At 41.6% G+C, this 70,096-nt stretch overlaps 6 protein-coding genes and 2 long non-coding RNA genes across 9 annotated transcripts in view; 4 read left to right on the plus strand and 4 right to left on the minus strand.

Moving 5' to 3' along the window:
- Positions 1-1,307: 1,307 nt before the first annotated feature.
- On the minus strand, positions 1,308-22,746 carry LOC146712637 (uncharacterized). Its single transcript, XM_085452117.1, has 8 exons — positions 22,691-22,746; positions 21,786-22,142; positions 21,587-21,682; positions 7,228-7,557; positions 6,066-6,398; positions 2,865-3,191; positions 2,388-2,723; positions 1,308-2,141 (listed from the first exon to the last, which is right to left on the minus strand). Exons 1-8 carry the CDS (start codon positions 22,725-22,727, stop codon positions 2,050-2,052), a joined length of 1,908 nt encoding a protein of 635 aa, XP_085308243.1. The 5' UTR covers positions 22,728-22,746; the 3' UTR covers positions 1,308-2,049.
- On the minus strand, positions 9,446-16,112 carry LOC146712638 (uncharacterized). The gene is made up of 4 exons (XR_014919052.1): positions 15,935-16,112; positions 14,178-14,210; positions 9,992-10,151; positions 9,446-9,772 (listed from the first exon to the last, which is right to left on the minus strand). It is a non-coding gene; the product is annotated as an uncharacterized LOC146712638 (long non-coding RNA).
- A 102-nt stretch (positions 22,747-22,848) lies between the features above and the next one.
- Positions 22,849-24,512, plus strand: LOC146712639 (uncharacterized). 2 transcript variants are annotated; one of them, XR_014919055.1, is made up of 4 exons: positions 22,849-22,965; positions 23,123-23,230; positions 23,802-23,908; positions 24,049-24,512. It is a non-coding gene; the product is annotated as an uncharacterized LOC146712639 (long non-coding RNA). The 2 variants fall into 2 exon arrangements; XR_014919056.1 differs by having other exon boundaries at positions 23,126-23,230.
- Positions 24,513-27,222: 2,710 nt separating this feature from the next.
- LOC146712640 (uncharacterized) lies at positions 27,223-32,975 on the plus strand. The gene is made up of 8 exons (XM_085436794.1): positions 27,223-27,273; positions 28,514-28,691; positions 28,800-28,856; positions 28,936-29,202; positions 29,283-29,522; positions 29,612-29,833; positions 29,996-30,121; positions 32,110-32,975. Exons 1-8 carry the CDS (start codon positions 27,223-27,225, stop codon positions 32,145-32,147), a joined length of 1,179 nt encoding a protein of 392 aa, XP_085292920.1. The 3' UTR covers positions 32,148-32,975.
- A 1,423-nt stretch (positions 32,976-34,398) lies between these two features.
- Positions 34,399-42,658, minus strand: LOC146712641 (uncharacterized). Its single transcript, XM_085452115.1, has 8 exons — positions 42,480-42,658; positions 40,663-41,019; positions 40,469-40,564; positions 39,840-40,163; positions 38,773-39,105; positions 36,210-36,539; positions 35,715-36,044; positions 34,399-35,649 (listed from the first exon to the last, which is right to left on the minus strand). The coding sequence occupies exons 1-8, from the start codon at positions 42,526-42,528 to the stop codon at positions 35,558-35,560; spliced, it is 1,911 nt and encodes a 636-aa protein (XP_085308241.1). The 5' UTR covers positions 42,529-42,658; the 3' UTR covers positions 34,399-35,557.
- An 8,581-nt stretch (positions 42,659-51,239) lies between these two features.
- Positions 51,240-53,159, plus strand: LOC146712642 (E3 ubiquitin-protein ligase TRIM21-like). Its single transcript, XM_085443684.1, has one exon. It carries the CDS (start codon positions 51,240-51,242, stop codon positions 52,896-52,898), a length of 1,659 nt encoding a protein of 552 aa, XP_085299810.1. The 3' UTR covers positions 52,899-53,159.
- A 5,304-nt stretch (positions 53,160-58,463) lies between these two features.
- Positions 58,464-62,154, plus strand: LOC146712643 (uncharacterized). The gene is made up of 6 exons (XM_085436805.1): positions 58,464-58,491; positions 58,803-59,069; positions 59,153-59,392; positions 59,482-59,709; positions 59,872-59,997; positions 62,016-62,154. The coding sequence occupies exons 1-6, from the start codon at positions 58,464-58,466 to the stop codon at positions 62,051-62,053; spliced, it is 927 nt and encodes a 308-aa protein (XP_085292931.1). The 3' UTR covers positions 62,054-62,154.
- A 2,528-nt stretch (positions 62,155-64,682) lies between these two features.
- The window catches only part of LOC146712644 (uncharacterized), a 6,373-nt gene continuing 959 nt past the window's right edge, over positions 64,683-70,096 (minus strand). The window contains exons 3-7 of the mRNA XM_085452120.1: positions 69,822-70,096; positions 68,762-69,094; positions 66,022-66,351; positions 65,515-65,850; positions 64,683-65,449 (exon numbers count right to left, since the gene is read on the minus strand). The exon at positions 69,822-70,096 is cut by the window's right edge and continues 49 nt beyond it. Of these exons, the coding sequence (XP_085308246.1) occupies positions 65,358-65,449; positions 65,515-65,850; positions 66,022-66,351; positions 68,762-69,094; positions 69,822-70,096 (1,366 nt within the window). The 3' untranslated portion in view covers positions 64,683-65,357. The remainder of the gene's footprint in view (positions 65,450-65,514; positions 65,851-66,021; positions 66,352-68,761; positions 69,095-69,821) is intronic.

Here is a 70,096-nt window from a genome sequence, read left to right on the forward strand (position 1 = left end):
TCAAGTGACAGAGAGAAAAGGTTGTGGCCCTTTAGTACCCCTTCATGGCTTCCTGTTAAGTTTCATTTTAAATTCTTCTTTTTTTGGTTTTTAAATCTCTTAATGGTGTTGCCCCTTCTTATTTGTCTGAGGTGCTTCACCCTCACATGCCGTCACCTGTTCCTCAGCTAACCAGATGCGTTTGACTGAAGACATTTAATAAATCCTGAGGAGACAGGAAAGCCTTTGCAGCTTTGGCTCCTAAAATGTGGAATGAGCTTCCTCTGGAGGTCAGACAGGCTCAATCGCTTCTTTTCTCCTTGACTTTTAACCCAGTATGAGTTGTTATCTGTCTGAAACTTTTACTCTTTACACGTAGCTGTACTGATTTATGGCTTAATTGTTGTTTTCTTTTACAGCACTTTGGTCAGCCGTTATGTTGTTTTAAAGTGGTTTAGAAATATAGTGAAAGTGGAAGGTAAAATATGAGTGTGTTTCTGGACAGCCTTGAAGAAAGATTTTTTTCTAATTGATATTTTGTTTATTTTTCATAAAATAAAAAGAGTGTCCAGGTCTACAAAAGAGACAAAAATGTTCCCAAAATCACTTTTTTAACCTTTTCCCTGGTTAAATAGAAATAATAAAAGCATAAATAAATAAATTAATGTAAAGGCAGTGATTCTCAAACTACTCACAATGAGTACCACCTCATAAAATATATAGCTCCTGTAGTACCACCCTTATGACCGATATTAAAGTACAGCAGTATAGGCCCATTTACAGTGTTGGGAAGGTTACTTTTAAACTGTATTCCACTACAGATTACACAATACGTCCCCTCGTATTGTTTCAGAGGAAAACACGAACACGGTGTACAGTCGAGTCTTAATAGCTTACTTACAACTGGGCTCGTCAGGCACTCTTCTTGGCTGCAGTGGTTATTATTATATTTACATGCTTCCAGCTCCCGTTTCTGATGGGTGACAGCTCGTACTTTTCCATTTTCTCCCTCCCTCGCTCACAGACACATAATGGTTATGGCAGTACATTCTCCCTGCAGCACGGACTACACTGCCCATCAGGCTACATTCTTTAGAGCTATACCTGTAACACTCTGCCTGTTGCCTTCATATGAAATAATTTTTTGAACAATAATTTCAAAAACATATTTCCTCACGTCATTTTGCGGGCCGCAAATAGAGTTGAGACACAGGCATTAGAGCCTCGTAATGTGTGTTTTGTTTGGGTTTCCACTGGCGTGGAATTACCAAAAATACAGAGGGCATAGTATAACACATGAAACAGGAAAAGACCATTTATTTCAGCAAAGTAACTGTATTCTATTCTTTTAAACAGTAACTGTAACAGAATACAGTTACTCATATTTTGTATTTTAAATACGCTGGTACATGTACTCCGTTACTCCCCAACACTGTATATTTAACACCACATACAGTTTACACGAGACGATTTTATTTCTTATATGAATGTTATTTATTTTAACTGTCATAAACAGGATGTGACAGGTGACAATAACAACTGTACTGCATTAAAATATCTGCAGCAGGTGGGACTTCCAATCTTTAAGTGATGACCTGATAAAACCTGCTTCTGGGGCCAAACTACTCTGCATTTATTAACGCTGTTGTGTTTTTCACATGTTTTAATTACTACTCCCAGCAATTATCTCAGTTGTTCTCCTGACTGATGTTTGGTCCGTTTACAGCATCCTGCCATGCGATTGCATTTGTCCCTAACCATCAGGAACCCTCACCTTAACTTTTATTGAGTGGAAAAAAGTTCATTCATCCTCCATCTTCACTGTGTTTATGTTATGCTAACATAGCTGTGTTGCTCGCCACCGCATAGCACATTATTATATTTTCTCAGTCAGAACATGCTATATTTTTTAATCTTAAAAAAACTTTGGAGGCTTCCCTTGTACTACTAGAGGACGCCCACATACCACAGTTTGAGAATCACTTTCCCACTGTGTCCTTGTGATAAGCTGAAAGAGGAGGCTAATCCATGTTTATGATCAAACAGCTGATTCTAAACTAAGCCTTCAGATCAAACTGATTGATCAGCCATCAGAGGAGTCGGATCAATGGAGCTGCTTCTGTTCCTGATGTCCCCTGTTTGATCCTGGACCTGAACTCTCCCTGCAGAGGAGACACAAGACAGTCAGACACACACAAACACACACACATATCTTAGTGGAGCCATCTACTTGACATAATGTTTTCCCTAACCATCTATAAAGATTGACTAAATCTAACCATAGCCTAACTTTAACCTTGCCCACATTTTGAGCCTCAAAAATGCAAATCAAACTCGAGGGGTGTTCCAAAAGAGACTGTTGGTCCCCACAAGTACGAGAAAGAGAAAACCTATATTTTCATACTGACCTTTGACCTTTAATAGCACTGTGGTCTCTCTTAAAATGCTTCTTTCTTTGCTGCTGACTTCACAGCTGTATTCTCCACTGTCTCTCTCTGTGGGCTGTTTCAGGGTCAGACTGAGGTCTCCAGTTCTCAGCAGGTCGTCATTCATCTTCGTTCGGTCTCTGTAATCCTGGTGCTGTTTGTGAGGCCGGTCAGAGCTGTTCTCATACACGTGGACGATCAGTGGTGGATCCAATTCAGTATGTCTCCACACTATTTCAGCATCTTCAGGCAGGTTTTCTGTGGTTCTGAAGGGCAGCCGGACAAATTCGGCCCCCTCCTCCACCTCCACCTGACAGTCTGAAGGAAAACCACATCATGAGCTGCACAGACAGAAGTGAATCTACAAGTTAGGTTTTTATTTGGTTAATGGTAATGGTTGAATAATGATTTTCAACCACACAAACAGAAATATTTTCTGACATGCACACTCATACTGACTCGTCACTATCAGCAGCACCGTTTTCTTCCTCTTCATCCTCTTGTCCTTGACACTGCAGATGTATTTTCCCGTGTCTCTGTCTGAGGGTTTCTTCAGGGTCAGACTGAGGTCTCCAGTCATCTGTGAGTTTGCTTCCATCCTCGTTCGTTCTCTGTAGACCTGGTGCTGTTTGTCTCGCTGGTCAGAGCCCTGCTCATATTTGTGGACTGTAATTGGTGGTTCAGGTTCATAGCGCCACCACTCCACTTCAGCACTGGACAGGTTACCTGTGGTTTTGAAGGGCAGCTGGACAGATTCTGCCCCCTCCTCCACCTCCACCCGACACACTGAAAGATTCCACCATGTTTTATTCAGCCAGTAGCCACTCTGAATTGACAAGCGTGTTACAACTAGATTTGCTGAATGTGTTTGATTGGATAAGTAAAAACAACATGATTTTAAACGTGTCTAAATCCAAATCCATGTTAATAGGAAGTAGAGTACGCTTAGTCAACAGCCCACAACTAAATCTTTCCATAGCTGGATCGGTATTAGAACAGGTCACCCAGATTAAATTACTTGGTGTTACCATAAACCACCACCTTTCATGGTCTCAGCACATCAACTCTGTTATTAAGAAAATGGGACAGGGCATAGCTATAGCTAGGAAATGCTCTTTTTACATCACTTCTTCAATTATGAAAGATGTCATTAATGCACTAGTATTATCTCATCTAGAGTACTGCTCAATCATTTGGTCAGCAGCTAATGAGACAGATCTGAACAGACTTCAGTTAGTCCAAAATAGGGCGGCCAGATTAGTGTTAAGGTGTTCATATTATACAAGTATTGATAAAATGCACGATAAACTTTCTTGGCTTTCTGTACAAGCTAAATTATACTATGGCTTACTTGTATTTTTAAAGAAAGCAATACTGGTAAACACACCATACTTTTTTTGTGCTCAGTTGCAGTATCCAGATGAAATACATAATCATGCTACACGATTTTCAACTAACCACAATTTAGTAACTCCTCGAGTTAAAAGTAACTTTTTGAAAAACTCTGTTATATTTAGAGCATCTTTTCAGTGGAATAAGTCGCCTTATGCAATTAGAGAATTGGCTTCTATTCATAATTTAAAAAATCACCTAAAAGCCTATTTAGGCAGTTTTTAATGTATTTGTAAAAATTGTAGAGGGTAATGTCACTTGTAATGGAAATTGTGTATTTTGTTTGAGGGTTTTGTTTTGGGTTTTTTTTGCTTTTTTTATATAATTTTTAATATTCACATGTTTACATTTTCAGAATTGTAAAACCTTATTGTGGATCTAAGAGCCAAATTATGTGGACAATTTGCATCCAACTCATTGGGTAACATTTTATTTGGTGGTATTTGATGGTTTGGGCCCCAGGAAGACTAGCAACCACTGTTGTGGAAGCTAATGGGGTTCCTTATAAATAAACAAATAAACAAAAAAAAAAAAGAACAAGGTCAGTGAGGTCTTTACTGAACCTTACAATATAAAACTCATTGAAGCGACTGTGAACTGACACTACAAACAAAATGTAATTTAAAATATACAGGTGGTAATAATCAGGGGCAAGATTTGTCTACTCAGTCTAAGGAGCTTGGAAAGAAAAGCGTCTGGACTTCTTTAAGTTGCTTGAAGACGTTTCACCTCTCATCCGAGAAGCTTCTTCAGTTCTAAGGTCAAATGGTGGAGAGTCCCAGATATAAACCTAGTGGGAGTTTCCCCCCACAGAGGGACAAAAGGACCCCCTGATGATCCTGTAATCACCTGAGCCAACGTGTGAAAATGGGTGTGTTTCACAATCAGCCAGGGTTTTGGGTGAGCTCATTGTGAAACCTTTCCCCACCCTATCATGTGATTTCCTGAGGTCAGATGATCCAGGATGTGAGTGGGCGTTAAGGCGTCTGGGGAGGGATCTCAAAACTGGATTGTAGATGGCAGACAGTTGGTGTCGTAAACCCCGCCTCTGTTCAAGAGTTTTGAGAACCACTTCCCAGACGCCAGCACTCTCAGTAGCAGGAGCAGCAGCAACACCAACATTGTACCCATCAGGTAAAGCATAGGCTACCTTCAGGCTGTAGAAAAAGCTCTCCTAAATCTAACATGCAATGGTGTTTGCTGTAGTGAGTGCTTGTGACAGGAGAACTGAAAACAGATGAAACCTATGTTGTGAACCAAATATGTGACTGTGGAGTTAAAAATAAAACAAGTTGGGATCCTTAAAGAATCTGTCAGTCTTACTTCATAAGCAAAGCTGTTATTTGGTTTCTTATCTTTGACCTGAACCTTTATTTGTTTCTTCATGAGGATGTTTCCCTCCCACTCAAATCATGCCAGAGGCTTTTATTTTGAAGTTAGGATCAAGAGAAATAAACAATTACAACACATTTAGATGAGCTTGCAAAGTCTCTCGACAGATATTTTCCTACAAGAGATTCAGCATGGGTGAGACAGCCGTTCACGTTTGCAGTTGAGACAGCAGATGTCGATGATGAATACCTTGATGAAATCATTGAAGTTCAGCAGAGCCAGGTTCAACAGCAACTCTTCAGAACAACAACGCTCTCAACGTTTTGGTGTCGACAAATGGACAAATATGTAGTTATTGCTAAGAAAGCCCTGGATTTTTTTTATACCATTTGTTACAACATATCTTTGCGAGCAATCCCTGTCAAGGATGCTGGACATAAAAACGAAGAAAAGGAAGAGACTTTGCTGTGAAAATGACATGAGAGTGGCACTTGCCAAGGTGAAGCCACATCTGAACTGGTCTCTCAAAGGCAACAGCAGAAGTCACACTGATTCGCAGTATGTACATTTGTATGTAATTTGCTGTAAGTTCGTGCATTGTGTTGGTTTTGTTCTTTGAACAAGGTGATGTTCACGCACGGGTCATTTTGTGCACCAGTAAAAAACATATCTATGTCTTGAATATGAAAAAGAAATCATATTTTATTTTTCACTAAAGAGGGGTTCGGTGCGCATATGAAACTGGTGGGTTCGGTGCCTCCAACGAGGTTAAGAACCAATGATTTAAACACACAGTTGCTCCGCCTGACATTCTTGGCTTTTAGTCAAAACATCAAAGAATTTATTTTATTTGAATGAACTGAAAATAGATTCAAACTAAAAGCTTTTAGAGAATAAACTCCTACATGACCTCTGACCTGTATCTACAGCACTGACCTCTGACGTTCAGCTCCACTTGTTTCTTCAGCAGGATGTTTCCCTCCCTGCTGTAGGCGGTGCAGGTGTAGGTGTAGTGATCCCAGTCTGTGGGCTGTTTCAGGGTCAGACTGAGGTCTCCAGTTTTCAGCAGGTCTTCATTCATCTTTGTTCGGTCTCTGTAAAACTGGTCCTGTTCTTTAAACTGGTCAGAGCCGTTCTCATACACGTGGACCTTCCTGGTTCGAATGTAAATACAAGTCCACTCCACTTTAGCATCTTCAGGCAGGCGATGTCTGGTTTTGCAGGGCAGCTGGACAGACTCCACCCCATCCTTCACCTCTACACAGGGGACTGAGAGGACAACAAAGCACAATGAGTTGTACAGCCAGTGCAGCAGCGTGAGGTTAAACCTTTTCAGTGAAAACATGTTTGACCAATTCGACTCTGAAATATGTTCCTTTGCTCCACAGTACAGAGTACAGTACAGTGGTGTCTGTCCAATCAGCAGCAGAGCGGACTCTTTACCAGAATCCTTTGTGCCAAATGTACAAATCCTTTGTTTGTTTCTGCAGAGTAAAGTTTTTATTTTCATCTTTCAAGGTTTATATTATTTCTTAGAATCTTTCAAAGAAACTGTAGAAGTTACTAGACTATGATTCAACTACACAGACAGCTGGTCACTCGATCTGCTCTCTGAATGCTCAGCTTGTGCTCAAAATGAACTTAAAGAAACGTCTGTTGTGGTTGTTAGGTCTGCACTCGCAGGCCTCGCTAGCTCAGAGACTTATCCCGATGAACAAAGCAAGACAATCAGACCTCGATCGTTTTTTACTTGCGCAAGTGTGGTAATCTCAGAGCTGCAAGCTCTGCACCCAAACTCAGTCAACTTCAACTCCAGCCTCTCCTCGCAGCCTTTTATTAAATGAGTACTTGTAAAATAATGTGTTGTAAGAGCTAAGGCACCGCAAAGCTGTTTAAAAGCCCCTTTGAGGTCCCTGTGTAATCACATAAACCCCAGGCAAAGTGTCCAAAAACGTAGGGACCTCCTGTATCTGCAGCTCACTCATAAAACCCTGTTCACCATAGTAACCACAGACACATTATTGATGACAGGCTCTTGTTACCGAACTTCACCATTTTCCTATACTGTAAACCTTTGATCTGTATCTTCAGCTCTGACCTTTGACTTTCAGCTTCACTTGCTTCTTCAGCAGGATGCTTCCCTCCCTGCTGCTGACGGTGCAGGTGTAGGTGTCCGTGTCTTTGTCTGTGGGGTACTTCAGAGTCAGACTGAGGTTGGCAACTGTCAGCTGTTTTCTCTTCATCTTGGTTCTGTGTGTATATAACCAGTGTTGTTGTTGTTGAGGCTGGTCAGAGTCACTTTGCTGCACATGGACTATCCTTTTAAAGCTGTCAGTCCACATCACTGTAGCGTCATCAGGCGGGTGAACTGTGGTTATGAAGGGAAGTTCAACAGACTCCACCCCTGAATCCACCTTCACCTGCGGGACTGAGAGGACAACAAACATCATCATCAGCTGCACAGGAAGTCTTTAAGATGCTAAAACATGACGCTGAAAAACTAGTTCATGCATTTATTACTTCCAGGCTGGACGACTGTAATTCATTATTATCAGGAAGTCCTAAAAACTCCCTGAAAAGCCTTCAGCTAATCCAAAATGCTGCAGCAAGAGTCCTGACAGGGACTAGAAAGAGAGAGCAGATTTCTCCTGTTTTGGCTTCCCTTCATTGGCTTCCTGTTAAATCCAGAATTGAATTCAAAATCCTGCTCCTCACATACAAGGTCTTAAATAATCAGGCCCCATCTTATCTTAATGACCTTGTAGTACCATATCACCCTATTAGAGCACTTCGCTCTCGCTCTGCAGGCCTACTTGTTGTTCCTAGAGTATTTAAAAGTAGAATGGGAGGCAGAGCCTTCAGTTTTCAGGCCCCTCTTCTGTGGAACCAGCTTCCAGTTTGGATTCGGGAGACAGACACCCAGCCAACATTTATATGTGGGGCCCATATGGTTTGGAAATGGGCTGAAAAATGGGCCCCATATAGGATTGTCCGCGGGTTCCGTAATGGCCCCATATTAAATGCCCATATAGGTGTTATGTTAGGAAAATCTGGGAACTAAATGGGCCCCAACTGGGAAAAGTACACAGAAACCCACCTGGGCCCCATCTTTCAAGTTTTTGTGGGTACCATGTGGGCACCACATAGGCTAAAAAGTGGGTTTTAAGTGGGATTGTCCGCGGGTTCCATAATGGCCCCATTTTATAAGCCCATCTCGGTGTTATATTGGTAAAATCTGGGAACTAAATGTGCCCCAACTGGGCAAAGTACACAGAAACCCACCTGGGCCCCATCTTTCAAGTTTTTTGTGGGTACCATGTGGGCACCACATAGGCTAAAAAGTGGGTTTTAAGTGGGATTGTCCGCGGGTTCCATAATGGCCCCATTTAATAAGCCCATCTCGGTGTTATATTGGTAAAATCTGGGAACTAAATGTGCCCCAACTGGGCAAAGTACACAGAAACCCACCTAGGCCCCATCTTTCAAGTTTCTGTGGGTACCATGTGGGCACCACATAGGCTAAAAAGTGGGTTTTAAGTGGGATTGTCCGCGGGTTCCGTAATGGCCCCATTTTATAAGCCCATCTCAGTGTTATATTGGTAAAATCTGGGAACTAAATGGGCCCCAACTAGGCAAAGTACACAGAAACCCACCCGGGCCCCACCTTTCAAGTTGTTTTGTGGGTACCATGTGAGTACCACATAGGCTAAAAAGTGGGTTTTAAGTGGGATTGTCCGCGGGTTCCATAATGGCCCCATTTTGTAAGCCCATCTCGGTGTTATATTGGTATAATCTGGGAACTAAATGGACCCCAACTGGGCAAAGTACAAAGAAACCCACCCAGGCCCCACCTTTCAAGTTGTTTTGTGGGTACCATGTGAGTACCACATAGGCTAAAAAGTGGGTTTTAAGTGGGATTGTCCGCGGGTTCCATAATGGCCCCATTTTATAAGCCCATCTCGGTGTTATATAGGTAAAATCTGGGAACTAAATGGACCCCAACTGGGCAAAGTACACTGAAACCCACCTAGGCCCCATTTTTCAAGTTCTTAGTGGGTACAACATGAGGAAAACATGAGCTAAAAAGTTGGAATGGCATTAGCAGTGGGTTCTGTATTTGCATCTTATTTCTAGTTTGAATTGACTAAGTTCTGGCACTGAGTGGGCCCCATGTAGTAAAACAGTCACAAAATCAATTTTTCAGACGGCTAATACGGGTTCTGTGACACAAAGACACCAAATATATTAAAGCTGACCGCAAACAAAATCTAGTTTGTAAATAAAACCATTTCAAAAATCACGAGGGTACACAAAACAACATTTTTCACATTTATTTTGTCCAACAACTGTGATTTTACGTAACTGTATTCCAAAGTGCGTAAACGTTTAAAAACTAGAAATGTCAAACTACAGCAAAATTCCTTAGATATTTGGAACTGTAGCAACATGGGGAAAAAGTCAGATGAAAACTCAAAAGCTTATCTTGAATCAGCAGGGTTTGTTTTTTTACAGAGCCGTAAGTCTATTTTGTACCCTTGCAGCCCTCGGTCCTCCTCTGTCTTTAGCTCCACTGAACCACTTGGACAGAGCCTTCTCTGCTTCTTGCAAGTTGACTTTTGATGTTAAATAATTCTTCAGTGCCTCTGCAAATGAAGAAGAAGAAAAACGGGCAAGCCAAAGTAAAGTTAATCTTAGCTTACTTCATTTGGTGATGATTTTCAAAGAACAATGTTTATTTCACTTTATTGCCTCAAAAAATATATACAAATTGCATGATAACCAATCTCAGTTACACTTTCAAACACTTTATTAAAAAAGTTTAGTTTTCTAAAGTTCAAATGTCTCAAGTGAAACTAACTTACCATACACAACATTAAAAAGACGCAAATCTCTGAACTTTTTTTCCCCATGTCGGCCAAGCATGTTGTACTCCACAGCCAGCTCAGGTGATATGAGGAATTTCATCATCCTTCTTGTGGCATCGTCTACACTTGTTTCCCCTGTATCTGCTACCATGGCAACCTGAGGGGAACATACAAAAAGGACAGATTAGATACTGGCATCTGGTTAGGATGCCTCCCTGGTGAGGTGTTTTGGGCACGTCCCGCCAGGAAGAGACCCAGAACACCCAGGACATGCTGGAGGGACTATGTTTTTCGGCTGGCCTGGGAATGCCTTGGGATTCCCCCGGAAGAGCTGGGCCAAGTGCCTGGAGAGAGCGAAGTCTGGGCCTCTCTACTTAGTACCGGATTGGGTCGAGGGGCAGCAGCCTAAGCTTAAGATAATGGACCGGAATGGAGGATAAATGGACACTTTACATATTACTTAATGTTTACTGTGTGGTGATAAAAAAAAAAATGGTAGTAAACACAAGCTAAACTAAAAAAATTAATTGCGCTTCCTTAACCCTTTATCCCCAATAATGTTACGCAGGATAACTGGTAGGTCTGGTAGGTTTTTTCCTCTACTGTATACTATATGAATGTAATCAAGGATTAATAACAGAAAGAAAAAAGAAATTGAAATTTTGCCATTTTTACTAAAGGCAATCAAAATGTACATGAATAAAATATTTAAATTAGTCAATTCAAATTAATAACTCTAAAACACTGAACAAAATTAAGTATTTGACCCTGTGGTTTATTTTCGGACATCTCTTTTCTTCTAAAAGTCCAGGCGTGTTGGGCCCCTGGCAGAGCTCAGGTTTGACGAGACAGGTTTGGAAAAACCTGTCGCTGGCGACTTTTTGGGGGCTAAAGGGTTAAAATAAATAGGAATTGGCCAAAATTTGTATAAACTATGAAATAGCAGAACAAAAGTAAAAAAAAAAATCTTTATCTGTTATCAGAATCAAATATTTGATTAGAATAAAAAATTTAACTTTCTGGAAGATTTCTCGTTACATCTGTCATAAAAGTAACAACATCTCAGAAAAGAAACATGATAGCAACAGAAAAATATGATAGCAGTGTGATGTGATGGTCCCTGGCCAGATTTTTACACATATTATAAGCCCTGTGACACAAAAACCACAGAACTCTGACACGCACAGACTGTTTTCCTTCGTGCTAATGAAGAAAAATGCTGGTCTGGTATGTAAAAGGGAATTTATTCTTCCAGGACCTGAAGCTCCGTAATGCAGCCCTCCAACAGCCAAACCTATCTGTTCTCTGATTGTCTTGATGCATGCTCAATCATCCAGGTAAGTAAATCTCCAAAAGTTGATTCTGTTCATCTGGACGTAGCGCTTGCAGCATTTTCTCCCACTGAAAATGCTACGTCCAGATGAACAGAATCAACTTCTGGAGATGTTCTCTGATTGGATTGTTTAATTGGTGATTGACATGAAATTGACCAATCAGCTGAAAGGAAGAAAAATAGGGTCAAAATTTGGATGTGTAAGTTTAAATCCACACACAGCCAGGAAAGCCGAGCGCAGAGTTGTTTGTAGCACCAATTCAGCCAGAGTGGAGCCAGATGGATTTTCCATCCATCCACACTGTAAAGTCTATAGACCAGCAAGTGATAAATTAACAGTGTTGTTGGTATTTTCTAAAACAGTTGTATGCAATAGGAATTGCTGTTTATAGTCCTCCTGTATATCTGCATGTTCCCTCCCAATTAAAACCTGTGATAATGGAGATTCAAATTCATGTCATACCTATACCAACAGTTATCAAGTATCCAGATTGACCTTTACTGATGTGCTCTGTCAGTGCGCCCCAGGGCAGCTGTGGCTACAATGTAGGTTGCCATCGCCAGTGTGTGATTGTGTGTGTGAATGGGTGAATGACTGAATGTAGTGTGAAGCGCTTTGGGGTCCTTAGGGACTAGAAAAGCGCTATAAAAATGCAGGCCATTTACCATTTAAAGGAAAATTGTTATTTCCATGTATTTTCCTGTTCTGCCTTCAACTTTGAGGACTTCCCCCCACATTTCTAGTTGTGACAGTGCACCTACAACAAAAAAAATCTGCTGTGATTTACATTTGTTGAAAGAGCAATTTTGTAAAATAGTCTATTTTTGTATGCACAGTTTACAAATCTGTCCTGTACAGCATGGACTGATTGCATGCTAAAAAGTTGTTGCTTAAAAATAAAACAATAAATTTTTAATTAATAACATCAGCAGAAAGCCTTGTTATTAATTAGATGTACAATTTCTATAGAATACGAAACAACTCAGTTCATTTTTGATCATATCAATACCAGCATATTACACAACTAGTGATGGGATTTTCGTCTCTTTTAGAAAGCCGGCTCTTTCGGCTCCCAACCGGCTCTTCAGGTTGTTTTGTTGCTTTAATTAATTTATTATTAACAACAATATAAAATTATGAACCAAAGGAATTACTAATGTAAAAAAAGAAACATGGTTTTATTTATATATGTTTATATATAAATATATATGGTGGCCCCTAGAGACAAAGCATGTACAAACTCCAAAACCCATTTCTAGCGTCAACTGAACTTCCAAAACAGAGCTATCTAGATCACTTAATTTACACAATTGAAATCATATGTGTATTTTTTGTGTATTTATACACAAGCACTCATATATATTCATAAAAAATTCCAAAAGCTGTTCATTTACCTGTTACTACCACACACCAAATCCGGTCGTTGGTACTTCCTGGCTTGTGTAGCCACTAGGTAACAAAATCTCAACACTGTGCCTAGCATCCTGGAGCACTTCTGTTGTGTTTTGTACGTGCTTTGGAGTTTGTACGTGCTATGGAGTTTTTACGTGTTTTGGGGTTTGTACGTGCTTTGTCTCTAGCAGCCACCGTAAATATACTTTTATTTATTCTCTCCACATAAAATGTAATAAATAAATCATATAATACAAAAAAAACAACTATTTACATTTCAACTTTTAACTATTTAAATTTTCAGCTTTTTCCTTTTAAACAAATTTAAAGTGAAACAACACAAAACACTGCAAACCACAACACAATTAAATATAAATTATAATATGAAAACAAACAGAAGATGCACATTCTCTGTCATATGGGCCTGCATGAATAAACTTTCTGAATCCTTTATCATCCGCAATTGAAAATAGTTGTGGATGATTACTATACCTTTCTAATGTGACGTTGTTGTCCCTGGCTCTTTCTCTCTCTCTCCCTCCTGCTCTGTTACTGTGCTACTGCGTGTGTAACAACCGCCCCTCCCCCCTCTTCCCAGCGCAAAGCACAAGGCTCGCGTGCAGAGTGAAGCGGAAAAAAAGTGCGAGAGAGAGAAAAAACACGCTTGTGTCGTTCACTTCAAAGAGCCGTTTCGTTTTGACCAACACATCACTAACAACCATGATGAAAAACGCTCATCTGCTTCCATCACCATCAGCTGATTAACATTGAGCTGCTGCAGTCAACACCATCAAACTAATTTACTGTTTAATGTTATGTTATTGAATGCTTTTATTTTTAAATCTTTACCAGCGCTTAAAGACTGTAGATGTTCACACCTGGTGTTAGAAAACCGAGCTCACTGCAGTATTTTTTTTTATAACTGGAAATTTAAATTTTTATTGGTTACCGTGTTTATTACCACTTTTATCAGTAATGTACTTCCTATAAAATATGGATTTGATAAGTTACCGGTTTATTGAAATCAGCTAGTGAACACATCGATCACTTTATTGAACTACACGCCTTACACTCTTGTGAGCTCTGGTTACTAACAGCAGGTGTGAATGTTTGGAGTCCAAAACGCAGATAAAGATTAGAATAACAAGGCAATGTAAAATCAGTTTAATGCAGTTGACAGTAGCAGCTCAGATGGAAATCAGCCAATTGTGAGGAGAGCAGAGGACCAAAACTGTCAGAGTTGTGGGTCAAGTGAAGAGAACACTGTTGGCATTATTGTTAGCATAAAAGATGAAAATTAAATAAATGTTAAATTTTAAAATACATCATTGCCTCCTGTGCCTAAATAAATATATATATACTTAATACCAATAAAAAAAAAAGGATGCCCCAAAGACCATCACTTTTCAAAAATAATAATAATAATAAGTAATACAAATAATATGAAAGTTACTTACATGTCAAAGATGGTGCTTGTGATCTTGAAGAATCTAAACGTGATAAGGAAATGAAAGAAAGTGCATGAGAAAATGCAAACATTTTTGTTTTTTCCCAGGATAATTCAATATAAAAGATTCTCTTACTAATGCACAAAATGAACAGTGTAATTAAAAGTTTGAAAGGCACTGCATGTGTTTATATGATAAACTGACTAATTCAAGCAGCAAACACTAGCAGTGCAAAAATGTATCTAACTAGCTGACAGACTTTAAAGTCACAGGAAGATATATCAAAATGGTGACTTATGCCAGAACAAATGACTTGACAGACATAAATCCTAAATTCCTTTAAGTAAAAAAGGAATTACTTTTTTATAAGTGGTCCCTAGTGGTTTTCAAATTATTACATGGCTTGTTAATTTTTTATTAAATTATTAAGAAGCCAGATGAGTTCAAAACATTTACAAATGACTATAAAGCACTATCCAAACTTCAAATCAAGTGGCAAAATCTCCAAATTAAAAGTACTCGCAAACTATAAAAATTTGATTATACTTAAAAATATGCAAAAACTAATTTAGTGGAATTTTTACCTGCTCAAGAATACATTGAACATGCAATATTTAATTGAAAAGAACAAAATTTGTGTACTTTTAGAAAGGATTATTAAATATTTGGGGATACTAGACATAAAGAGGGTCTCGTACATTTACGGGCATCTAATTTCCTGGATTTAATGGTTTAAAAGTTTAATAGGTCTTTGAAGTTGATAATAAAATTGAGTCCATTATTAGCAAAAAGAATTTAAAAAAAAAAAGAGCAAAAAAATGCTTAATATATAATAATTGTTTTAAACTTAAGCTTTGTAATTGTAGCAGATTTCATTATGTCTGTAATTTTTTATTTAGCCCCACAGTAGTAAAAGCCATAAATGGGAGTTAGATTTATTACTAGTATTTTACACAGCATTCAGCTATAATAACATGTTCTGCATTTTCCTACTTCACCATCTGATCTGAACAGCTGCACTCTCTTAATTAATTAATGACCTAACATTTCTCAGTAACCAATAACTAGATGGAACAGCACAGTATCTAAGAGAGTGATCAGACAGTGTTTGAGCTAAAGACGCTGTGTGTTTCTTTTGGGGGCTTTTTACACACTGATCCACCACCGTTTTCCCATAGTACAATGCATATCTGGTAACATTACCGTATTCAGATCAGAAAACCGTTTCAGCTGCAGGCATCTACTCCTGTAATTTAAACAATCACCTTGCTACACTGCACATGAATATTACGTAACATGGTATGACTAGCTCATGTTCAGACATTTAAAATACTGTTCAGCCATTTTGTTTACTGGGTAGTGCATAATGGCCGAGTTAGCTGAGCAGGAATCCACTAAAGCCAAAAAAATAATATAAATTTTTTAAATTAATTACAAAAACCTTATAGGAAAACCCAAGAAACAGTTGCAGAAGCACAGAAAAAAACTGCCGTGTACGTTATAGTGTGTAAATTCAAAAACTGTATAGAGAGAATGGTGCAATGAAAACAGAATAAGATAAGATGAACTTTATTGAGTAGAATATAGGCAGTAAGAGTTTTTTAATTAACTTTAAATTATGTTTGCCAAAGACAATGCAGCAAATTAACCCAGTTCTACCTGCTAGCTAAAGATGTTATGCTTCTCCCCCTTATACCGTTTAGGACGACTATAGAAAGTTACTAAAATAACCATTGATGAAAACGTATCAAACTTTAAGTATTTACCTTTGTCATAGTTTTCGATTCTTTGGTATCCTTTTGTCCTCCACGTTCTTAAACACCAGGGAGAGAAAAGGCGCAACAGACGAAAGACCGCGAAGACTAGACGCTAGGCGGTGCAATCTGCTCCTCCCTCTTTTTAAACGAGCCAATAGGAGCTGCTCACATTAAAAACAACTTTATTTAAAAAGTCGTTTTACACCTGATACAAAAATTTTAAAAGTCAAACAATGCACAAGTTTAAAAGAACAATTTTATTTTTAAAAGTTTTTTAAGCATAGGGATGGTTAATGTTTTAAAAAGTAATATATAATATTTATCAAAAATTGTCACCCAAATCAACATCATAATAAAAATATAATTAATAAAAATATAATAATGATAAGAAGAAGAATAACAGTTTACCTAAAAGCTCTTCTAACATTAGACTGGTTTTGAAAAGTTTCAATAGTGTCAATACACCATAAGGACAAGGGAGTTTCACAGTTGAAGTGTGACTGCTTGAAAGACCCCATTCCCTCTCCTTTCCACTAGTTCAAAGAAAATATAAATTATTTCTGGTTATATAATTTGAGGGCACAAGTTTGAAGAGTAACATTTTAACAGATCGGTAATATACTTCAGGAGCTTTACTGGATCTGATTAACCAAAACTTCCATCTTCCATGTAACTAACTGTCTTTTCTCTAATACAGTAGAGTGTGTCTGATCTACTAAAAATCCTCAACTGCATGTTTGCTCAAGTAAATAGTCTTAATTGTTTGAAAAACCAGTAATCCTTAATTTGCAAATGCCAAATCTGGATTTTGTCTGTGTAATTCACTTTTATCTTAGGTTTTTTATTCGTATTTTTTGCTTTTCTTTTTTTCTACTCTTGTGTCCGTTTTAATCACTTATTATTGCTGCTGTGACAAGTGAATTTACCTAAGAAGAATCATGAAGTCCTTATTTTATCTTATCTGAGCCTCACCATGCAGCCTACCATGCAGAGTTCACATTAAGTACATAAAATGAAATCTAAAATTAAAAAGTAACCAGTTTCAAACCAGTTATTTGGAATAGTGTGCAGAGTGTTTTGAGTAACATTGAATGTTCAAAAACACCAAAGTTCCTATAGTCTCACTTGACAGCTGGGTTGTAGTGTCTGATAACACATAACATCGTGAGGTCTCAATGTGGACTTTGAGTACATTTGCTAGCCAAGGCTAAATACTGAGAGGGTCAAAAATGAAGGGTCAAGAACATCTGACTGTACGTAAGGGTAGCAAAAGTGATAGACTGAGGTTGTGCCAAATATGTTAAAGTTAGGGTGATTTCTTAGAGAATGGTACCACATGGGTGCCGTCTGCAGGTTATAAAAGAGAGTTATGTTCATACTTTCTTTTGAGATTATTTTTACAATTTGACTTTCAGAACTCCCTGGGTTGTGCGCAATCTGTGATGGGCTTGTTTGGAATAAATCCTCCTTTATTCAAATAACACTTTCTCAGGCTCTTCACAGAAGAAGAATCCTCACATAAGCATGTGCTACCATTTTGAACCAATGTACACATTTACCATCACTAACCCAACTAGGACCTACATTGGATGCCCACCCATATGGATTTGATGTTAGAAACGCAAGTGGGTCCCATATATACTAAACAATCTTGAGCCCATGTGAAATATATGCCCATATTAATTTAACACAACCCATTTGGGGCCCACATAGACATGTTTTCAGGGTCTGACTTGCATTTGCCCATGTGTGACACATATAGTTTGACCAGGTGGGCCCCACCTATGTCATCAGTACCAAAAAATATATACCGATTACCTCACTTTGCCCCACCTGGGGCACACAGCAAATGCTTTTCTTTAAATGACTGTGTTTGCCCATGTCTAACCCAGGTGAAAAACCCAAGTGGGTCCTACATGTGTTTCCCATTTTGAAATAAGTGAAGTGTTTCCCATGTTTGACCCAGCCAGGACCTACTATATGTTTCCACTCGGTTTTGCCCATATGGCTTTCATGTGAGAAACCCAAGTGGGTCCCATATATACTAAACAATCTTGAGCCCACATAAAATATATGCCCATATTAACTTAACATAACCCATATGGGGCCCACATAGACATGTTTTCAGGGTCTGACTTGCATTTGCCCATGTGTGACCCATATAGTTTGGCCAGGTAGGCCCCACCTGTGTCATCAGTACTAAAAAATATATACTGATTACCTAACTTTGCCCCACCTGGGGCACACAGCAAACGCTTTTCTTTAAATGACTGTGTTTGCCCATGTCTAACCCAGGTGAAAAACCCAAGTGGGTCCTACGTGTGTTTCCCATTTTGAAACAAGTGAAGTGTTTCCCATGTTTGACCCAGCCAGGACCTACTATATGTTCCCACTTGGTTTTGCCCATATGGCTTTCATGTGAGAAACCCAAGTGGGTCCCATATATACTAAACAATCTTGAGCCCACATAAAATATATGCCCATATTAACTTAACATAACCCATATGGGGCCTACATAGACATGTTTTCAGGGTCTAACTTGCATTTGCCCATGTGTGACCCATATAGTTTGACCAGGTGGGCCCCACCTATGTCATCAGTGCTAAAAAAATATATTGATTACCTAACTTTGCCCCACCTGGGGCCCACATAGACATGTTTCAGGGTCTGACTTGCATTTGCCCATGTGCGACCCATATAGTTTGACCAGGTGGGCCCCACCTATGTCATCAGTGCTAAAAAAATATATTGATTACCTAACTTTGCCCCACCTGGGGCCCACATAGACATGTTTTCAGGGTCTGACTTGCATTTGCCCATGTGCGACCCATTTAGTTTGACCAGGTGGGGCCCACCTGTGTCATCGATACTAAAACATATACTGATTACCTAACTTTGCCCCACCTGGGGCACACAACAACAGCCTATCCTTAAATGACTGTGTTTGCCCATGTCTATCCCAGGTGGAAAACCCAAGTGGGTCCTACATGTGTTTCCCATTTTGGACCAAGTTAAGTGTTTCCCATGTTTGACCCAGCTAGGACCTACTAAAAGTGCTCACTTGGGATGGCCCATATGGGTTTAATGTGAAGAACCCAAGTAGGCCCCATACAAAAAGCCCAGTTTGAGCCCATGCCCACATGGTACCCATCCAGCCCGAGCAAAAACCAGGTGGGGCCCATATATACATGTTGGCTGGGCACTATCTCTACTTTTAAGATTAGGCTTAAAACTTTCCTTTTTGCTAAAGCATATAGTTAGGGCTGGACCAGGTGACCCTGAATCCCCCCTTAGTTATGCTGCAATAGATGTAGGCTGCCGGGGGATTCCCATGATGCATTGAGTTTTTCCTTTCCAGTCACCTTTCTCACTCACTATGTGTTAATAGACCTCTCTGCATTGAATCATATCTGTTATTAACCTCTGTCTCTCTTCCACAGCATGTCTTTATCCTGTCTTCCTTCTCTCACCCCAACCAATCACAGCAGATGGCCCCGCCCCTCCCTGAGCCTGGTTCTGCCGGAGGTTTCTTCCTGTTAAAAGGGAGTTTTTCCTTCCCACTGTTGCCAAAGTGCTTGCTCATAGGGGGTCATATGATTGATGGGTTTTTCTCTGTATCTATTATTGTGCGATCTACTGTACAACATAAAGCGCCTTGAGGCGACTGTTGTTGTGATTTGGTGCTGTGTAAATAAAATTGAATTGCATTGAATTGAATTAACCTTTGGCATGTGTCTGCTTGAGTGGAACAGGGAGTGATTTAAATAGTTACTGTGTATTTTTAGTGTTGTTCCTGAAAACATTTGTATTATTTTGTGATTATGGTATCTCTGCCCGTTGGTTTAGGTTGGAATCATATTTTTTCTCTTCTCTGTGGGGTGTTATTCAGCTTGTACTGGTGTAACTGGAATCATAGGTGAAGCTCATTGGACTTTATATGTATTCCATTTATCATTCATCCTAGGTACCGAAGTGACACAGCACCACACAAAAGCCCCTCATGTCTTCATATCTTGGGAAATCGGTGGAGCGATTTAGTTAAATATGTGCAAAGTATTTAAGGCAAAAACAGAAGATCTTGAATGTCTTGATCTTGAAGGTCAATATTTGACATTTTTGATATTTTTGTCATTTTTACATGACCACCTTTATTCTTTAGCACAGTCTGAACTGTGTTAGGCAGCTTTTTGCAGTGTTCAGGAGTAGTTCTCCAGGACTTTTGAAGGACATTGTGATTTAAAAAACAAAAATCCAGAAATGCTTTTACTGCACTGGCAGCGAGTTCAGTTCTTCTGTATCAAGAATGGCTACCTGACAGCTGCCCTTCCATTGAGACCATTTCTGATGATGCTTTAATGGACGACTGAAAGAAAAAAAACATTATTCGGTATTTCTACTTATGTATTACAGCTTCCAAAATCACAGCATTCTTAGATAGCTGGAAACAGGACAGAAGATCAAGTGTTTAAATGTCTTCAAGAGTTTTTTGGGTTTTTTTTGGCAAGTTGTGCTGCTGTGTCTGCCTTTTTATGACAGGGTAAAGCACAACTCCCAGTACCCCCCACTGCCCATGGCCTTGAATAACAACAATAAAAGCAGAATTTCTCTGAAAATACAAACAGTAAACTTAAAATGAGTGATGCTTGTTTCATGATGCTCCAGATGTTCTAAGCTGGCAAAAGCTTTGAACTGCAAGCAGACCAGTTCAGGACCTGAACTCTTCCCTGCTATTTTATCAGACGCTGTTTAGTATGATGTTACTGAAATATGTAAGGCCTTCACTTAAGAAGACATCGTATCAATTGGAGCATTTGTTGTTGTATAACCTGTAAATACCTTTGAGCACCTTTCCAGATGTGGAAGCACTATTACATACCATCAGAGATCAGGTTTTGTAAGTGAGCTCTAATAACAAGTCAGATGCCTCCTTTTGAGGATGCAGTGTCCATGTTGTTCCCATAATCCTAAAATTTAATCCGTCTGACCACAGAACAGTTTTCGACTTTTTACTGACGTTTGCCCCAAAGAAGAATAGCAGTGTCTCTGGATCATGTTCACATGCACTGTTTTCTTTGCATGATACAGCTTTAACCTGCACGTGTGCACGGCATAGTCAAGTGTGTTGCAGTAATATCTGTAAATGTTTCAAAGCTCATGACCTGCCTGAGGGCACAAGGATCGCAGGTACCCAGGACTGATTTTCAGCCTTGTTGCTGTGCACAGACATTGCTCCTGATTCTCTGAAACCTTTGGCGATGTTATGTGCCGTAAATGATGAGATATTTATAGTTTTCAGAATTCTGTCCTGAGAAACATTGCAATTATTTTGTAATTGTTTTTGCAAACTCTGAACATCTTTACTTCGGGTAACTCTGCCTGTCTTAATACTCAACAATGTTATTGACCTGTTGCCAATTAGCCTAATTCAGTTAAATGTTAGTTAAATAATTATACAGATGTTTCATTTTTCGCTTTTTGTTGCTGCAACTTTTTGGAAAATTGTTACTGCCATCGAATTCAAACCTTTATTAAAATTGTACATTTTCTCAGGTTGCTGGTTCCCTTAAGAACATGGCTGGATAAATCTGAGGTCAAGATCACTAACCACCATCATTTAAAATTGGAAATTTGACCACATCACACATGTGACAAATCACTTACCTTTCACAAAATAGTGTCTGAAGTACATGCCTCCACCCACAATTAAGAAAGCAGCCAAATTCAAGAAAACCAGGAGAACTGTGACCCTGCTGCGACCTGACAACAAAAATGTGAACAAAAACAGGAAAATTGTGTGATGTTAAAATAATGCTGCAGAATCTCTAACGCTGCACATGATTTTTCATTTGTTTGCACTGACCTCCACCTGTGGCCCTCTGGACCTGCAGCTGCACTGTTGCCTGACCCTGTTCAATACCAGACTTGCGGGCGGTGCAGGTGTAGTTGCCACTATCAGACAGTTGAAGATTTTTCAGAGTGAGGCTGAGGTTTCCAGTTTCCAGAGCATCAGTATTCATGGACGTTCGCCCGCTGTAATGCTGGTTTTGGTTCTGAAGGTTATCACCTTCCGGTTCACGCAGGTGAACTGTGGGTGGGTTGAGGTCGGACCGGCTCCACACAACTGCGCATTCTTTCACATTAACACTGAGAAACTTACACGGCAGCAGGACAAACTCTGCTCCCTCCTGCACCTTCACACTTGAGGCATGCTGGGAAACTGTGAGGACAGGAAGAGTTTAAACCTGAAATCATTCCCACACTTTATTATGACAGCAGGAAACTTATTACAGGCTGAAGTAGACACAGACACAATGCAGCAGTTCCAGTGATGCACACCGGCTGATTTCATGAAATCATGTTGATTCAGTGTTTTTTTTATTAGTTTAGATAAGTAAGGACATTATTCCTGAGACATGACCAAAGTGGCGGCTGTTTCATAACTGTCACAAAACCCGTGAGACCAGTTACACTGTCATGGTGGCTAGAGAGGAAATGAAAACCGCCAAGTGCATCAGCTTAGAGGGACTCGAGCTGATAACAGAACAGATAGAGACCATTTTTGTCTCACTGCTTCAGTGAGAGAAGACATTTAAGATAAAGTTACGCTGGCTCGGATAATCTCAACTGCAACAGCATGTGGCAGTTGAGACCTCACCTTGTTTATGAATGCACACAAACCTGTCTGACTGTGTGTGTCTCTGTGTGTCTCTGCAAGTGTGACATTAATGGAGCTTGGATCGTGAGAACAGAGGCAGATTTTCTTACCGTGCAGGAGGATCACAAACACCAACAGGGTCTGCATCTTTCTGTAAAAACAGCAAATAGCTAAAACTTTTCCTTCAGTCGTCTTCTGCCTGAGGAAATCAGCAGCAAATCCACAGACATAATCCACCTGCTCCTCACCTTAAACGAACACACCTTCAATTTTTTTCATTCAGGAAGAGGAAACACTTGTTCAGAGGGAGGACGGGACTGTTCACGTACGTCTAGCCAGTAAAGACGACGACAAGAGAAACAAAGCAAATAAAGAGAAAAGAAACGTGAGTCAGGACCAGTTTAAATTTTAATCATCACGTCAGACTAAAGTGAAATATTATCTCTTTGTTTCCTCGTGTACTTCCACATATGATAAATGTGAATACAGAACATAATAGTAATCATCATAATAATAAATTATGTTTTATTACTGTCTACCAGCAGCAGCTTCACAGCCCACCAGGGGGCCCACACACTGTTATTTGCAGACTACATGAAAGGCTGGTGGTGAAATGTGAGTCTATTCAGTGACAGACAGAAGCTGAGCAGGTAACACTTTCTAATGAAAACGTAACAACCAATGCTGGTTATTTATATAATATGGCTAATTCAACTTTGTACTGCTGATAAAACCAAGAGGACAGGTTTAAAATACTTCCCCCAACAGCAGCCGTCACTATAAAGGTAACTGTGGTTAGTATCTGCAAGAAAATACAGATGCTAGCAACAGTTAACTTTATAATAACAATAGCTAACTTCAATTCAGCAATAAACAATATTATTATTATCATTAGAAAAGAACAGGAGTGATGTACTGGTAACACAGTGTAAGAGTAACAGTATTTAGAATATTAGTAGTTATTAATTATATTTTAGTCAAGGTCAAGTATTACCCTTCCACCTCTAACAGTGATGATATATTAGTTTAGGATTAACAAATATTGTAGTTTGTATTCTTTCTTTGCATGTTAGAGTTTTAAATAACAATATTTATTCAGTTTTCTGTGGAAAGGCAAAGAGGGAACTGCACATCTCGTTCAGTAACTATAAAATAAAAAGTTTCCTCTGTGTTGCTGTGAAAATCACTCATTCAGTTCAGCAGCTCAGCCTCACTCTGCAGAAGCAGCGTGCCGAGCTGATGATGTTAAGAGGGAAGTAGTGAAGGTGATGATGTCGCTCTGCTGTCAGTCATCATCCCGACAACATGAAGACTGCATCTGCTCCTCTGTGAGTCACTGAAATCCTTCACTGATCTTTTTCCTCAATTCATTGATAGCAGCTCTAATAAACACTCTTGGATGCTCTCACTCACTGACTGCTTGTTTTAGGTGAGAGGATCAGTTCACTCTTCTTCTGTTGTATTACAGGTTTCGTCTGAGAGCAGTCTGTGATTGGAGCCAGGAAGAGATATTATTGGCTTATAATGAATATCACAAGTTTATTTTATTTTAGAGCTTCCAGACCTTCTGCAGTTTATTCTGGAGTAATGCATTAGTAAAGTCCACCATGTAATCTGGACTGTCATAATAAATTGAGGCCTCATGCCCAGTTAGTGACTGTAACATGAAGTCAGATGACCTCTTTTCATCAAACACGCAGGGTCAGGAAACCACAGCTGCTGGCTGCATGTGCCACAGATTCTTCTGCCTGTTTTGTAGTCTTCACTTCCTCTATTAGAAGCACATTTTCCACAGTGAGTCAAACCAAAGAAATGGAGACTGTTTTTGGTAAAATCAGGTTTCTTTTTGCATGTTTGGTTATTTTTCTGGTGCTGAGTTCTAAAGAGCAGCAGAGTGCAATTTAGCCCTAAACTTGTAAATAAAAACCACTTTAAGAGATTTTGATGCACGCTCAATCATTCAGGTAAGTCTCCAAAAGTTGATTCTGTTCATCTGGACGTAGCGTTTTCAGTCAGAGAAACGTTTCATCATCCAGGTGACGTCTTCAGTCTCAGCTGACTGCAGGTTTCAACCTTATAAACAGAACATTTGCATAATGATTGAAACCAGCACCACTGAAGGAACAATGGGCCGGGAGGTCAGCTCCTTAATCTTAATTATGCAAATTCTCATGACCATTGATCAACAACCACTGATCAATGGTCATGAGTACCATTCACAGAGAGTTGGGGAATGGCAACAACATTATCAACTGTCCATCAGACAAGGGTAGGTGCACAGTTTTGCTAAAGCAGAAAGACTATCATGAGAATATTTTGTCCCTGTGACGAAAATGCTTATGAGCCCCTGACCTCATACCACAGGCTATACCAAGGGGAACCTACACCAACTCTCTATGGTTTACTGAAGATACATAAACAACCTGACCTCAACCTCAGCAACAGGACCGCTCTCAGCATCGACCAAGTGTGTTTGCTTTTGGAACTGTGCCTTCATTCCACGTATTTCACAAACAAGGGTCAGTTCTACAGGCAGGAACATGGGTGTGCCATGGGCTCCCAGTTTCACCCATCGTGGCCAATTTGTGCATGGAAGAAATGGAAAAGAGGGCTTTGCCATCCTACCCTGGAACACCACCAAGCCATTGGTTCAGATATGTGGATGACACCTGGGTGAAAATCCAATCTCAGGACGTTCCACAATTCATGGATCACATTAACTCGGTGGACCAACACATCAAATTCACCAGGGAGGATATGAAAAGTGGCAGATTAGCCTTCTTAGACTGTGAGATTTCCATCAGTAATGGGGGACATCTAAAAGCTGACGTGTACCGTAAACCTACACATACAGATCAGTATTAAGGTTTGATTCTCATCATCCACTGGAGCACAAACTGGGTGTCATCAGGACGCTACAACATAGAGCGAACACCATCCCCACTGACACAGCAGCCAGGGAGGCAGAAGAACATCAAGAAGGCCCTGAGTAAATGTGGTTATCCCAGCTGGACTTTTGTCAAAGCTGGGAAGACGCCTAAAGAAAGCTCCAGCCGATCCAGGAGAGAAGGACAACTGCTGCCTAAGAGAAAACCTGTAGTGATCCCGTATGTGTCAGGAGTATCGGAGCAGTTGAGACGCATTTTTTCTAAACACTGGGTCTCTGTGGCTCTGTTAAAGAGCTCCTCAATACACTACTTGTACTTCAGCTTGGCCTCTTTGATGACCAGAGTCACTGTGCCCCTTTGTAAGCCTGCAAGTCCCCAAATTTGAGACAACAGACTGGGACCAAAAAAAGTAGCTGCATATATCATTCATTGGCTCCCAAACTGTCTAGTTATGGACTGAAACAGTGAGGGTTACCGTGAACATGACTCATGCAGTTTATCAGGGAAGCGGCTCAGCCTCGCTCTGCAGAAGCAGTGTCACAAGCTGATGGTCTTAACAGGGAAGTGGTGAAGCTGAAGGTGTCACTCTGCTGTCAGTCGTCATTCCGACAACATGAAGACTTCAGATGTGTCTCTGCTCCTCGGTGAGTCAAACACTGAAAAACTTTTCATGCTTACTTTCAGTCATGTATTCATTTATCACCGTGTCATCACACAATAAAGTGGGAAAACACGTTTTCAGCAGGAGGAAGCTTTTGCTGAGGGTGGATGGATCCCCAAGTGAAGTTTGTTGGATCTGCTTAAAGTTTGTTTCATTTAGGAGAGAGGAAGAGTTCGCTCTTTTTCTGTTGCCTGTTTTCTAGTAGGGCTAAAGTAATTTAATTAAAAGTCATTGAAAATAGACAGTGATGCAGCTCACACTTTAACTCAGAGGCATCTAATGAAATAAATTCTTTCACGCAAGCATGAAGCAGGAAAGTGTGCTTACATCATGACTTTGTCTCATCAACAGATGTGGATAGAAATGAGTTCTAAGCAGGAAAACCTTTTTTGTGATCCATCATGTAATTTGGACTCAGAGTTAGAGCTTCATGTTAAGCTCTGTCACTGTCACTGTCTGTAACATGATGACTTAAGGAGAAGTCAGGCAACCTCGTTTCTTCGAACATCGACGTTCATTCAGGAAACCACAGCTGCTAGTTGCACTCACCACACGTTTGTCTTATCTGCCTATTATGTAGCCTTCACTTCCTTTAATAAGAGCAAATTTTCCACTATAAACACAGAGTCTAACAAAAGACTGGAGACTGTTTTGGTCATTTCCCTCAGAGTTTGTATGTTTTGTTGTTTTTCTGGTGATGAGCTTCAAACAGCAGCAGATTGAGACTCAAATAGAACCTAATAAAATCAGTGAAGCTATTCATTGCTCATGTCATCCATCAGGGAGTTTCTTTAATATCATTACATTGTTTGCTTTTAGTAAATGTGGAAATTGAATATGAATTCATTTTATGTTTTTCTTTTCTTTTTTATTTCTTAATACCTAACTGCTGCACCTGTACTGCCCGTATCTCTGCAGATATACTGTATAGCCACTCAAAACTGATGTTCAGATAAGAGGGTGGGAGCCGCCTGTTTTCTCTCTCCATTATAATTCCTGACAATTTTATTAGTTTGGGCGACCTTTACATGTAGGTTGTTGGGATCACAGCAGAGATAGAACAGAGGGGACATGGTGTTTGTTAAATGTCCGAATGGCCCAGGTGGAAGAAGCTGTTAGTGAATCTGGAGATGTGGGACCTGAGGTACCAACATACAACACTGTAAAAAATGACAGATGCCACCAAAGAGTCACAGAAGGTCTTCAAAGCGCTCCCTGGACTCCAAATGACCTCAGCCGCCTCAGCAACTGCGTTTTCTAAGGACAGCGCTAGCAAACGCTCTCCGCTTGCGAGTGAAAAAGAAAAAACACCCCTTCCCTTCCTTATTCATGTTGAAGTGTACCATGTCCACCAATCAAAAAATGATATGGCAACATGAGGCGTTTGGTTGTTTAGGAAGAGGGAGAAGTTTTAGGAGTGACACCAATGAGAGAGAGAGAGCGAAAGAAAGAGAGAGAGCGAGTTTTCACATGTGAGAGATTAGTGACGTTTAGTGTGTTTGGAGGCTGTAGTTAGTGTGTTATGCAGTTATTGGGTTTTTGTGAGTTATACTAGTGAATGTCACAGGTGCTCCTGCTGTCAGACCTTGTGGTGTTCTCCTCTGTTTTATAGTGGACAGGACCTATTCTTTGGGAGTTGCATGAATACTTTGTGTGCCTTCTTATTTGATGCAACACACCTGATTGTTCTGTAAATAGTTTGAAATGATTGTGCAAAAAATCTGAGGCCTTGGCTGCATTTTGGGGTAAATAGCAACATTTTACTTTGTTGTTTGCATCATTTTTAAAAATGTATCATTTCTATTTGCATTTCAAGTTATGAAAGGTATTGATTAAACATGTTTATGTTTTAACTGTTTTCCACTCGGACTATACAAAAGGTTGAAGATACTATTACATATGGAGAGAACTCCACACCGGGTGTAGGCTTGCATAACTAAGAAACAATTTGAGGCAATTTTGTGGCGTTTGAGGTTGGACTCGGCTGCACATGTGTGCTTAAGCCGATCGATGGCTGCAGCCTCTGTGGGAACTGAAATCAGCCCGTCATTGATGCAGAAGTGTCTCTCGACAAAGTGTCTTGTGTCTGCTCCAAAGTTTGTCTCGCCTTCCCAGGTGGCTTGTCATAGGTAATAGATGGTTACTACTGGTGATGGGCTATTACCAAAAATATGCACCCGGGCGTGGTCTTCCTGCACTTTGTCACATGAGTAGAAGTAATCAACAACTTTTTATTCATTTTTATTCTTATGAGCACGAGAGAGAGAGAGAGGGGGGGGGGGGGGCAGGTACACAGTCACTAAAGATAAATAGCACAGCATTTAGTTGAATAGACGTTAAAAGAGAAGGTGTTTCAACAGCTGTTGTCTACACCCTTGACACAGGAGAACAGAAGACTTCACCACCAGGACCTCCCCACCAACTGGGTGTCACCAACTTTCTCACAACACCTCACTGTGACCTACACAGATAACCAGTGTGCAGCTTTGAAATATAACATCCAGAGTCTATGTGACAAATGGCTAAACAAGTGCCATCACAGCAGGGTGAAGGGTGAACATGGTAACATAGAAGATGCTCTCCCAGGCCTATTACTGCCTTCTGGTCATAATGTCCACTCTCTTTCAGTGACCTCTGACCTTTAATATCCTCTGACCTTCAGTGACCTCTGACCTCCTGTTTCAGGTGTGTGTGTGCTGCTGCTGTCTGCACTGACTGTTTGTGCAGGTGAGTAGATGAAGTGCACCATGGTCCAGGACAAACACTGAGTGTAAACACTGATAGAAACTGTCCGTCTGTCCTCCAGTCTCTCTGAGCGTCAGTCCAAACCTTCAGCAGTTCTTCACAGCAGCCTCAGTGTCTCTGACATGTGACGGTCAGCTGGGCTCTGATGGATGGACGGTGAAGAGGGACACAGGAAGTGGGACTGAGTCATGTGGAGCAAGGGGGCGGGGCTTCGGGAGGTTCAATGGTTCATCCTGTTTGTTTGATGAGTTCAAGCCAATCAGTGGAGTTTACTGGTGTGAAGATGAAGCTGGAGAGAAGAGTGAAGAAGTCAACATCACTGTATCAGGTAATGAAGTCATTCATTTCATCAGACTAACAGCAGACTGTTATACCACCTCTACATCACTCTGTGGGTCTTTTCTTTAGATAAACATGTGATCCTGGAGATCCCTGCACTTCCTGTGAGGACAGGAAGTGATGTCACACTACGCTGTAAGAAGAAAACTGGTGGCACAGCTGCAGCTTATTTCTACTTTAATGGACGTCCTGTTGGACCTAAATCAGAGCACATAATCACCATTAACGTGCAGCAGTCTGATGAAGGTCTCTACTGGTGTGCTCCTGATGAGTTTGGATCATCTCCTCAGAGCTTTCTGAGGGTCAGAGGTCAGAACACTGACATCACTTCCTGTTTAAAGCCAATCTGCTGAGCTGATGATAAACTGACTGAACCAGCTTCCTCATCTCTCCTGCAGGTCCTTCAACCACAGCCTTGTTTACAACAACAAAAGAAGCAACAACAACCATAACGTCACTCACAAACACTCATATCTCCTCTTCTTCTACCCTTCTTTCTCCTCCCCCTTCTCCCTCTCCCCCCTCCTCCCTCATATTCCCAATTGTAGCTGCTATAGGTTCCCTGGTGCTATTGGTTCTGGTTCTGTTTGTACTTCATCTTCTGTGGAAGAAACGCACAGGTATGGCGTCTGTCTCAAATTTTCATCCAAAGTCATCATCTTGGACACATCAAGACAGCCTCCATCAGCGTTTCTATTTTTAGAACACTTAGAAAGTAGATTCAGACTAAAACTCCACAGACACAAATACTAGTATTCTTTCAGATCACTTCATCTTTGCAGGGAGATACCAGTCAGCTCCAGTAAATGATGTCACCTATGCTGAGGTCACCAGTAGAGCCTGGACCAATAAGACTCCAGCCAGCGAACCTGAAGTACTTTACTCCAGTCTGAGGACAAACACTGCAGGTACACATTCACCTGTGTTCTAGCGAGGGACATCAATGAGAGATAAACCCAAAAGTAGTTTTCATTGGGCTTGTAAAATGTGGTCAATGAAACAATGAGAATCTTCTTCTCACATTTATCAAACTAGTGTTTTGAAAGTGGGATTGACAGCAGGTGCAGTTCACTCTTCAGGTTCCTGTTTCCTCAGTAAAACCTGTCACTGGTTTCATAATTAAAGCTGTACTGTGGTTTCGTTGGTCAGTTCAGTGTGTATAACATGAGGCAGTCAGCAGAGAGAGACGTGGCACTGAGACAGGAAATCCTGCAGCTTAAACAGATATGATCGGTGTTTGATGGGAGTCAATTCAGGTTTGTGTGAATGACACAGTGTAACAGGAGCTGTCGGCCTGAACTGAAGATTAAAAATAATCTGAGCGGATTTGGTTTGTTTTTAATCCAGATGTAACGTTGGACAGTTTAATAAAAATACTCTACAAACCAGCAAACCAGCAAAATTAGGAAAATAACAACCAGTACAAGGTGAGAATGTACTGCTCGCGTTCTGACTCTAATCTGAGGAGCAAAAACACATTTTAAGACATTATTTAAAGACAGGCAGCGAGTGGGCTGAACTAACGAGGGCAGGGTGATGCTTCCACAGTTTAGGCTACAGCTGAAAAAGCCCAGTCAGCTCTCACTTTGAGTCACGTTTTTGGGACTAGCAGGAGAAGCTAGTTCAGTGACCACATTATTTCTTTTATTGCCATGTAAATCTGAGGGTTATACACAGTAGTAGCAGTAATCAGATGTAAAAGCACATAAATAGTGAAGTCACCTGAGTCAGTAGTTCATATTTCCCGGAGTCGAGCGTTCATTCACCCACATCAAAACAGGTGCTGCTGGTGTGGTTAACTGCTGAGAGAAGCTCTCTGTGACGGAGCTTCTTTGTTGAGATCAGTGGGAAATGATCAAAGGTAAAACACATAAACCATGAAGTGTTTTATGTGTTTAAGATCAGTCTAGCAGCTATTTGAATGTTGTGGACTCTGTAGAGATAAACAGTGTCTGAGAGTAGAGAGAGTGCATGTCAGCAGATACCGGTGCTGAGATACAGGACTGAACAAAGGAAGATGTAAAGTTACCACACAGCAAAAGATGTTCTTAACTTTGTTTCTTGTCTTCATCTCTTTGTGTGACTAGTGTTTAAAGTGAAATAAAATGAGTTCTTTTTCAGAGAGATTCATGAAGCCCCTCACAACGTCTTCATAAGAATTAAGATTTCTCTGCAGGATTATTATTAAATGAAAACAATATATATTTGAATTCAGTTCAGCAGGCAAACAGGGTTGATGGGAAATCCAAGTTCAGTGAGTTGTAAATAAAACCCGGATATTCAGTCACTCATTGGCATGTTCTTGTCTTGATGATGTCATCCCAAAAACACACATGACCAATGCTGACATCATCACTCAGACCCCTGAGAACACAGGTAGGGAGGCTGCACCTATATGACTCATGTCCCAGTGTTATTACATGCTGAACTATCGGGGCGACTGTGGTTCAGTGGATTGGGAAGCTCCTCTATAAGTGGAAGGTCGCCGGTTTGATCCCTCCTGCTCTCTCTCTGTCCTGGTGGTTGTGTCCTATGGCAAGACACTTCCCCTACCGCCTACTGGTGATGGCCAGAGGGGCCGATGGTGCGATATGGCAGCCTTGCTTCTGTCAGTCTGCCCCCGGGCAGCTGTGGCTACAACTGTAGCTGCCTCCACCAGTGTGTGAGAGTGACTGTGGAACTGTACTTTGGGTGCCTAGAAAAGTGTTATATAAATGCAATCCATCATTAACTTTTTTCTCTTTAAGCTTCAGTTTAAAAATTAGGTTTAAAGTTTCGTATATTTGTTACATACATATACATTTTAATTAGGTTTTAAAGTTGGTAGGACAATAAATGCCTCACCCTTCTCGTGACCTGCACCATGACTGCACACTCAACTGTCCCATTTTTACAGAAGCTAAAGGAACCACAGACACCACAGAAGAAGTGTAAACAGGAAGCTGAGGACAGACCTGCAGACTTCCTGTGGACAGTCTCACTCTGTTAGTCACCGTGGGAACATTTACAGGCAGTCATCAGCTTCCTCCTTTCTTCATTCACTCCCATTCATTCACACAGTGATGTCATTGTGGGAGCAAGTTCCTCCTGAGCAACCAGGATTGACGGGGAACTAAAGAAATCAACCTGCTGCTGGTTTGAGTCTGTGCAGCTTGAACTCTGACAAAGGTCTACTGCGAGGTGAAGAGTCGTCACTTTCAGGAGCTGCTTCCATCATTTCAAACTGATCAATACTCTGAACTTATGAACACTCATGTTTGACACAGAGTGTCCTGTGATGGTCCTCAGTCTTTGAGCTAGTTTTTGTGTTTGTTATGGACTGTGTGTTTATTTGTTCTCTTGTTTCAGTGACCTTTGTTCTGGTTCTATATTGGTGTCTCTTGAGCTCAGGTTCCCTTATTTGTCAGAGTCGTCATTATTTATATTTCTTATTCTCTATTTCTTGTTGTTCATGTTTATTTCCTTCGTGTCCAGTCTGTGCCAGCCTCTTCTCTGTGTTTTGTTATTCTTTCAGTCTCCCCGCTCACGTACCTGCGTTTGTCTGTTTTCTCTGTGTTCTGTCTCATTGTGTTTGTAATCCCATCCCTGTGTTTAGGTCCTCAGTCTCCCTCGTGCCTGTTTTGCTGTGTTCTTCTGTGAGTTCTATGTTTCCTTCGTAGTTTCCTGTTTATATTCTCTAATTTTCTTTCTTTGTTTTTCTTGTATTTTTATGTTTCTTTCTGAGTATCTTCTAACATTAATAACGCTGCCTCTTTTAGCCGACCCCTTTGTTTCCAAGTCCTGCATTTGGGTCTTGCCTCTGCCTGCCACACAGCTGTTCATGACAGGCACAGAAAATGATTTTGAGCCTAGAAGTAATAAATGCATGAACTTGTTTTTCAGCATCACTCTGAGACAGGATATTTCTAATTTTAGAGATGTTGCTCAGATGGAAGAAAGCAGTCCTACATATTTGTTTAATATGTGCGTTGAAGGACATATCCTGGTTAAAAATGACTGGTTTCATCTCAAAGCTGGCCAGTTGGACAGGAAACAAAACAAGATGTTATTTACATATGAGCATCACACTTTACCTGAAATACACAAAGAATCTTTCTAATAATAGAAAACAGTTTCAAACCTGCAGGATTAAAGTGATGAAAGTTTGTGATTTAAATTTGTCTCATAAACGTCCAAAACCTGCTGAAGGTTCAGTTCAGTTAGTATCTGTAACATGACGACTGAACATGAAGGCAGACGACCTGTTTTCATCAAACAGGAAACCACAGCGGCTGTGTTTAGCATCGCTACTTCTGATTGGGTCTGTTATGTAGACGATGTTTCCTCTATTAAGAACAAATTTTCCACTGTGTGGACAGAGTCGATAATCGTCCTGTGTCTCTCAGAGTTTCATTGTTTGGTTTTCAGTCTAAATGTTGCCATCAGTCACTGTCAGTTTGGGCACCGAACCTTAAACACGCATGTCAAAAATAAATCTACATTAGTAATGCATAAACAGCAAACCAGCAGGATCTCTCTGTGCACTGTGAACACTGACTGAGGCTCATGTGATGCAGTGGGTTGTCTTCTAAATGTGTCTTCTTGTCTGCATGCTGAAGTATTCTTAGGCAAGATACTGAACCCCAAATTTCTTCTGACGCCTCCATCCAAACGTGAGTGTTTGATAAAGGTGCTTAGAAAGCAGTGTGTGAATAGCTGAGTCTTGAGTGCTCAGCTGGATTAGAGCAGTAGCAGCAGTTCGTTTACACAGACAACCAGTTTACATGTATAAATGATGATCAGTGAACTGCCATCACTTGTGGTTGAAGCATTTCTTATGTAGAGCCGGAAAATAAACCACAAGCTTGAACACTATTTTTACTGACCTTTATCTGTGTAGCCTTCCTGTATTGAGCTTGGCAAGGACTAAATGTCATCTTTTCATTTCCAGTCAATTTTATTCATATAGCGACCAATCACAATAACAACCACCTTTATATTGTAAGGTAGACCCTACAGAGAAAAACCGAACAATCATATGATCATCTGACCAGACCATATTTCACTGGCTTCTCTAAATGTTCAGCAAACTTTAAATGCTCTTCATCATGCTTTTTCTTCAGCAATGGCACCATGGATGGTGACCTACATGCCATGCCTTCTTGAAACAATTGTACCTGCTGATTCCAGGTTTTTCTGTAGCACCTTGGCTCTTCAACAACTCTTCTGATCATTATTATATATGGTGAAATGATGTTCTTTCCACCTCTGCATTAAGAACCCAACAGTGCTCACTAGAACCTCCAGTAGTTTAGAACCAATACCTTCAGTATGTTTTGCAACAATACGGTTGTGAAGGTTTTGAGACAGCTCACTGGTTTACCCATCATGAGATGTTTCTTTTGTGACACTTTGGTAATGACACAGATCTTTATAGGTCATCAGTTGGGACTGAACCTGCTAATATTAATTTGTAATAACTGTCAGGATGGCTTTCAATTATTGATAAATTTCATTTGCCATGAATCATGATTTCCTATGTCTCATTGCACCTTCCTTTTCTTCCTTTTGTTTTTCTCTGTTATTTCTCATTATTACACGTTAACCCCTGACCTGAACTTTCAAAGGTGAGTGATAAAACATTAATTGAATTACAATATTATCCAAAGAACAGAAGTAAATACAAAATGCAGTTTCTAAATAAATGTGTTTATTATTAAGGGGAAAAAACCCAAACCTAGATGAACATGTCAGAAAAAGCTATTGCCCCCTGAATTTAATAAATAACTGCAACCAAGCATTTGTAACAACCTGCAATAAATCTTTAACAGCACTGTGGAGGATTTTCAGCCCACTCACTGTTGCAGAATTGTTGTAATTTAGCCACATTGCTGGGTTTTCAAGCATGAACCACCTTTTTAAGGTCATGTCACAGCATATAAATCAGATTCAGGTAAGAACTTTGACTTATTTGGGTGTTTTGCATAATTATTCGGCTGCAGAAACCAAGTGCGCTTCAGGTCAGATGAGAACGGATGGCCAGATAGTCTCCTAAAGAATTGTTTCTTTAAGAGGGCCGAATTCATGGTTCCATTTAGGGAGGCAAGTCTTGCAGGTCCCGAGGCAGCAAAACAGCCTCAGACTATCACACTATCACCACCATATTTTACTGTTGGTATGAGCTTCCTTTTCTGAAATGCAGTGTGTAATGACACACACTCATCAGTCCAGGGTTTTTTTCCCCAACAGTCTTGGAACTCTGCCACGCAGGCTGGTGTGCTCCAGTCCCTTTCTTAAAGTGTAGTCATGAGAAAGGGACTTTAATTTTAACTTGAACTAAAAGCTGATCCTAAACTAAGCACAGATCAAACTGATTGATCAGCCATCAGAGGAGTCGGATCAATGGAGCTGCTTCTGTTCCTGATGTCCCCTGTTTGATCCTGGACCTGAACTCTCCCTGCAGAGACAAGACAGTCAGACAGGGACAGACAACAAGAGACAAACTTATATTTTCATACTGACCTTTGACCTTTAATAGCACCGTGGTCTCTCTTGAAATGCTTCTTTCTTTGCTGCAGACATTACAGATGTATTCTCCACTGTCTCTCTCTGTGGGCTGTTTCAGGGTCAGACTGAGGTCTCCAGTTTTCAGCAGGTCTTCATTCATCTTCGTTCGGTCTCTGTAAACCTGGTGCTGTTTGTGAGGCTGGTCAGAGCCGTTCTTATACACGTGGACCTTCCTGTATGGTTCATAGCGTCTCCACTCCACTTTAGCATCTTCAGGCAGGTTTTGTGTGGTTTTGAAGGGCAGCTGGACAGACTCCGCCCCCTCCTCCACCTCCACCACACAGTCTGAGAGGACAACAAACACAACATGAGCTGTACAGACAGCAGTGAATCTAGAAAACACCTTATTAAGCTTCTTTATAGATGCTGCAGTCTGATATTTACATTTAATTATTGTCATTTTATAAACAAATACACTGTAAGAAATATTTCATAGGTATTTGCACTGACTCATCACTCTCAGCAGAACTGTTTTCTTTCTCTTGATCCCTTTCCCCTCAACTCTGCAGATGTACTTTCCAGTGTCTCTGTCTGTGGGGAGTTTCAGGGTCAGACTGAGGTCTCCAGTTTTCAGTGAGTCATCTGTCATTTTGTTTCGCTCTCTGTAAAACTGGTCTCGTGCGTCAGGCTGGTCAGAGCCGGCGTGATATTTGTGAACAGTCATCGGTGGTTCAGGTTCATAGCGCCACCACTCCACTTCAGCATCTCCAGGCAGGTTTTGTGTGGTGTTGAAGGGCAGCTGGACAGACTCCGCCCCCTCCTCCACCTCCACCTGACAGACTGAGAGGACAACAAACACAACATGACACAGCAGCAGTTTTATTCAATGATTCCAAAGAGAACTTTAATATTCAATTTTAAGCGCAAACTATGATGTTTGTCTTTGCTTGTGTTGATTTCCTAAAGATGAAATATACTACACTCATTTAATTCAGGATTAATGTATTTTATTGGTTGTTCTTCATTTCTTTTGAATTGTTGCCTTCAGTCCACTTTAGTAGGATTTGAGTGGGACTGCTCACAAAGAAAGAATGAGTCTCTAATTTTTTATGGTAGTTTGACTTTAATAAAGGGAGACAAATTATCACCTCGCCTCTGTCGGTGCGCCCCAGGGCGGCTGTGGCTACACTGTAGCTGCTGTCACCAGTGTGTGACTGTGTGTGTGAATGGGTGGATGACTGAGTGTAATGTAAAGCGCTTTGGGGTCCTTAGGGACTGAGTAAAGCGCTATATAAATACAGGCCATTTACCATTTATTAACAAAAAATCCAAAAAAGAAAGATTACATAAAAAGTGTAAATTCATCTGTATATCATTGAGTGAAACACATATTTGGACCCTTAAACTTACCCAAAACTACAATCTGTGTGTTCATGTAACACACACATTGCGATCAATCAAATCAATGAAGTACAGATACTCCTGATCTCAACTCATTTTGGGTATAAAGTATCTATTGTATTGTATCAGTACAATCTATTTTGGTAACTAGTTACAAGAAAGTGGAGCATATAATGACAAGATGACACTTTATTGGATCTTACACCAGTTTACCCAGAGCACTTCGCTCTCGCTCTGCAGGCCTACTTGTTGTTCCTAGAGTATTTAAAAGTAGAATGGGAGGGAGAGCCTTCAGTTTTCAGGCCCCTCTTCTGTGGAACCAGCTTCCAGTTTGGATTCGGGAGACAGACACTATCTCTACTTTTAAGATTAGGCTTCAAACTTTCCTTTTTGCTAAAGCACATAGTTAGGGCTGGACCAGGTGACCCTGAATCCTCCCTTAGTTATGCTGCAATAGGTGTAGGCTGCCGGGGAGTCCCTAGAGTGTGACCAATTAGGTCCTAGAACTGAAGAAGCTTCTCGGATGAGAGGTGAAACGTCTTCAAGCAACTTAAAGAAGTCCAGATGTTTTTCCTTTCCACACTCCTTAGACTACGATGACCTGGATCACTGAGAAGCTTCACAGACAAGATCCAAACTACAACTCACATTTGATAAATGTCATCATTAATTCCACTTTTAAAAAGAACCTCTGCAACTTTGCTCTGCTTCACTTCAGCAGCATCAGGTAATGTTCATATGTCGATTCATGGTTTTCTACAGTTTTTGATCTACTGCAGAATATTTTTAAGGTTATCTGCTATAAAACGCCAGACCAGGAAAATCTCCTTCATGTTTTTCTGTGTTTTATCCTCAGTTACTTTGACACAAAGACATCTGCTGTGATGCTCACAATTGTGATGAAGTCTCACATGTATCGGTGCTGATAAATGATCAGAATTATAATATTTCTGACTGTCTGAGGCTAAATTTAATCAAATCGGGACTTCGTGAATCGGAATCAAAGGGATTATAGAAATCAGCGATGATACCCAGCCCTAGTAAACAGCCTAGGCCTGACAGAGTGGATGTAGGTGTGGGTAATAAGGAAAGATGAAAAGAACTATTGCTAACTTTTCTGTTAAGTTAAGGCCTGATCCGTCTGAAATTCATAGCCAGTTCTGACACGGAGCCATCGATCTCTGAATGCTGTAAAAGCAGCAGTGTATCCAGGAAACACATTATACGTGATAAATGCACTGCCCGAGTGTCCCCTCTCCTCACTGCCTTTCAACAGCATGCAACAGCAAACAGGTCGTCAGAGGAGCCGAGATGATGATTGTGTTGATTGTGGTTGTGATGATGTGTTAATACACCTCTCTGAATGTTATAATTAGTCATTAATAACCTCTGCCTCTCTACCACAGCACGTGTGTTTATCAGCCATCGTTTTGTTGGAATGGGTCAGAAATGGCCGCCCCAGTCCTGGTTCTGAGGTTTCTTCCTGTTAAAACTGAGTTTTTCCTCCCACTATCACCAAAGCACTTACCCATAGTGGGCTCATATGATTGTTGGGTTTTTCTCTGTTTTCTCTGTATTATTGAAGGAACTACCTTATAATATAAAGTGCCTTGACGCAGTTGTTGTTGTGATTTGGTGCTGTATAAATAACTGACTTAAATTCATTTCTGACCTTTGACTCGAAGCCTCACTTCTCTCTTCAGCAGGATGTTTCCCTCGCTGCTGTAGGCGGTGCAGGTGTAGACTTCGTTGTCTCTGTCTGTGGGGTATCTCAGGGTCAGACTGAGGTCTCCAGTTTTCAGCAGGTCTTCATTCATCTTCGTTCGGTCTCTGTAAAAGTGGTCTTGTTCTTCAGGCTGGTCAGAGCCGTTCTCAGACACATGGACCTTTGTGGTCCGGATGTAAATGCAGGTCCACTCCACTTTACTGCCTTTAAGCAGGTGAAGTTTGGTTTTGCAGAGCAGCTGCACAGACTCGACCCCCTGCTCCACCTCCACCAGGGGGACTGAAAGGAGAAAAAATACCACAATGAGCTGAACACAACATCATCAGCACTGAGAACATTTTGTTTGGATGAAGTGAAACATCTGCACTGAAAACATGTTTGACTGGCTGCAGCCTGGGATTTGTCCCATTGCTCCACTGAGCAGACACAGTGTTATCTTTGGTGTCCTAAATCAATTATGGGAAGAAATTTATCATCTGTCTTTATCTTCACTTCCTACACCCAAACTGGAAATGTTAATATACCATCATGTGAGCTTGCCTACTTAATATTTCCTTTGAATTTTCTCTCTACATGTGGATTATTATGAACTTTTGTTAAATAAGCTATTATTCTGGGCTATGCAGGCCCAGACAAAGCCTGCAGCATTTTAATGAGGTTGTTTTAGTGTGGAATAGAAGAAATAGAAGAAGCTCGTGTGAGTTTCCTTAAGAAAACATCTGATCCTCAAAATCCTGGTGCTTTCAGGCTGACATTGACTCAAAAACATTATCATTATAATATTTTCATTCTAAATCATTTCATAAATTTCTCTTAAACTCCTCAATTTCTTGGACTTGTGTCACATCTTCAGTTTGAGCTGATAAAAAAGTAATGGTTGAAAAACCTAACTTAATAGATCTTACTGTAGCTCACTCATCAAGTCCTGTTCACCTCAGGGACAGATTATCAGTGTGGTCACCAAGCTCTTTAATTCATGACTCACATCTTCATCTTCTGTCTACAGCACTCACCTCTGACGTAGAGCTTCACTTGTTTCTTCTTTAGGATGTTTTCCCCCCTGTAGACGGTGCAGGTGTAGGTGAGTGCGTCTCTGTTTGTCGGGTATTTCAGAGTCAGGCTGAGGTCCACAGCTATCCGCAGGTTTTTCCTCATCATTGTTCGATTTCTGTAAAACCAGTGCTGTTTTTCAAGGTGGTCAGAACCGTTTTTAAAGACGTGCACTATCCTGTTGGAGCTGTCAGTCCACTCTACAGTTACATCTTCATGTCGGTAAACTGTGGTTATAAAGGGCAGCTGAACAGACTCCACCCCCGAATCCACATCCACCTGTGAGACTGTGAAGTAAGAAAAACAAATAATGATTTGTACACGCAGTCTGTCAAAGCTCCCATGTTTGACATGTAAAGTGTGTGAGGGGAGCCTGTTCTGCAAAATGCGCTGGAGGATTCCTTAAGAACATGAAACATGGGGAAACACTGGTTTGTGTTTTATTGAAAGAAAGGAGACAATTAAAACCACCTATTAACATAACTAATAGATTAAGAAGAAGAAAAAACACTACAAGTCAAGTAAAACAAATCTGAGGTTTAGGGATGATTCAGATTATTCACAATGCAAACACGTCACACACACAACATACCTTCCTTAAAATAGCCTCTGAAGTGAACTCCAACACCCACGATGACAGCTGCAACTACAGCCAGGACACCCAGAGCCACTGGGACACTGATGGGAACTTATAACACAATGAAAACATGAACATTACATGATGTTAACATAAAATGATTAACACTCTGTGACACTACATGTGATTTTGAATCTCTTTGCACTGACCTCCACCTTTGACCCGCTGAACCTGCAGTTCCACTCTTGACTGACCCAGTTCTACTCCAAACTTACGGACGGTGCAGGTGTAGCTGCCGCTGTCAGACAGCTGAAGCTTTTTCAGAGTGAGACTGAGGTCTCCGGTTTCCAGAGCGTCGGGATTCATGGATGTTCGGCCGCTGAACTGGTCATTTTGGTTCTGGAGGTCATCGCCTTCTCGTCGACGCAGGTGCACTGTGGAGGGATTGAGGTCATAGCGACTCCACACAGCTGTGGATTCTTTTTCTTCAAAAGTAGGAAACTCACAGGGCAGGAGAACAAACTCCGCCCCCTCTAGTACCTCCACACCTGAGGCACACTGGGAAACTGAGGACACAGACATAGACAAAGACCTTATTGATCCCACATAAAAATAGAAAAAATAAATAATAAAATGATTCTGTGCAAATGGTTGCTATGTGCAGAAAAATAACACAAGATGTTTTATGTGCACATAAAGTGCAGGCAGTGATAGTTATACACACATATTTCTAAACAGTGTTTATCCTGTTTATAATGTTACAGCCTGGCTTCTGTCGGGATGAAGGACCTGTGATAGCACTCCGTCCACTGTCTCCGTCCACAGTCTCCATCCACTGTCTCCATCCACAGTCTCCGTCCACAGTCTCCTTCCACAGTCTCCGTCCACTGTCTCCTTCCACAGTCTCCGTCCACAGTCTCCATCCACAGTCTCCATCCACAGTCTCCGTCCACAGTCTCCTTCCACAGTCTCCGTCCACTGTCTCCTTCCACAGTCTCCATCCACAGTCTCCGTCCACTGTCTCCGTCCACAGTCTCCGTCCACAGTCTCCGTCCACAGTCTCCTTCCACAGTCTCCGTCCACAGTCTCCATCCACAGTCTGATGCAGGGATGAGAGATGTTGTGCATAATAGCCCACCCACTTCCTTTATGGGGTCTAGGGGACTGTCTAGGACAGAGCTGGCCCTCTTCACCAGGCTATTTAGCCGTTACCTGCCCCTCTCTCTGCTGCCGCCTCCACAGCAGAGCTCTGGATAAAAGATTGCAGACATCCTCAGTAATGTCCTGCAGACTTCAGCCTGTCAGCACAGTCGACTTTGGTCCTGGTGCCAAGTTTGAGTGTTTTCTGAGCAGTCCAGGTTATTGTTAAGGTGAACACCCAGCAGCTTGTACATGGTGACCACCTCCATGCCCAAACTTTGGATGAGGTGTGGTTTGACCACCACCTGCTCCGTCTGATCATTTGCCTCAGATACACATCCAAGGATGGCTGTATCAACGGATTCAGTTTATCTGCCCACCAGTGACAGATGTGGATTCTTCATGCTCAAAGACTATTTCCAAGACGTTTCTCCTGTCTATAATAATGCCGTGTGTGTGTGTGTGTTTACCTTTGCTGTTTTTATATTTTGTCTGTCATCTCTCCCCCTTGCCTGTGATATTTTACCCACTGACTGTCTTACTGTTCAGAACTCAGGCCTGGATTACAGCTGGACTTCAGTTTCAGTGTGTTTGTGTTTGAGTCCCGTCATTGTTTTAAAAGAAATGAGAGGACTACAGTTCAGTTTTTTCTCATTTACATACTTCTTATGGTAAAAGTCTGGTGCAAACATACACTTGGTCCTAGAACAAAAAACAATTCTCTCTTTTGGCTTTAACTATGCGAGAATAACCTGCGGCATTTGAGAACTTATCTTCCAGATCAACATGCACAAACCTGTCTGACTGTTTCTGTAAGCAAAACCAGTGTGTGTGTGCTTGTGTAAATATGTGTGTGTGTCATAAGTTTAAAAGAAACTTTTCTTACCGTACAGGAGGATCACAAACAAATCCAAAATCTTCATGTTGCTATACATAGAGTAGACATCTACAAAGTTAATCTTCAACCTGAACCGACTAAGAGATTAAATAATCCTGCCAAGAAGCCAAAGGTGTTTTCTGGCTGCTCTCCATGTCACACATCACACCTGTGGATTGTTTTCATTCAGGAAGAGGAAACGATTTTTTAAAAGCAGGAGGAGGAGGAGTGTTCACAAAAGCCTCAGCCAGTAAAGAAGAAACTGTTAGAATGAAAGAAGCATTCATTAGAGTAAAAACCTAAATAACCTATTTGCACATTTAAAAACTTCCTGCTTCAAATCTGTGATTTTAATCTGTTATGCATAACTTTAATCATGACACTTTTTCAACATGAAACACTAAAATTAAATGTTTCCAGTTTTGGATCTGTTGATTCCCACTCTCTTTTAACTATTTTCCCACCATCTAAGTGCATCTAAGCACAGCTGGGATTGATCTTTATTTTCACTTCTCTTTAAATGTAACTTTTAATCATAAATATTATAGGATAGATTTAAATTCTAGTTACAAAACTGAAGAAAACAGCAAAAACAACAACAAAAAATCTACTGCCATTCACATGTAATACCTGTACAGCCCACCAGAGGGATTGATACTCAAATCAAACACAGCAAAGGCTGATGGTGACCAGTGGGAGTTCATTCAGTAACAGAAAGGAACTGAGTGGGTAACACTTCATAATGGCCACTGTTATTTAACTGTGAATTATAGGTGTTAATTTAACTTTACCATACTGCATGACACCATCTTTATTTATAAAGCCCTTTAAAATAAAACCAGGGTTCACAAATGCTGTACACGCCAGCAAAAAAATGTGTTTTAAGAAGAGTTTAAAACTCAGAAAGAGAAGAAGCCTGCCTAATGTGCAAGGGCAGATCGTTCCACAACTTTGGAGCTGCTACAGCCAAAGCAAATTAATGCTTACTAAGGGGGTGGGAAGGTGTATATGGCTGCTGCATCTCAGAGAGGTGGGGGCAGGCTATAAGAGATTTAAAAACAAATAGAGAACTTTAAGAAGGACCCTAAAATGTACAGGTAGTGTCATGGTCTCCGTGCCTGCCCGGCCGGCCCCACAAGGCTGCATGTGGTGTTTGGTTTCCTCTCTCTCTGCCTGGGCGGAGCTCAATGTGGGCTCCCGCCCTTGGCCCACACACCTGTCAACAATCAGCTGTCATCACCTGGAGCACTATTTGAGGCTGGAACACAGATCCTCTCATCGCTGGATGATTGTACTACAGATGTTAGTGATTCTCCCAGCTCCTGTGAACCTGTGCTTGAGTATACCTGTGATTCGTGATTTGTGAGTGACTTCCCTTTCCTCTGCTACAGACTTTCCTCCCCGGACCTCCCTGTCGTGTGAGCGTGTGTGAGTTTCGGCAAGAAGACGTGAGCGAGTGTGAGAGAGCTACCCTGTGATTCCCTGGAGTTTGGATTTTCCCTTCACTGTATATATCGTGCACTGGTGCTGTAAATAAACTGTTTTTGGAGGCGTCACACCGCTCTGCTCTTGAGTTCCTACTACCAGTTTGTGACAGGAAGCCAGTAAGTGAAATTAAAATGGGGGTAATGTGCTCAGACCTTTTTGTTCCAGTTAAAAGATGCGCTTCATAACCTGCAGACGCCTAACAGATGCATCACTAACCCCACTATAAAGTGCGTTACAATAATGGAGTCTAGAAAATTCCCACATGTGGGACTAATAAAGGTACATCTTATCTCATCTCTTATCTTAGATGTAACAAAGACATGGATTACTGTCTCAAAAAGCTGCTCTGATAAGATGGGCTTTATTTTTGCCAGTTGTCTCAAATGAAAAAAAGACAGATTTTACAACAGCTCTGACCTGGCTTTCAACTTCATCATCTGCCTCCATTTAAACTCCCAGGTTAGTGGTGATTGGTTTAACAAACTGTGCCAGCAAACCAAGATCCATAGTAGTGGTCTCAGAAGTGCCACCAAAAACCATCACTTCTGTTTTCTGCTCATTAAAATGTAAAAAGTTCAAAGGCACCCAGGCCCTTATTTCATCAAGACATCTGAGCAGAGGGTCTACTGAGAAACCATTTATCTTTTAAGTGGGAAACAAATCTGGGAGTCATCGGCAAAACAGTAGAAAGAAATCCCATGTTTCCTGAAAATATACTCGGGTGGTATCAGATATAAGGAGAAAAGAAGCGGGCCTAAAACTGAACCCTGTGGAACCCCACATTGAAAAGAAGCAGCAGAGGATACAAGCTCACGAAGTTTCACAGAGAAAGTTTGGTCTGCCAATTAGGATCTGAACCACTGCAGTGTGGTTCTCCTAACACCCACCACCTGCTCTAAACTGCACTAAAATCTTATGATCCACTGTATCAAAGGCAGCTGTTAAATCTAAAAGCACGATCATAACACAGTCATGTGATGCAGTTCCTAAAAAAAATTATTAAAAGCTCTTAAAAGGGCAGATTCTGTACTATGCAAAGCTTTAAAACCAGATTGAAAAACTTCCGAAATACAACATTCTTCTAAAAATGGATATTCATGGCTTGTAAACTACCTTTTCAAGAATTTTTGAGATAAAACTCAATTTGGAAATAGGTCTGTAATTTGCAGTCATTTCAGGATGTGAATTCCAGTAATACTGTAATATTTGCTGACACCTGAAGTTCATCCTTCTTCCGTTTACGTTCAGCTCTCTACACTTTCTTCTGGCTTCACAGGTGCCTTCATTCAGCCATGGTTCAGATATGGCTTTTACTTATCTAAGATTAAGGAATCCCAACAGCCACTTCATAAATGTATGGCACAGCATAGAAGAGCCACCTCCACAGGACAAGACTCAGCAGTCCATCTGCATCTAAAGGACAAAGGTCACTCTTTTGAGGATGCCAAAGTTCACAAGCCATCTATGTCCACTGTGAGCGACCATCTTTGAACAGAGGCGGTGGTTTACGACACCAACTATCTGCCATCTATAATCCAGTTTTGAGATCCTTCCCAGACGCCTTAACGCCCACTCACACCCTGGGCCATCTGACCTCAGGAAATCACATGATAGGGTGGCGTTAGGTTTTACAATGAACTCACCCAAAAACCTTGGCTGATTGTGACCCACACCCGTTTTCACACCATTGTCCCTCTTGGGGGGGACACTCCCACAGGGCTTAAATCTGGGATTTTCCACGGTTCGACCCTAGAACTGAAGAAGCTTCTCGGATGAAACGTCTTCAAGAAACAGCTGTGAGGACAGAGCAACTCCTTGGTAAATAATGCACTTGATGGTGACTTATGAAGGTCCTTGCAGTCCAGTTGATCTTGCGCACTTCCAGGATCCCTGTGTGAGGCTCAGAGTCATAGGCTTTCTTGTAGTAAATGCAGGTGGTGCAGATGTTGGTCAGTGTAGTTTTCCTTTGTGTGCCCCACTCACATATTAATCCTTATTCCTCTTTGTTGCTATGCCTAACAGGAACTTGAAGTACCGAGGTATTCGGGTGAGACCACTTGCTTCTTGGGATCCTTTGGCATCAGGGCTGTCTCCGGCCTCCACTACATAGCACTGAGACGGCACTTTTAAGGATTTTTAACGCTATTCATTTAACTCTGGACTCTGGCAGCCCTGCTGCCCTTTTATTGTTGGACTTGTCAGCAGCTTTTGACACGGTCGACCATGACATCCTGTTATCACGGCTAGAATTTCATGCTGGCCTAAAAGGATCTGCCTTACAGTGGTTTCGGTCCTATCTGTCAGAAAGGTTTTTTTATGTCAGTATGGGCCCCCACAACTCCAAAATAGCCCCTCTTAAATACGGTGTACCTCAAGGCTCTATTTTGGGTCCTGCTCTGTTCGTACTCTATTTGTTGCCATTGGGCTCCATCTTCTCGCGGTACAGCATTTCATTTCATTGTTTTGCTGATGATTTGCAGATTTATCTACCTTTAAAAGCAGGGTCAGACCATCCCCAGCTCTTATTACGCTGCCTTGATGATGTCAAACAGTGGTTGTCATTAAATGTTTTAAAGCTAAATGAAAATAAAACTGAGGTTGTCATTTTTGGCAACTTTAATCATATCGACAGCACTCTGGGCTACTTTCCTCGTATTGTAAAACACATGTAAAAAACCTCTGTGTCTATATTGATGGTTCTTTTAAATTGAATAAGCAGGTGAGTGCAGTAGTTCAGTCCTGTTTTTTTTAGTTAAGACAGCTAGCCAAGGTAAAGCCATACCTTCCGGCTAACGTCTTTGAGCGTGTTATTCACCTTTTTCTTACTTGCAGATTGGACTACTGCAATTCATTTTATTATGTTCTAGATCAGGCCATCATCCATCATCTTCAGATGGTTCAAAATGCAGCTGCTCGCCTACTAACTGGTACCAAACGGAGAGAGCATATAACCCCACTTTTAACTTCTTTACACTGGCTTCCTGTCTCCTACCGGATCCAATTTAAACTTTTACTTTTTGTTTTTCAGTCACTTAACGCCCGAGCCCCTCCTTACCTGTCTGAGCTCCTCTCTGCCTATGCTCCAGGAAAAACCACGAGGTCTAGCTCAAAACTAATGGTGTCCATCCCACGGACTAACCTCAAATCCCGTGGTGATAGATCCTTCTCTGTGGCAGGTCCCAGACTTTGGAATAGTCTCCCCTTAAATATTAGATCTGCACAAACACTTGAGCAATTTAAATCTTTACTAAAGACACATTTCTATGCCCTGGCTTTTAACAAACTATGACCCAAGCATTTTGGTCTTATTTGAATTAGTTTAGTTATTGTTTTAATTCTTTTACTGTCCTATTATTGTTTTTTATTGTTATTATTGTATTACATTGTTGCTTTTCAATAACATTTTTATATTGTTAAGCACTTTGTGCAGCATCGGCTGTTTGAAATGTGCTATATAAATAAATTTGACCTTGACCTTGACCTTAAGTTAGGAGCCAAAAAGGGTGTAGTTTGTGTGTGTGAGCACCGGTGTGTACACCTGTGAGCATGGACGCGCTTGTTTTTAAAAGGTTCCTTCATGTAATGATCTGCTAGAGGGTGTGGGGGGGCCACAGCCCCGTCCTCCAGGGCATGAAGCAGGTATGGAGGAGATCAAAACTCCAGACATCCAGAGGCCCTCAGAACACAAGAGACCAAGGAAGACCAACAGAGGGGCAGCCGCGCCACTGTCCCAGTAAGAGCTGAGGAGAGTCCCAGATGAGGGCTCACTCAGCAGCCGCGGAGCAGAAGCCAGGGGGGGTTGCAGTGACGCGCCCGTGAGCTCCGCCGGCAGCCAGCTGTGCCTGAGTGACCGAGCCCCAGGCCGAGAGGCCGAGGGCACCCCACCCCCGAAGTGGCCCGAGCGAGCCCCAGGCTCCAGGCCCCGATAAGCACCCACCAAGGAGTGAGCCGGCGTGTACCTGGACGCCCATCCCCAGACACAAAGAACCACCAATGCACTGATGTCTCAGGGCGTCCGCCACCGGATATGAACTTTTTTCAAGACAGTGAATCTTGAAACCAGAGAAAAAATAGAGAGTTTTAACTTGTTCCATTGGCAGATTTTTTTCACTTATTTCAAGCTAAAATATTTATTAGAATTCAAATTTAGACAGAAACAAAGTGAATAATATTATTTTATTATCACGTTGATGCAGCACATGGTTCAGTTAGCTTTGTATAAACACGTGTTAGAAATGTTCTTCAATCAGCTCTTTTTACTCTCATTTCACAGCCAGTACTTTTTACTTTTACTTGAGTAAAGAAGTTGAATTAGTACTTGGAGTATTTTTAACAGTAGTACTTCTACTTCAGTACAGACTGTGTGTACTTTTACCACCTGTGTCTGAGACCTCCTTCAGGGTCCACCTGAAGCTCTCAGTCTGCTGTGGAAAAAGGAAATCCAGGTGAGTTTCTCCTGATCACCTGAGGCCGTCATTACTGTGTGAACCCACACACCACTCCTCACTCCTCCCACCCGCTGCACACAGTCACTGAGTACAGACCGGCTGATTCCTGTAAAGGGAGAGGCAAGAAGAGGCGGAGCAACACCTGAAAAACAAGAAGCTCAACGTCATTTTGCAGAAGTGAAAGTGTGAGAGAGCAGCAGCAGAGCTGCAGTCGAGTCCTGTTTGTCTCTAAAAGAAGATTCACTGGAGTCCATCAGGTTTCTCTCAGCAACAGTGGTGAGTGCAGCTGATCACACTTCCTGCTTCTACACAAATCTTCACTCTGTTCACTTCATCAGGGCTCTAGAGCGCCACCTCATTTCTCCATGGTGCCACTTAGGCTACGTCCACACTCGCCCGGATAGATTTGAAAACAGCGCTCCGCGTCCACACTAGTGTTTTCAGTCGTTTTCACAGAGTTGTGCGTCCACATTAAGACGGCTGAAAACGCTTACGTTCCAGTCCTGCGCATGCGTGAAACGCAAGACGATTCGACCGGTCTCATTTCTGTCTGCCGCTGATTCACTTTCCGGCTGTTTGAAACGTCGCAGCAGAGGTGGAGGAAAAGCACCGAGTTTTAAAATGGACTAACAATGAGGTGGAGTTGTTGCTGCGAGTAACACAAAAGTACAAAGTTGCAAAAGCGAGAGAGAATTAAAGAATTTGAAGAAAAGCTCTGTGGAGCATGTGCAGACTGATATTCATCTTTAATAGGACTGTCAAAACTGCTGCTGTATAATGCTCTCCACTATCTTTGTTTAATTGGTCACATGCCTGCATCACATGACTAACATGCATCATCGTTTTAGAAAGTCTCTGTTTTCACTGTTCACTGTGACACAAACGCACCGTCTCCAAATTATTTACTTTCCGGCTGTTTGAATCGTCGCAGCAGAGGTGAGCAGCGTGATAGGAGTGGATGTAGCTGTGGGTAATGAGAAAAGATGAAAAGAACGATTGATAACTTTTTCGTTAAGGCCGGTGCTCTGACACGGAGCCATCAACCTCTCAGTGTCTAACACTGGTCTGCAGACGGCATCAGATAATGAGCCACATTAGATGGACTCTGAGCCCACTGACAGTAAAAGGGTGAAGTGTAGACATTTGGAAGAGAGCGGCCTGACCAGTTTCTCTGACTATGATACTGTAAAGCTGACAACATGATGCATTTACTGTGGTGAGTGTGCAAAGACCATGGCAGGTGTTGTGCCAAGGTAGGTATCCCCAACAGGATCTGTTTCCCTGCGTCAGGAACATCGGCTGGGCAGGGAAAGCGGACCCAACGCACTCCGCCTCCATCACGACCAACTAGACGTGGAAGGAGTGATGTTTTAGTGACAACATGAAAGATGAGTGTGACCGTTCAGTTTGTGGGTTACAACAGAAAATGATACATTTATTGTTCTCGTGTGTTATCGGACGGGATCATTTTAACAAACCGAGGACATTTTCCTGATAATTATCTGTATCCTCCTGTAACTTTACTGTTTAAAGAGCTAAAACCTCCAACATTTCAGGATCAATAAGTCCTTATAAGACGTGTTTGTGAGCTAAAAATCAAGAATGTGGGATACTGTTTGTCTGTGTCAGCCAAACAACTTCACATCTTTGTAACGACTGTTAAAAAGATGTTCATCCTGTTGATCCTGTTCATCTGGACGCTGCACTGTACAGCAGACACGACGTTGTTCAGTTTGTGTTTCAGATGAACCAGTTTGTCTCTGAATGTGTTGCTGGGTCTCCACCAGTTACTCTGACAACTGAAGGTTCAAGATTTTTATTTTGACATTTGCACACAGGACCAACAGTCCATGCACAGTGGAATACTTGTGCAGAGCTTTCCAAGTCAAATCACACTTTAACAATATAAAGACAGAAAAAGCAGGAGGATAGAAATGAAGTCCGGAGTAGGGTAGTCGTACTATTTTCTATATACAAAGAAAAAGAAGAAAATGTACAGAGAGTGTGTAGTTCTCTACCTCTTATCGCACTCACAGTGTTGCACATTTGTTCCACAAATCTGTTTCACAAGTCTGTTGTGAGTGTATTGCCCGATGGTCAGTGAACCGATGATACATTCAAAATGAGGTTAAGTAGTGCTGTGTTATTTTAAGTGTTCAGTGTGTTTTTGTTTGCCGTCAGTCTGACAGTTGTGGGGAAGAAGCTGTTGAAGAATCGTGTTCTGTGTGTGATGCTGCTGTCCGCTCTGTTGTGTCTGAGATTGTATGTGCAGCTTTGTATGTGCAGGTCCATGGATGCAAGTGTTGTTCCCATAATCCTCTCTGCAGACTTTATGACTCTGCAGAGCCTTCCTCTCTGTCTGTGTAGTGTTTCCATACCAGACAGTGATGCCTGCGGTGAGGATGCTGTCTATCAGTCCTCTGCAGGCCTGGGTGAGAGGGTGGTGGTTCATGCCAGCTTTCCTGAGCAGCCGAATGAAATAAAGCCTTTGCTGGGCTTTTTTCACAGTTGCTGTAGTGTTGAGAGTCCAGCTCAGGTCTGATGTAACCTGCAGTCCCAGGAATCTGTGGCTGTTTGCCCTCTCCACCTCCGTCCCTTTGACGATAAGAGGTTGCAGGAAGGGGAGTTCTTCCAAAAGTGCAGTATTCATTCCTTGGTCCGTGTTGAGGATGAGGTGAAGAAGCTTCTGTGATGAGTAGAAACTTAAAGAAGTTCAGACGCTTTTCTCTCCAAGCTCCTCAGACTACTGACGCTTGTTTCTCTCTTTGTAAAATGAAATTTAAAGTGAATTTTGAATCAAATGTTTCTCTTCTTTCTCCCTCAGAGTGCAGACATGTCTGCTGCCAGCAATCTGCGATCTGAAGATCAGTTTCTGTGCTCCATCTGTCTGGATGTGTTCACTGATCCAGTCACTACATCATGTGGACACAACTTCTGCAAAACCTGCATCAGTCAGCACTGGGACATGAATGTCATCTGTCAGTGTCCCATGTGTAAAGAGACTTTCTACACTCGACCTCAGCTGAGGGTCAACACCTTCATCTCTGAGATGGTGGCTCAGTTCAGACGTGAAGCTCAGCAGAAAGCCAGCAGCAGCAGCTCAGAGCAACAAGCTGCCAAACCAGGAGAAGTTCCCTGTGACGTCTGCACTGGAACCAGACTGAAGGCCCTGAAGTCCTGCCTGGTGTGTCAGACCTCCTACTGTCAGACTCACCTGGAGCCTCATCTGACACTGAAACGTCTGAATAGACATCAGCTGGTTGATGCTGTGGAGAACCTGGAAGGCAGGATGTGCACGAAGCACGATAAACTCCTGGAGCTGTTCTGTAAGACCGACCAGACATGTGTCTGCGTGCTCTGCCCTGTTTTAGACCACAAGAACCACGAGTTTGTTCCTCTGAGAGAAGAATATGAAGGAAAGAAGGCAGAGCTGGAGAAGACAGAGGCTGAGATTCAGCAGATGATCCAGAAGAGACGACTGAAGATTCAGGAGATCACAGAGTCGGTGAAGATGAGTAAAGGTGCTGCAGACAGACAGAAAGCAGAAGGTGTTCAGGTCCTCACGGCTCTGATGGAGTCTGTTGAGAGACGCCTGAAGGAGCTCATGAAGGAGATCGAAGACAAACAGGAAGCTACAGAGAAACAGGCTGAAGGTCTCATCAAAGATCTGGAACAGGAAATCTCTGAGCTGATGGAGAGAAGCTCTGAGGTGGAGCAGCTCTCACGCTCTGAAGACCACCTCCACCTCCTCCAAAGCTTCTCCTCCCTGAAAGCTGCTCCACCCAGCAAGGACTGGACAGAGGTCAGAGTTCATCCACCATCATATGAGGGGACTGTGGGGAGAGCTGTGGCTCAGCTGGAGGAGACAGTCTGGAAACCCATGAAGAAGAAGCTGTTAGAGGCTGAGCTGCAGAGGGTGCAGCAGCATGAGGTGGATGTGACTCTGGATCCTGATACAGCAAATCCTAATCTCATCCTGTCTGATGATGGAAAACAAGTGTACTGTGGTGATGTGAGGAATAATCTTCCAGACAACCCAGAGAGATTTTCTCAGTGTGTTAATGTTTTAGGAGAGCAGAGTTTCTCTTCAGGCAGATTTTACTTTGAGGTTCAGGTTAAAGGAAAGACTGCGTGGGATTTAGGAGTGGCCACAGAGTCGATCAACAGGAAGGGAATAATTACACTGAGACCTCAGGATGGTTTCTGGACTGTAGGGCTGGTAAATGGAAATAAGTACGAAGCTAATGCTGGTCCTCCAGTCCCCCTCTGTCTCCATCCTGGTCCTGAGAAGGTGGGGGTGTTTGTGGATTATGAGGAGGGTCTGGTCTCCTTTTATGATGTAGGTGCTGCAGCTCTGATCTACTCCTTTACTGGCTGCTCCTTCACTCACAAACTCCACCCATTCTTCAGCCCCTGTAACAATGATGGAGGTGAAAACTCTGCACCTCTGATCATCTGTCCTGTCAATCAAACTGATCAACGACTGATTTAATTGGATGAATGATTGATTTTTCTTGAAGGGAACAAATGAACATATTGAGTGTAAATCCTCTACAGTCTCCATGTTTCTATAGAATCTGATCATCAGGACTCTGATTCACACTTTGATTCTCATGGAGTTTGATTTGAACAGAAGAAAAGTTGAATCAGGAAATGTTCCCACTGATGGAGACTCGAGCTGAAGAGCAAATATCAGAGAACAAATGTCCAAAAGCTTCATTTCCAATAAAGTTTGTTCAATGCTTTGAGTGAATCCAGACTCATGTGTGGCTGTTATACGGAGCATCAGAGTCCAGCTGAGTTATGTTGGATACAAACTGCTTATTTTGGCTCTGTGAGGAGTTTTGTTCACTGAAAACTGATGAGACGGATAATATTCAAAGAACTCTGTAGAGATTCATGCATCCATGTTCTCCACCTGCAGGTGTGGAGGAGAAAGGTGGAGCACAGACTGCTGCATCCTTCCAGTCACATCATTTTGATGATTATATTTGCATGTTGTGATGATTTGGGTTAAAGACAAACAGAGTTGAACGGCTGCAGTCACAGCATGAAGACGATGCTGAAGCTGAGCTGTCAGTGAACATGTTTCACTGTGATTTGATTTGAAGAATAGAAAGTGTGTGTGGCTGCTGACAGCTGCAGTCTCTGCTAGTCTGCATAACACACACACAACTTTCCCCCTGAGGCAACGATGCAGCAACAACACAACAGCTGCAGACACACACACGATTGTGCGCTCCCTTTCAGTCTGAACTCTCAAACACACAAACAAACTCTATCAATGTCGTACTGTTAAAGAACTCCTTCTTCAGTAACAATGATTTGAGGTCTCTACCAGTGTCTCTTGTTTTGACCTTTGACCTCTTTATTCCTTATAACCAAAAAAACCCTTTTATCTGATATTTTCACCTTATTGATTGATTATATATATCTATTATATTTTCTCACCTTACCTTATTTTGACCTTTGACCTATGTCCTTGTTAGCCTTGATCTTCCTTCATCAAACGTGAAATTTCTTTCACCTTTGAACTTAAAGCTTAAATCAAACCTTTGTTAAAAAGCTTCTTACCAACTTGTAATTCCAACTCTCTGCATTAAACACGTATCTTATCATATAAACACTGGATCACTGAGAGAACTTTAGGCAGAACCAAATGAAGCAGCTGACCTGGTCAAACTCACAGCGACAGTAACTGACAGTGAATTATTTTAATCTTCTTCATTGTATTTGTTAGAAACATTTATTTTCCTTTAATTGGACTTTGGTTAAGTTCAATCCGATGTATTAAGCGACCTTTGAGGTGAAGTGCAGCTGCGAAGAACGCTACGGCTTATTTTTTCTTACTTTATTATTGCTCATTTATTGGAGAATTTGGCCATTTAATTAAGGTAGATTTTATGTTGTTGGTGGTAAAGATCTGGATGGATGTTTTATTTTATTCTGTGTTTCTATTTTTCAGTTTTACTTTTCAAGACTTGGTGAATTGCCTTTTTCTACTTTTTGTTTAGTTTTGTTAAAATTAGCAGCAGTGAGAAGTGTTGTTGTCGGTCTTGAATATATTTGATGTAGCCCACACTGTTAAGGTAAGTGTCATGTTTTTAGTTGTTAGTCTGATGAAGAATCTTTTATTTTTCTCCAAAAGTTGATTGTGTTTATCTGGACATAGTGTTTTTCAGGTCCAGCTGAATGCAGGTTTCCCCAGTCTTATACGTGTCAGGAGCATCAGCACAGCTGAAATGCATTTTTCCTAAGCACCGCGTCTCTGTGGCTTTTAAACCCCAAAACACGCTAAAACAAAAATGGGCCCACCCCAAGGATGGGCTCCCCCGGTGTAGTAACCTCGTTTCTTCGAACATCGACGTTCATTCAGGAAACCACAGCTGCTAGTTGCACTCACCACACGTTTGTCTTATCTGCCTATTATGTAGCCTTCACTTCCTTTAATAAGAGCAAGTTTTCCACTATAAACACAGAGTCTAACAAAAGACTGGAGACTGTTTTGGTCATTTCCCTCAGAGTTTGTATGTTTTGTTGTTTTTCTGGTGATGAGCTTCAAACAGCAGCAGATTGAGACTCAAATAGAACCTAATAAAATCAGTGAAGCTATTCATTGCTCATGTCATCCATCAGGGAGTTACTTTAATATCATTACATTGTTTGCTTTTAGTAAATGTGGAAATTGAATATGAATTCATTTTATGTTTTTCTTTTCTTTTTTATTTCTTAATACCTAACTGCTGCACCTGTACTGCCCGTATCTCTGCAGATATACTGTATAGCCACTCAAAACTGATGTTCAGATAGAGGGTGGGAGCCGCCTGTTTTCTCTCTCCACTATAATCCCTGACAATTTTATTAGTTTGGGCGACCTTTACATGTAGGTTGTTGGGATCACAGCAGAGTTAGAACAGAGGGGACATGGTGTTTGTTAAATGTCCGAATGGCCCGGGTGGAAGAAGCTGTTAGTGAATCTGGAGATGTGGGACCTGAGGTACCAACATACAACACTGTAAAAAATGACGGATGCCACCAAAGAGTCACAGAAGGTCTTCAAAGCGCTCCCTGGACTCCAAATGACCTCAGCCGCCTCAGCAACTGCGTTTTCTAAGGACAGCGCTAGCAAACGCTCTCCGCTTGCGAGTGAAAAAGAAAAAACACCACTTCCCTTCCTTATTCATGTTGAAGTGTACCATGTCCACCAATCAAAAAATGATATGGCAACATGAGGCGTTTGGTTGTTTAGGAAGAGGGAGAAGTTTTAGGAGTGACACCAATGAGAGAGAGAGAGCGAAAGAAAGAGAGAGAGCGAGTTTTCACATGTGAGAGATTAGTGACGTTTAGTGTGTTTGGAGGCTGTAGTTAGTGTGTTATGCAGTTATTGGGTTTTTGTGAGTTATACTAGTGAATGTCACAGGTGCTCCTGCTGTCAGACCTTGTGGTGTTCTCCTCTGTTTTATAGTGGACAGGACCTATTCTTTGGGAGTTGCATGAATACTTTGTGTGCCTTCTTATTTGATGCAACACACCTGATTGTTCTGTAAATAGTTTGAAATGATTGTGCAAAAAATCTGAGGCCTTGGCTGCATTTTGGGGTAAATAGCAACATTTTACTTTGTTGTTTGCATCATTTTTAAAAATGTATCATTTCTATTTGCATTTCAAGTTATGAAAGGTATTCATTAAACATGTTTATGTTTTTTTTTCTTTAACTGTTTTCCACTCAGAGTATACAAGAGGTTGAAGATACTATTACATACAAAGTTTGTCTCGCCTTCCCAGGTGGCTCGTCATAGGTAATAGATGGTTACTACTGGTGACGGGCTATTACCAAAAATATGCACCCGGGCGTGGTCTTCCTGCACTTTGTCACATGAGTAGAAGTAATCAACAACTTTTTATTCATTTTTATTCTTATGAGCACAAGAGAGGGAGGGAGGGGGGGGGGGCAGGTACACAGTCACTAAAGATGAATAGCACAGCATTTAGTTGAATAGACGTTAAAAGAGAAGGTGTTTCAACAGCTGTTGTCTACACTCTTGACACAGGAGAACAGAAGACTTCACCACCAGGACCTCCCCACCAACTGGGTGTCACCAACTTTCTCACAACACCTAACTGTAGTGATGGCCAAATGAAGCTTTCCGAAGCACTGAAGCTTGTATTGAAAAACGGTTCATTACTCGAAGCTTTTCAACACAGTCCTCTCCGGTGACATCTGGTGGTGAAAATTTTGAAGAGCAGCTTGAATCTGCAAAATAAAACGGACTGCTCAATTATCACTGCTCACTCAAGAGTGGAGTTCTCTCTGATATTGGGCCACCGTTCCGTTGCTTTGAACATGTAATTGGTTTTGTTTTCTCGATTGGGGGGCTGAAAAAAATGTAATGCGTATTTGCGTAATACATTTTGATCAATAAACTTTCCCTATTTAAACATGCACTATGGTGTGGCCTTTCTTTGCTCATAACTCCTTGATGTTGGTAAATACAATAAGTGAGCAATATATATAATATACATATGAGAATGCACAGCACATTATGGAGTATGCCCCTGCTGTGGAGTCCTGCCTCCATCTACTTGTCATTTAATCACTGGACAGCTGGACAGGTTCATACAAAATATTAGATGAGGCCAATTGTCCTATACATATTTTTGCCCTGGGGGTGGGATTGATTGTGAACTGGAAAGGGAAAATGCTTAGGAAGCTGAGTACGGCTGCATCGTCACTGATTTGTAGAATCATTTTGATTCGATACAGGATCCGATTCAATTTGATTGGAATCTGGAAAGTTTTGCCTCAGTCAGAAATATTACAATTCTGGTCATTTAACAGTATATATCCATAATTTCGTATCTATTAAAAGAAAGCTGACACATGTGAGACTTAATTAGAGATGTAAACAGAGAGTTATGAAACCTGCAGCTGCAGAAGCCAGCGAAAAAAAAAGAGGCAAACACAGCGCGGACCCGCCGACACATCAAAATCTGACTCTGACGCGTCGGGTCCGCGCTCTGTGTTTACGTTTGTATGCAGAATCCGTAAACCTGCTCCCAGTTACTGTTTTAGCTGCATGGTGTTTGACGACATGTTGTGAGGTTTAACCTGAGATGCTGGCGTTTCAGGCATAATAACGTTAATTTACAAATCGACACGGGATTTTAATGAATCAATATCACTTTATTCAATTTAGCATGGATTGTAATCAGAAAGGCGATAATCAAAACCCACCCCTAATCAAGAACTTGCAAAGTAAAAACATGATATATGTCAGGTAGCCCTTTTGTTATTTACATTTAAAAAGAGGATTAGTGTTACTGTGCGCTGGCTGAGTCTGTTTCTTTTCTTAGAAATAGTTTCTCCTGCCTTGGAGAAAATCCACCTGCATGGAACAGAAGAGGCTGTGGAGTGCAGGAACTACACTGCAAGCTGGTAGATATGCAGGTATTCCTGGGTCCTGCAGACTATCACCTAAAAACAATAAACAAAATGATTTTCTAAACTGTAGCAATGTAATGTACGTATAGTGTCAAATACATTTTTGTAGTCTTCATTAGCTTTAATTCACATGGAAGTGTTCCTAAAGTCATATGCTGTAATGATATTTACATTATGAAAACATGATTTTGGACATTTCAAGTTTTTCACTTCGGCAGATAAAATGAATTGAGCAAAATCAACTCAAAATATTCCCACACGCCAGAACGTCCTCTCTTCCTCGCTGGCTCCATATCTGTCAGTTGAACGATCACCTCGTCGCTATCTGTCACCATCAACACACTCCACGAATCCCGTGGATGATTCACTTCCTTATATCCGTTTGAATCAGGTACCGAAGCAGTTACGTGCGTAATGAAGCTTCGGACGTCACTGGTCACGTGACTTTTGCCAAACGAAGCAAGCCTCGACACAGTGCTTCTGAACCAGTGTGTTGTTTTTTTCGACACACGCTCCGGAGCGTCAGCTTCAAGCGGGCCATCACTACCTAACTGTGACCTACACAGATAACCAGTGTGCAGCTTTGAAATATAACATCCAGAGTCTATGTGACAAATGGCTAAACAAGTGCCATCACAGCAGGGTGAAGGGTGAACATGGTAACATAGAAGATGCTCTCCCAGGCCTATTACTGCCTTCTGGTCATAATTTCCACTCTCTTTCAGTGATCTCTCACCTTTAATATCCTATGACCTTCATTGACCTCTGACTTTCAGTGACCTCTGACCTTTAATATCCTCTGACCTTCAGTGACCTCTGACCTCCTGTTGCAGGTGTGTGTGTGCTGCTGCTGTCTGCACTGACTGTTTGTGCAGGTGAGTAGATGAAGTGCACCATGGTCCAGGACAAACACTGAGTGTAAACACTGATAGAAACTGTCCGTCTGTCCTCCAGTCTCTCTGAGCATCAGTCCAAACCTTCAGCAGTTCTTCACAGCAGCCTCAGTGTCTCTGACATGTGAAGGTCAGCTGGGCTCTGATGGATGGACGGTGAAGAGGGACACAGGAAGTGGGACTGAGTCATGTGGAGCAGGTGGGCGGGGCTTCGGGAGGTTCAATGGTTCATCCTGTTTGTTTAATGAGTTCGAGCCAATCAGTGGAGTTTACTGGTGTGAAGGTGAAGCTGGAGAGAAGAGTGAAGAAGTCAACATCACTGTATCAGGTAATGAAGTCATTCATTTCATCATCAGACTAACAGCAGACTGTTATACCACCTCTACATCACTCTGTGGGTCTTTTCTTCAGATAAACATGTGATCCTGGAGATCCCTGCACTTCCTGTGAGGACAGGAAGTCATGTCACTCTACGCTGTAAGAAGAAAACTGGTGGCACAGCTGCAGCTTATTTCTACTGTAATGGACGTCTTGTTAGACCTAAATCAGAGAAACTCATCACCATTAACGTGCAGCAGTCTGATGAAGGTCTCTACTGGTGTGCTCCTGATGAGTTTGGATCATCTCCTCAGAGCTTTCTGAGGGTCAGAGGTCAGAGGTCAGACATCACTTCCTGTTTAAAGCCAATCTGCTGAGCTGATGATAAACTGACTGAACCAGCTTCCTCATCTCTCCTGCAGGTCCTTCAACCACAGCCTTGTTTACAACAACAAAAGAAGAAACAACAACCATAACGTCACTGACAAACACTCATATCTCCTCTTCTTCTACCCTTCTTTCTCCTCCCCCTTCTCCTTCTCCCTCTCCCCCCTCCTCCCTCATATTCCCAATTGTAGCTGCTATAGGTTCCCTGGTGCTATTGGTTCTGGTTCTGTTTGTACTTCATCTTCTGTGGAAGAAACGCACAGGTATAGCGTCTGTCTCAAATTTTCATCCAAAGTCATCATGTTGGACACATCAAGACAGCCTCCATCAGCGTTTCTATTTTTAGAACACTTAGAAAGTAGATTCAGACTAAAACTCCACAGACACAAATACTAGTATTCTTTCAGATCACTTCATCTTTGCAGGGAGATACCAGTCAGCTCCAGTAAATGATGTCACCTATGCTGAGGTCACCAGTAGAGCCTGGACCAATAAGACTCCAGCCAGCGAACCTGAAGTACTTTACTCCAGTCTGAGGACAAACACTGCAGGTACACATTCACCTGTGTTCTAGCGAGGGACATCAATGAGAGATAAACCCAAAAGTAGTTTTCATTGGGCTTGTAAAATGTGCTCAATGAAACAATGAGAATCTTCTTCTCACATTTATCAAACTAGTGTTTTGAAAGTGGGATTGACAGCAGGTGCAGTTCACTCTTCAGGTTCCTGTTTCCTCAGTAAAACCTGTCACTGGTTTCATAATTAAAGCTGTACTGTGGTTTCGTTGGTCAGTTCAGTGTTTATAACATGAGGCAGTCAGCAGAGAGAGACGTGGCACTGAGACAGGAAATCCTGCAGCTTAAACAGATATGATCGGTGTTTGATGGGAGTCAATTCAGGTTTGTGTGTATGACACAGTGTAACAGGAGCAGTCGGCCTGAACTGAAGATTAAAAATAATCTGAGCGGATTTGGTTTGTTTTTAATCCAGATGTATCTTTTCAAAAATAAATCGGAGAAGCACACGTTGGACAGTTTAATAAAAATACTCTACAAACCAGCAAACCAGCAAAATTAGGAAAATAACAACCAGTACAAGGTGAGAATGTACTGCTCGCGTTCTGACTCTAATCTGAGGAGCAAAAACACATTTTAAGACATTATTTAAAGACAGGCAGCGAGTGGGCTGAACTAACGAGGGCAGGGTGATGCTTCCACAGTTTAGGCTACAGCTGAAAAAGCCCAGTCAGCTCTCACTTTGAGTCACGTTTTTGGGACTAGCAGGAGAAGCTAGTTCAGTGACCACATTATTTCTTTTATTGCCATGTAAATCTGAGGGTTATACACAGTAGTAGCAGTAATCAGATGTAAAAGCACATAAATAGTGAAGTCACCTGAGTCAGTAGTTCATATTTCCTGGAGTCGAGCGTTCATTCACCCACATCAAAACAGGTGCTGCTGGTGTGGTTAACTGCTGAGAGAAGCTCTCTGTGACGGAGCTTCTTTGTTGAGATCAGTGGGAAATGATCAAAGGTAAAACACATAAACCATGAAGTGTTTTATGTGTTTAAGATCAGTCTAGCAGCTATTTGAATGTTGTGGACTCTGTAGAGATAAACAGTGTCTGAGAGTAGAGAGAGTGCATGTCAGCAGATACCGGTGCTGAGATGCAGGACTGAACAAAGGAAGATGTAAAGTTACCACACAGCAAAAGATGTTCTTAACTTTGTTTCTTGTCTTCATCTCTTTGTGTGACTAGTGTTTAAAGTGAAACAAAATGAGCTCTTTTTCAGAGAGAGATTCATGAAGCCCCTCACAACGTCTTCATAAGAATTAAGATTTCTCTGCAGGATTATTATTAAATGAAAACAATATATATTTGAATTCAGTTCAGCAGGCAAACAGGGTTGATGGGAAATCCAAGTTCAGTGAGTTGTAAATAAAACCCGGATATTCAGTCACTCATTGGCATGTTCTTGTCTTGATGATGTCATCCCAAAAACACACATGACCAATGCTGACATCATCACTCAGACCCCTGAGAACACAGGTAGGGAGGCTGCACCTATATGACTCATGTCCCAGTGTTATTACATGCTGAACTATCGGGGCGACTGTGGTTCAGTGGATTGGGAAGCTCCTCTGTAACTAGAAGGTCGCCGGTTTGATCCCTCCTGCTCTCTCTCTGTCCTGGTGGTTGTGTCCTATGGCAAGACACTTCCCCTACCGCCTACTGGTGATGGCCAGAGGGGCCGATGGTGCGATATGGCAGCCTTGCTTCTGTCAGTCTGTCCCCGGGCAGCTGTGGCTACAACTGTAGCTGCCTCCACCAGTGTGTGAGAGTGACTGTGGAACTGTACTTTGGGTGCCTAGAAAAGTGTTATATAAATGCAATCCATCATTAACTTTTTTCTCTTTAAGCTTCAGTTTAAAAATTAGGTTTAAAATTTCATATATTTGTTACATACATATACATTTGAATTAGGTTTTAAAGTTGGTAGGACAATAAATGCCTCACCCTTCTAGTGACCTGCCCCATGACTGCACACTCAACTGTCCCATTTTTACAGAAGCTAAAGGAACCACAGACACCACAGAAGAAGTGTAAACAGGAAGCTGAGGACAGACCTGCAGACTTCCTGTGGACAGTCTCACCGTGGGAACATTTACAGGCAGTCATCAGCTTCCTCCTTTCTTCATTCACTCCAATTCATTCACACAGTGATGTCATTGTGGGAGCAAGTTCCTCCTGAGGAACCAGGATTGACGGGGAACTAAAGAAATCAACCTGCTGCTGGTTTGAGTCTGTGCAGCTTGAACTCTGACAAAGGTCTACTGCGAGGTGAAGAGTCGTCACTTTCAGGAGCTGCTTCCATCATTTCAAACTGATCAATACTCTGAACTTATGAACACTCATGTTTGACACAGAGTGTCCTGTGATGGTCCTCAGTCTTTGAGCTAGTTTTTGTGTTTGTTATGGACTATGTGTTTATTTGTTCTCTTGTTTCAATGACCTTTGTTCTGGTTCTATATTGGTGTCTCTTGAGCTCAGGTTCCCTTATTTGTCAGAGTCGTCATTATTTATATTACTTATTCTCTATTTCTTGTTGTTCATGTTTATTTCCTTCGTGTCCAGTCTGTGCCAGCCTCTTCTCTGTGTTTTGTTATTCTTTCAGTCTCCCCGCTCACGTACCTGCGTTTGTCTGTTTTCTCTGTGTTCTGTCTCATTGTGTTTGTAATCCCATCCCTGTGTTTAGGTCCTCAGTCTCCCTCGTGCCTGTTTTGCTGTGTTCTTCTGTGAGTATCTTTTAACATTAATAACGCTGCCTCTTTTAGCCGACCCCTTTGTTTCCAAGTCCTGCATTTGGGTCTTGCCTCTGCCTGCCACACAGCTGTTCATGGCAGGCACAGAAAACGATTTTGAGCCTAGAAGTAATAAATGCATGAACTTGTTTTTCAGCGTCACTCTGAGACAGGATATTTCTAATTTTAGAGATGTTGCTCAAATGGAAGAAAGCAGTCCTACATATTTGTTTAATATGTGCATTAAAGGACATGTCCTGGTTAAAAATGACTGGTTTCATCTCAAAGCTGGCCAGTTGGACAGGAAACAAAACAAGATGTTATTTACATATGAGCATCACACTTTACCTGAAATACACAAAGAATCTTTCTAATAATAGAAAACAGTTTCAAACCTGCAGGATTAAAGTGATGAAAGTTTGTGATTTAAATTTGTCTCATAAACGTCCAAAACCTGCTGAAGGTTCAGTTCAGTTAGTATCTGTAACATGACGACTGAACATGAAGGCAGACGACCTGTTTTCATCAAACAGGAAACCACAGCTGCTGTGTTTAGCATCGCTACTTCTGATTGGGTCTGTTATGTAGACGATGTTTCCTCTATTAAGAACAAATTTTCCACTGTGTGGACAGAGTCGATAATCGTCCTGTGTCTCTCAGAGTTTCATTGTTTGGTTTTCAGTCTAAATGTTGCCATCAGTCACTGTCAGTTTGGGCACCGAACCTTAAACACGCATGTCAAAAATAAATCTACATTAGTAATGCATAAACAGCAAACCAGCAGGATCTCTCTGTGCACTGTGAACGCTGACTGAGGCTCATGTGATGCAGTGGGTTGTCTTCTAAATGTGTCTTCTTGTCTGCATGCTGAAGTATTCTTAGGCAAGATACTGAACCCCAAATTTCTTCTGACGCCTCCATCCAAACGTGAGTGTTTGATAAAGGTGCTTAGAAAGCAGTGTGTGAATAGCTGAGTCTTGAGTGCTCAGCTGGATTAGAGCAGTAGCAGCAGTTCGTTTACACAGACAACCAGTTTACATGTATAAATGATGATCAGTGAACTGCCATCACTTGTGGTTGAAGCGTTTCTTATGTAGAGCCGGAAAATAAACCACAAGCTTGAACACTATTTTTACTGACCTTTATCTGTGTAGCCTTCCTGTATTGAGCTTGGCAAGGACTAAATGTCATCTTTTCATTTCCAGTCAATTTTATTCATATAGCGACCAATCACAATAACAACCACCTTTATATTGTAAGGTAGACCCTACAGAGAAAAACCGAACAATCATATGACCATCTGACCAGACCATATTTCACTGGCTTCTCTAAATGTTCAGCAAACTTTAAAAGCTCTTCATCATGCTTTTTCTTCAGCAATGGCACCATGGATGGTGACCTACATGCCATGCCTTCTTGAAACAATTGTACCTGCTGATTCCAGGTTTTTCTGTAGCACCTTGGCTCTTCAACGACTCTTCTGATCATTATTATATATGGTGAAATGATGTTCTTTCCACCTCTGCATTAAGAACCCAACAGTGCTCACTAGAACCTCCAGTAGTTTAGAACCAATACCTTCAGTATGTTTTGCAACAATACGGTTGTGAAGGTTTTGAGACAGCTCACTGGTTTTACCCATCATGAGATGTTTCTTTTGTGACACTTTGGTAATGACACAGATCTTTATAGGTCATCAGTTGGGACTGAACCTGCTAATATTAATTTGTAATAACTGTCAGGATGGCTTTCAATTATTGATAAATTTCATTTGCCATGAATCATGATTTCCTATGTCTCATTGCACCTTCCTTTTGTTTTTCTCTGTTATTTCTCATTATCACACGTTAACCCCTGACCTGAACTTTCAAAGGTGAGTGATAAAACATTAATTGAATTACAATATTATACAAAGAACAGAAGTAAATACAAAATGCAGTTTCTAAATAAATGTGTTTATTATTAAGGGGAAAAACCCAAACCTAGATGAACATGTCAGAAAAAGCTATTGCCCCTGAATTTAATAAATAACTGCAACCAAGCATTTGTAACAACCTGCAATAAATCTTTAACAGCACTGTGGAGGATTTTCAGCCCACTCACTGTTGCAGAATTGTTGTAATTTAGCCACATTGCTGGGTTTTCAAGCATGAACCACCTTTTTAAGGTCATGTCACAGCATATAAATCAGATTCAGGTAAGAACTTTGACTTATTTGGGTGTTTTGCATAATTATCCGGCTGCAGAAACCAAGTGCGCTTCAGGTCAGATGAGAACGGATGGCCAGATAGTCTCCTAAAGAATTGTTTCTTTAAGAGGGCCGAATTCATGGTTCCATTTAGGGAGGCAAGTCTTGCAGGTCCCGAGGCAGCAAAACAGCCTCAGACTATCAGACTATCACCACCATATTTTACTGTTGGTATGAGCTTCCTTTTCTGAAATGCAGTGTGTAATGACACACACTCATCAGTCCAGGGTTTTTTTCCCCAAAAGTCTTGGAACTCTGCCATGCAGGCTGGTGTGCTCCAGTCCCTTTCTTAAAGTGTAGTCATGAGAAAGGGACTTTAATTTTAGCTTGAACTAAAAGCTGATCCTAAACTAAGCACAGATCAAACTGATTGATCAGCCATCAGAGGAGTCGGATCAATGGAGCTGCTTCTGTTCCTGATGTCCCCTGTTTGATCCTGGACCTGAACTCTCCCTGCAGAGACAAGACAGTCAGACAGGGACAGACAACAAGAGACAAACTTATATTTTCATACTGACCTTTGACCTTTAATAGCACCGTGGTCTCTCTTGAAATGCATTTTTCTTTGCTGCAGACATTACAGATGTATTCTCCACTGTCTCTCTCTGTGGGCTGTTTCAGGGTCAGACTGAGGTCTCCAGTTTTCAGCAGGTCTTCATTCATCTCCGTTCGGTCTCTGTAATCCTGGTGCTGTTTGTGAGGCTGGTCAGAGCCGTTCTTATACACGTAAACCAACACTGATGGTACATGGTCAATGCGTTTCCACACCACTGTAGCATCTCCAGGCAGGTTTTGTGTGGTTTTGAAGGGCAGCTGGACAGACTCCGCCCCCTCCTCCACCTCCACCACACAGTCTGAGAGGACAACAAACACAACATGAGCTGTACAGACAGCAGTGAATCTAGAAAACACCTTATTAAGCTTCTTTATAGATGCTGCAGTCTGATATTTACATTTAATTATTGTTGTTGTCATTTTATAAACAAATACACTGTAAGAAATATTTCATAGGTATTTGCACTGACTCATCACTCTCAGCAGAACTGTTTTCTTTCTCTTGATCCCTTTCCCCTCAACTCTGCAGATGTACTTTCCAGTGTCTCTGTCTGTGGGGAGTTTCAGGGTCAGACTGAGGTCTCCAGTTTTCAGTGAGTCGTCTCTCATTTCGTTTCGCTCTCTGTAAAACTGGTCTCGTGCGTCAGGCTGGTCAGAGCCGGCGTGATATTTGTGAACAGTCATCGGTGGTTCAGGTTCATAGCGCCACCACTCCACTTCAGCATCTGCAGGCAGGTTTTCTGTGGTTGTGAAGGGCAGCTGGACAGACTCCGCCCCCTCCTCCACCTCCACCTGACAGACTGAGAGGACAACAAACACAACATGACACAGCAGCAGTTTTATTCAATGATTCCAAAGTGAACTTTAATATTCAATTTTAAGCTCAAACTATGATATTTGTTTTTGCTTGTGTTGATTTCCTAAAGATGAAATATACTACACTCATTTAATTCAGGATTAATGTATTTTATTGGTTGTTCTTCATTTCTTTTGAATTGTTGCCTTCAGTCCACTTTAGTAGGATTTGAGTGGGACTGCTCACAAAGAAAGAACGAGTCTCTAATTTTTTATGGTAGTTTAATTTTAATAAAGGGAGACAAATTATCACCTCGCCTCTGTCGGTGCGCCCCAGGGCGGCTGTGGCTACACTGTAGCTGCCATCACCAGTGTGTGACTGTGTGTGTGAATGGGTGGATGACTGAATGTAGTGTAAAGCGCTTTGGGGTCCTTAGGGACTGAGTAAAGCGCTATATAAATACAGGCCATTTACCATTTATTAACAAAAAATCCAAAAAAGAAAGATTACATAAAATTCCTCCTTAGTTATGCTGCAATAGGTGTAGTCTGCCGGGGAGTCCCTAGAGTGTGACCAATTAGGTCCTAGAACTGAAGAAGCTTCTCGGATGAGAGGTGAAACATCTTCAAGCAACTTAAAGAAGTCCAGATGTTTTTCCTTTCCACACTCCTTAGACTACGATGACCTGGATCACTGAGAAGCTTCACAGACAAGATCCAAACTACAACTCACATTTGATAAATGTCATCATTAATTCCACTTTTAAAAAGAACCTCTGCAACTTTGCTCTGCTTCACTTCTGTCATGGTCCGTGGTCCTGTGTCTGTGGAATGCGTGATGCTTGGGTAGCCACACCCCCGGGCTGGGCCATCACCAGCACACCTGCTCTCCATCACGGTGACTACACGGAGATCTACTTAACCCGGCGCTGACAGATGCTCCACGCCAGTCCGTTAGTCACCACCACAGTGGTAACCAGACTTCCACGAAAAGCGTGCATTCTCTTCTGGATTGGAACTGTGTTTTACCTGCCTACTTCTGTCCAGGTTTCTACTCGGCGTCTGCTACCTGCCTGTCCTCCGGCTCAACTGGATCTCGCGGTGCTCACCTGGCCCATTCGCCATTCCCACGGACTTCCTGCCCCACGGACTGCCACACTTCCCTCCCGAGCTCCCACGGTCCCGTTCTATCGTAAGCCCCTACTCTAACTCAGTCCAGATGTGTTTTCCCCGCTTCCCGGCTCCCTAGTAATCATCTCCCCTTTCTGTTGCAGCCTCCCACCATCCCGATCCCGGCTTCCTCGTGTCATTGTTTCCCCGGGTTTTTAGTTTCTTGCTTTGCTCCCTAGTTTCCCCAGGTCGCCTTTCGTTGGTACAATAAAGTGTTTTTTCTGTTAGCGCGGAGTCTGCGCCTGGATCCTTTCGTGCCCGCGCACCACGGCCCATGACAACTTCAGCAGCATCAGGTAATGTTCATATGTCGATTCATGGTTTTCTACAGTTTTTGATCTACTGCAGAATATTTTTATGGTTATCTGCTATAAAACGCCAGACCAGGAAAATCTCCTTCATGTTTTTCTCTGTTTTATCCTCAGTTACTTTCACACAAAGACATCAGCTGTGATGCTCACAATTATGATGAAGTCTCACATGTATCAGTGCTGATAAATGATCAGAATTATAATATTTCTGACTGTCTGAGGCTAAATTGAATCAAATCGGGACTTCGTGAATCGGAATCAAAGGGATTATAGAAATCAGTGATGATACCCAGCCCTAGTGAGCAGCCTAGGCCTGACAGAGTGGATGTAGGTGTGGGTAATAAGGAAAGATGAAAAGAACTACTGATAACTTTTCTGTTAAGTTAAAGTCTGAGCCGTCTGAAGTTCATAGCCAGCTCTGACACGGAGCCATCGATCTCTGAATGCTGTAAAAGCAGCAGTGTATCCAGGAAACACATTATACGTGATAAATGCACTGCCTGAGTGTCCCCTCTCCTCACTGCCTTTCAGCAGCATGCAACAGCAAACAGGTCGTCAGAGGAGCCGAGATGATGATTGTGTTGATTGTGGTTGTGATGATGTGTTAATACACCTCTCTGAATGTTATAATTAGTCATTAATAACCTCTGCCTCTCTACCACAGCATGTCTGTTTATCAGCCATCGTTTTGTTGGAATGGGTCAGAAATGGCCGCCCCAGTCCTGGTTCTGACGGAGGTTTCTTCATGTTAAAAGGGATTTTTTCCTCCCACTATCACCAAAGCACTTACCCATAGTGGGCTCATATGATTGTTGGGTTTTTCTCTGTTTTCTCTGTATTATTGAAGGAACTACCTTATAATATAAAGTGCCTTGACGCAGTTGTTGTTGTGATTTGGTGCTGTATAAATAACTGACTTAAATTCATTTCTGACCTTTGACTCGAAGCCTCACTTCTCTCTTCAGCAGGATGTTTCCCTCGCTGCTGTAGGCGGTGCAGGTGTAGACTTCGTTGTCTCTGTCTGTGGGGTATCTCAGGGTCAGACTGAGGTCTCCAGTTTTCAGCAGGTCTTCATTCATCTTCGTTCGGTCTCTGTAAAAGTGGTCTTGTTCTTCAGGCTGGTCAGAGCCGTTCTCATTCACGTGGACCTTTGTGGTCCGGATGTAAATGCAGGTCCACTCCACTTTAGCATCTTCAGGCAGGTGAAGTTTGGTTTTGCAGGGCAGCTGTACAGACTCGACCCCCTGCTCCACCTCCACCTGGGGGACTGAGAGGAGAAAAAATACCACAATGAGCTGAACACAGCATCATCAGAACATTTTGTTTGGATGAAGTGAAACATCTGCACTGAAAACATGTTTGACTGGCTGCAGCCTGGGATTTGTCCTGTTGCTCCACTGAGCAGACACAGTGTTATCTTTGGTGTCCTAAATCAATTATGGGAAGAAATTTATCATCTGTCTTTATCTTCACTTCCTACACCCAAACTGGAAACGTTAATAGACCATAATGGGAGCTTGCCTACTTAATATTTCCTTTGAATTTTCTCTCTACATGCAGATTAATATGAACTTTTGTTAAATAAGCTATTATTCTGAGCTATGCAGGCCCAGACAAAGCGTGCAGCATTTTAATGAGGTTGTTTTAGTGTGGAATAGAAGAAATAGAAGAAGCTCGTGTGAGTTTCCTTAAGAAAACATCTGATCCTCAAAATCCTGGTGCTTTCAGGCTGACATTGACTCAAAAACATTATCATTATAATATTTTCATTCTAAATTATTTTATAAATTTCTCTTAAACTCCTCAATTTCTCGGACTAGTGTCACATCTTTAGTTTGAGCTGATAAAAAAGTAATGGTTGAAAAACCTAACTTAATAGATCTTACTGTAGCTCACTCATCAAGTCCTGTTCACCTCAGGGACAGATTATCAGTGTGGTCACCAAGCTCTTTAATTCATGACTCACATCTTCATCTTCTGTCTACAGCACTCACCTCTGACATAGAGCTTCACTTGTTTCTTCTTTAGGATGTTTCCCCCCCTGTAGACGGTGCAGGTGTAGGTGAGTGCGTCTCTGTTTGTCGGGTATTTCAGAGTCAGGCTGAGGTCCACAGCTATCTGCAGGTTTTTCCTCATCATTGTTCGATTTCTGTAAAACCAGTGCTGTTTTTCAAGGTGGTCAGAACCGTTTTTAAAGACGTGCACTATCCTGTTGGAGCTGTCAGTCCACTCTACAGTTACATCTTCATGTCGGTAAACTGTGGTTATA

Source organism: Copadichromis virginalis, linkage group LG3 (assembly GCF_057382275.1).
Source record: "Copadichromis virginalis isolate Kocher_CV1m ecotype Utaka linkage group LG3, C_Virginalis_male_GT1.1, whole genome shotgun sequence".
NCBI classification, from domain to species: domain Eukaryota; kingdom Metazoa; phylum Chordata; class Actinopteri; order Cichliformes; family Cichlidae; genus Copadichromis; species Copadichromis virginalis.

Coding starts and splice junctions, on each gene's coding strand:
- LOC146712637 (XM_085452117.1), bottom strand. CDS start 22,727: ATGCAGACCCTGTTGGTGTTTGTGATCCTCCTGCACG. Junction 7,558..21,586: donor CAGACACTATTTTGTGAAAG/GTAAGTGATTTG, acceptor TTGTCCTCTCAG/TCCCGCAGGTGAAGGTGGAT. Junction 6,399..7,227: donor AGTGAAGCTGAAAGTCAAAG/GTCAGAGCTGAA, acceptor TTGTCCTCTCAG/TCCCCTGTGTAGAGGTGAAG.
- LOC146712640 (XM_085436794.1), top strand. CDS start 27,223: ATGGCCCAGGTGGAAGAAGCTGTTAGTGAATCTGGAGATGTGGGACCT. Junction 29,203..29,282: donor AGTCAACATCACTGTATCAG/GTAATGAAGTCA, acceptor TCTTTTCTTTAG/ATAAACATGTGATCCTGGAG. Junction 29,523..29,611: donor GAGCTTTCTGAGGGTCAGAG/GTCAGAACACTG, acceptor TCTCTCCTGCAG/GTCCTTCAACCACAGCCTTG.
- LOC146712641 (XM_085452115.1), bottom strand. CDS start 42,528: ATGTATAGCAACATGAAGATTTTGGATTTGTTTGTGATCCTCCTGTAC. Junction 40,565..40,662: donor TCAGCGGGTCAAAGGTGGAG/GTCAGTGCAAAG, acceptor TTGTGTTATAAG/TTCCCATCAGTGTCCCAGTG. Junction 36,540..38,772: donor AGTGAGGCTTCGAGTCAAAG/GTCAGAAATGAA, acceptor TTGTCCTCTCAG/TCTGTCAGGTGGAGGTGGAG.
- LOC146712642 (XM_085443684.1), top strand. CDS start 51,240: ATGTCTGCTGCCAGCAATCTGCGATCTGAAGATCAGTTTCTGTGCTCC.
- LOC146712643 (XM_085436805.1), top strand. CDS start 58,464: ATGGCTAAACAAGTGCCATCACAGCAGG. Junction 59,070..59,152: donor AGTCAACATCACTGTATCAG/GTAATGAAGTCA, acceptor TCTTTTCTTCAG/ATAAACATGTGATCCTGGAG. Junction 59,393..59,481: donor GAGCTTTCTGAGGGTCAGAG/GTCAGAGGTCAG, acceptor TCTCTCCTGCAG/GTCCTTCAACCACAGCCTTG.